The following is a 72,089-nucleotide window of genomic DNA, read 5'->3' as shown; positions in this document are numbered from 1 at the left end:
GCAGGTAAAAGCACAGAAAATCAAGGATTTCAAAGCATTTGCCTGGTTGATAACTCTGAATCTGCTGACCTCACATCCAAGAAGGTGGCACCAAACAGCTGTTTAAGGCCTATTGGATTCCAACAACAAAAGTGATGCTTTCACAAGTAAATACCATGCATACAATAAGTTTTGAATCTTTCAAAGTTAACATGTAAGGCTGCATACACACATTAAACTATTCTCACCTGAAACAAATGGTGTGCTCTTTTTGGGTGAAAATCTGACATGTGTACAGCGGTCCCCCAACATCCTTCATTGATCTTTCCTGGCAGATTAATAAACAACCGATCAGGAATGATCAATATGTATGTCAGGCGAACACAATGGGGTCCCACTGGCTCGTCCTGCCCCCTCCCCCTTCATAGAACAGGACTGGGCTGTATGTACAGCTCATATTCATTCATCCAGCAACAGAAATTGTTGATGAGTTGATAAAGGTAAATGGGGTGAGGTTGACAAAGGTTAGTTCCAAGGTTGTAGATAACAATGGCATTAGATCCCTGTTCTTTCATTCATCATAAATCCTGTATAAGAATTTATTACAAAATAAATTAATTTACTTTTCTTTTGTTTGAAAAAACACATGATATAAGTTTGAATTATGTGTTAATAAAAAAGTATCAGGACAATCCTAGGAGAAATGCAAGATACATAAAATGCTTTACTTCAAAATGTTTCCATTTTTCTGTCAACACATTTGCAAATGTTTCATACTTGCCAATATAGTAAATTGCAGGCAGAATATAAAGTATTCACTCTCATACCGATAATTAACAGGATATGTGTGCTTGCATCTGATCAGAGAAGTAAGGTTGAGTGACTCTACGGAAATCTGTGCATTTCAATTTATTGTTTGAATGTTCCATTATTCATCTACGAGATTTAGAAGAGGGTCATGTCAATTAGCCTCCTGCACTCCAAAATGAGCACACTGGTGAATGGTGACTCTTACTGAACATTCTGTACCAGCAGACATTTTCCTTTGGGTTCTCTATCTCTGTGATTGACACAAACACACTAATAAGTGCAGAGTCATGTCTGCAGTGTCCACAAAGGAAACAGAGTTGGTCAAACAGAACCTCAGCAGATCATGCAATATGTATTTTTATCTGTTGCATTACCTGGATATTCATTTGAAAGCATTTGTTCATTCCATTGTCCTGCAGAGCTAGACAAAAAATATTCATCAAGCTAAAAAAATAAAGCTTCTAGCCAAAGCTTTAGATTTTGTGTTGGATGATAAGGGGAAGGGTAGGAGCCTCTGTAAGGTTTTCTGTGTTGGCATTGTAACTATTTTCTATTAAATCCAATACTTTGTCTCCATCTGAAGACACTGACAAAACAAAAACATATTCAAAGTAATGTGGTTAAAATGGTTAAAAAGACTTAATTTTTTTTTGCTTTGTGTGCCTTTTGGATAAACTAGGGTATTACAGAGGCAGGAAGTGAGGAAACACTTCCTTCCTCTGTATGAATGCAGCCTTTAAACAATTGTAAATTACTTTTGAAATTCTGTTAACATGGCAAAGCCTAAACTGGACTTTAGTGATTGGCACTTGAGTTGCAGCAAGTAGTAGAGAACTGAAGTCCTTGGAGGTTCATTCTGGCCAGCAGTATATTTTTTCCTAATTATTCATTTTAATGGAAGCTTTACTAGCTTTGTGTTTGCCCAAATAAATCCAAGTGAATTGTTTTTATTTAATGGCTTGCTTGATTGCAAATTATGATATGAGAGACATACGGTGAACAAGTAACTCTACACAATAATTCTTGTCCAAAGTAAGCACACTGCACATTTGTAAACCATATAACAGTCTTTATATATGTGAGTAGGATCAATTTTAATGTAACATTTCTTTCAAATAAGCATAAAAGGTGACTAATACATATACTTTAGGTCTGGGGTAGTTGAAGTGAAGTCTGGTACCTGTCATGTAATAGCTTTCACACATTTACACAGCTTTATCTGATTTGAAGCTATGCTATTCATGTAAAGCATAGTCATTATACTGCAAAGTGCACTTCTGTTCATTCATAGCTGCTTGTTAGTGGCTCCTCTCCCTAGGGTGTTGCATTGGACACAGACCAATCATGAAATATCAATGTATTAAGACATCTTGTTGATCAGGGAAGCAGCTGTGCAAATTGTACTGAAATGACCAACCTTAATCAGCATAAATGCGGCCTCTGCTTGAAGCCATTCTAACTATAATTAAAGAAAATCTTGGCCCTAGGAATGCAAGGTATTTTCCTCCAGACATCCCTATCCTCAGTCATGTGGGAGCTGTTGGCTCTGTCCGGATCTAATGTTTTTAAAATGGAAAAGTTAATATTTTCCTCCTTATGAGACTTAATCTGCATCAACGTAATACATTTAGTCTATAATAAAAATAAGTTGGTTCCCATGGCATAAAACCAACATTACCCAAACTGCAGTAAAGATAACCGAATATTTTAGGGCTATAAAATCTATAAAGTAATTCTTAAATTTTGTGCAGAACATTAAACATACCAGTACTAATGCTAAATAATTTTTTATGCTCATTTTGAATACTTTCAGGATTAGGTTGAACCAGAAGAGCTATTTTTTTGAACTATAATATAGATAAAATATCAGTATCAAGAAAGGTAAAGGACTTTTCTCTTGTAATTACTGTTCATAAAATGTAAATCCTCCTCCAGAAATTACTAGGGGTTCCTTGAGCAATGAGCTATTTGTGCCTCTTTGAATATCTGTAAGGGTGACATTCTTCCCAATGGCCAGCAATGTAAGAGGAATTCTTCACAAAAATGTACTGTGAGCTATGGATATAATAAACATATGGGTTCTCTAAGACTTGAAATTTATTTCAAGGGCTCCCCTATTTCCCCCAAAAAGTTGAGAAAGCCTGCTCTATAAAGTAGACTTATAATGCAGGGAACCTGACATTTACCAAACTTTCATGGCAGTAAATTAGGTCATTCTTCCTGTTTTTTTATATGACAGTGAGTGATTCACTACCAGTAATTGTTTTGGAAAGTTGTGTTGATTGCTTTATAAATGCTTTATATTTATATAAATTGATGCATTCAGCTTGAGTGGTCACGCAAAAGAGGGCAGTGAGCATGCAACTTCCCCCACTCCCTTTATCAGATCAGAACATGTCTTTTAAAACTGGGAAAGGTAAATTTATGGGAGGCGAGGTTAGCAGCAGAGCCCTTCTCTGTTGCAAAAAAAGCCTCCTGTACTGGAGATGACCTGATATCTTTCCCCTGCTAGAAGAAGAAGAGTACACAGGTACAATATTACCCCTTTCCCAGAAGGAAGTCAGCATTAAAACACAATTAAACATCTTCTTAATAAAGAACATAAGCACATACCAACATTTACCACATTTAGAAATACATTTATTGAAGCCGAATTTTCAGCAAAAAAAAAAAGACACCTACCTTTACAGGTGTAAAAGCTGTTCATCCTTTCAAAAACCCATCCAGTAGGTCGTGCGCCATCACCTCTCCCTCCCTCTTTTCAGTGCAGACTGGACATCTGGCGCCATCTTCTTCTGGTTTCCTACAATACATGACCTCTCACTGGACAGGCTAGGAAGCTCTTTCTGTGAGAGATCGTAACGTAGGTAGTCCAGAAGGCTTCAGGATTCTCATTCACTGCTGTGATGGTAAAATAGGAACGGAAGCTCATCACCTAAAAAAACAAAAAAACAAACATTTTTTTAATTTTATACAAGGGTTACCCTTTATTGTCCCCATTATTATATCACAATGTTGGAGACCACTGCCTGTTGGGGAAGTGAGGAATAAAGTAAGTTTATTATTATCCAGTATTTATATAGCACCAACATATTATGCAGCGTTTTACAAAGTCCATTGTCATATCACTAACTGTCCCTCAAAGGGGCTCACATTTTATTGTCACAGTCATATGTAATTACCATAGTCTGAGGACATTTTTTTTTTTTGAATGAAAGACAATTCACCTAACTGCATGTTTTTGGGATGTGGGATGAAACTGGAGTACCCGGAGAAACCCAAGCAAACATTGGAAGAACCTACAAACTCTTTGCAGATGGTGTCCTGGCCAGGATTTGAGCCTTTGATTTAGAACAAGCAGTTTAACCTTGCAGTCAAGAAGTGGAAGTTGAGCTTTAAAAGTGCATTTTGATACATGTGTTCCATTTGATAATGTGCATTTATTTTACTGTGTGCAATCAGCTTTGATATAAGTTAACAGAGGGATGAGGACCGTGGAAGGTGTTTTATATTAATGTGGAATTAATAATATATTCTGTTTGAAGTACTATTTTGTATGCTGTTGATGCTCACAAATCATTAGTTTTAGTGACAATGTTGACAAGAGAGTGATAAAAAAAGTAGGATGACAGTGTGATTCTGGTTACTATATTTGGTAGTCAGGGTCTGCTGGATTGTACAGGACTTGGTAGGAATCGCAAAATTTTAAGTAATATTAATATCATGTACTTTAAGTTTGTTTTCTGGTTAATTATAACTATTTTTTTTACCATTTTACTTGTCAGAACAAATCAACTAGTTCATTTTTAATCAATGATGAAACGTTTTACTTGTCATTTGGATTTATTTTATTCAGTAGAACATCTGCCTTGTACATACTTGATTTATTCATTTAAGTCTTTGCACTATGCTTCCCACATGACAATGCATTGTTTGCCTATTTGAAGTACTGTATGTGAAGCAAGCTTAAATCATTTCTCAATTTAACTTTAAGAAAAAAATCAAGATGTCATGAAAGTATGTGTCCATCCATACTTACACTTATCTGTAATCATCAACATCCCTATGCCTGTGACCTATTAAGAGTGAACATTCATCTCTGTGTACTCTGTTGTACATTTTTATCATTTTTTTATTTGAATCTATTTAGAGCTGTACAGTTTTGGCAGGTCACACTATACCCAGATGGATGTTTAATGGTACAGAATACATCTGCAGAGCAAAATGTTTGAACATTAAAAGCTATTTTAAATAAGACACAGCCTAGCCAGAAAATGTACTGAATAATAATCACTGCAATAAAATGTGTTGAGCAACATCCAACTCAGTGCTGCCATCATGTGTCTGTATCACAAAGTAAGTTCCTTTTAGTTTTATGAGCCATTTAGATAATTACTTGGATGATTCCCAGCTTTAACTGCTCTAAGGCTTTTATGGGTGATTCTTGAGTTTTATGCAAAAAGATAGAAAATTAAACACTGGGGTTAATTCACTAATGATGTACATTTTTCACAAAGCTCAGTGAAACAATCAATTTAAATCATGCTGAGTTTGAGACTAAACAAAAACCAAGTAGCCAGAAGTTATATTCATAGTTTCGGACAGGGTGGTAAGGAATAAATATCAATATTTTTTTTTTTTGAAGGGGAGATTGTTTTCTTTAGCCCTAGAGATGCAGCAGCAAATAAATAGAAATCTCAAAATGTAGGAAATTTACCTTTATAGACAGTTGAAAACTGTCAAAAATATTGAAAATTTCAATATTTTATCCTCAGTGATTTAGCTAATAATCTATTCAAATATAAGGGGAGAACACAAACAGTGAAGGTGCTTATAGACACAGTGTAAGAAAGTTGGAGCCTCTTCCCCCAGTGGTCTATGAACAACTACTTCTTCTGCCAGTGGTTAATGATAGCTTTTATTCTGTTATCCTTTCTTTTAGTCTATAATAAAAAGAATGGGGGACCTAGGTAAATTAGGTCTGAGACAGAGCATGGCGTTAGAAATAAATTTATGAAAAGTTGAAAGGACCCTTCTCATGGATTACTGAATGATGGCTATCTACCATAAAAAATTGGACGTATTTACCATTGATTTGCAAATAAAATAAATGTGTACACACAGCCATATCTGCTCTTTACAATCACTGGCAATGGCAAAAAGAAATGTTCAAAAAATGTAAGAAATGTTCAAAAAAGAAATTATGTGCAACACATTTTTAGTTAAACATATGTTCTAACTTTTACCTCTACTTTTTCTTTATAAAAGCTTTTTAAAGCTTTTAACAAATTTAGAAATTCAAAAGATAAATGAACCATTTAGTGCAGGTACATACTTTTGATAAGAGTTCTGTACATTAGATAAAAAAGGCACACCCCATGCTCAGAGTCAGAGCTAAAGTTCTCTGCAGCAGAGACTTTAAGCATTGTTAGTTTCAGAGCTACAAATCTGAATAGGAGTGTAAGGGTCCAGCTCTTTAGCTTAGAGGCTATGGCTACAATACAGTATTAATCAAAGGTTAAAAGGGTAGAAGTACCCCCCTTTATGAAGGTATTAGTCTAATAAATCTTTTTAGAGCATTTCCATAGTCCTCTTTGTTTACAGAGCTCAGTAATGTGCATAATAAAGGTGCACCTCGCTGCTCCAACTATGGAACATTTGAAAATTAACAAATGTTGAGAAAAGCCTGGTGGGGAGCCTGGTACTGTGATATTTATTTAAAAGGGGAAATAATTTACTTGAGTTGGTTATAATGGGTCATTTTCTCTTAAATGATCTCCTGTGTGTTATTGTCAGCCACCAGTAGATGGCACTGTGTGTGTCTTTGCATAAAGTGTGTAATGAAGATTAATTATGTCTCAAATGGCAAGTTTGTTATATTCTTTACATGAGGACACAGTGCCATCTAGTGGTGTCACCTAAGTATAAACTGAGATATTTTTTTTTTCTAATGATATTTTCAGGTCAAAAATCTTGGTTTAAAATCAAGTGTATACAATGTACATAACATGCAAGTGCCAAGCAGCCATTTACCTAGTAGATGGTATAAAAAAGTGTCCCTTCTACCTGGAGGACCACCACTATATAAGTGTAGCAACGCTGAGCAGTGCAGCATTGTTGCCACATCACCACAGGAAGCCACATGGCTGACTCAATAGTTATTTATGAGACTTAGCGGGAAGACAAAAATAAAATTGTGCAGGTGCACTTATATTTCAGTACTATTGCACATATTTCGTAAGAAGCCATCGTTCTAAATGCAGTTACAGTATATTTGCCTTTACATATAGCAAAGTTTACCTAGCGGTTAGCACAGCCCTTCAAATTGGCTATCTTTTATTATTTGGCAAAGCTGAATGTTGGCAAGCTTGTATTGTCTTATATAGACACAAAATAACAATCAAGTGTGTCGTTCAGTAATAAATCAATTGAACTGAAGCCACAGAACATTCTCTAGCTGCCTCCCCCCAGACCTGTAAATTTCAGTTTTTGGAATGAGAATACAACAGATTTTTCCCTCTATGTAAGTGATGGCAAAATATTTTCAATGCATCTGTCTTTAGACTAAAGCTGCTATTCTAAATATGAATAGTCTTTTGGAACATTTAAAATCAGGCGAACAGCCCATTTTTAAATCCAGATTGTCTTGGAGCCTGTACAAATATAAAGCCTGATAGATTTATTGTTATTGCATAGTATACTGAACTGTTGTCATGGCAACCATTAAAAACAAAACACCAAACTGCTAGCGCCTGTTATTTATTAGTGTTTTATAGCAAATGTGTTTTGTCTTTTGGGTTACAAAGCATTGTATTTTAGAAAATGTAACTTCTTTTCTGTGATCCCATGCGTGTGTGGCATATGTTAAAGTGTATGTCAAGTTTAAAACTTTTGTTCTAGATTCATAAAAAGTAAGAAAGTTTTGAACCCTTGTAGGGTTTTTAAAGTAATTTGAAGATTCATTACCGATTTCCACTCACTTTTTGTCCTGGTTTCACCATACAGGAAGAAAGGAGAAATCTGCAAAAGAGGCACAGACAGGGGTATCGGCCTCCGTACTCTACTAAAAAATATTTTTATAAAAGATTTATTTCTGTCTGGGTTGCTGTTCCCATCATTTCCTATTTGGTAAATCATTGTCAACAGAACAGGAAGTTGGAGTAATTCTCAGATAAAACCCTGACAAGGTCCTTCCACACAGAAAAAAACGGCCTGGCCCTGGATCTCCTATGATTACATGTGAACGGCTCCAGTCAGCTAAGTGTTTGCAGGACAATTATATTGTCTGTGTTAGGAGGCGCTCTTTGGGCCTACGATACCAGGTGATGCCCCACCGCAGGAGGGCACGCGCAGCCTATTCCCTCTGGCGGCTGCGCTCGTGGTAGCAGAGGGGTTTTAGGCTTAGTGCTCTGAGGGTTGCAGCATCCCTGTTTCCCTGTAGGTGAGTTCTTTCTCTCGGCATCCTATGCACTGAGGCTGCACAGCTGAATAGATTTGGAGCTGTGTGCAGCTGATTAGCAGAGTGGTTCCTGTTCCCTGGAGTGCAGATGGCAGGCAGCCAGAGCTCAGGCAGGAGAAGCAGGAGAAGCAGCCTCAGCAGCCGGCGGGCCGGATGGACAACCTCAGCGGGCCGTATTCGTCCCGCGGGCCGTAGTTTGAGGACCCCTGCTGTGATGCATAGGTAGCAGAATGTCATGGAGGAATACGAGGAGGACTGTAGTTGTGCTGGTGTCAAAAAGAAGAAGGGGAGGTCCAGGGGGACATTTCACCCGTCTCAAATTCAAATGTTATAGATAGGTGGGGTGAGAAAATAATGAGGATTAAGTTCTTCTCAGTAGGTATTTTGTAGGGAATGGGCTTTTATGCTTCAATGTCTGCACATAAACTCCTGGTTTCAGGTCAAGAATCTCTGCCTCATTTCCTGATGGCAACAGAATACGCTCCAAAGACCCACTTGCCTCCAGTGCTTGGATCAATAAATTAAACACAGCAGCAGTGTCAGGACCACAAGCCAAAACTTTATACTGCAGGTTTATGGCCTATTCTGATATTTGGAAAATTGTTATATTGGATCACTTAAAATGGAAGTGCTTTTAGAGAATTACAGTACAGGAATTGTACTGCCCCATTCTGGTATGCATAACATGTCATTATATAAGGAGTTTTATGATTTGGTCCAAGGTTCAAAGGGCAGAGCCATTTGTTTAATAATGTAAAAAGAGCAGTTTTACTTAAAAATATAAGTTGTGGCCCTTTAAAAGCCAATATAAAATATATTATAAAAACAATCAAATTGCAGCCCTGGAGGTGGTGGTTTCTTCATTACACACACTATTTACCTACACACTATACCTTCTTTTTTTCTTTGTTAGGAAAGACAGGTATTCTATAATGATGTGGTGTATGTGGTGTAAAGGTTAGACATAATTTTCTGAAAGACCTCCAAAGAAATGACAATAATCTGAAGTATACTATGACATATTATAGGAGAGTTATTTGTTTATAATACTTTGGCATCTACTTTACAACCTACAGCTGGAAAAACAATTTTACATGCTGCCAGTGCACATATTAAATCAAAAATTGCTCCAATGAGTAGGACTATAGGCCTAGGACTAAATGATACAGTAAAATGTACCAATAAACAGTTGTGGAGGGAAGAAACCATGTTTGGTGATGTCTTACTGTACAATTATGTCACAATTATGTATGCCACACCCAGACGCTATAAAAGGAGGGCACTTTCCTCCATATCAGTGTTATCATATTTACTGGTCTGTTAGAATGGACATTGCTGATTTCATTACAAAAAAATCTCTTTGGAATATAATTTAGGGTACCCACTTTTACCTGAAAACAACAGGAATCTACATTGACTCACATGTAAACCTAGGGTACAAAATGTGTCCGTCACTGCTAACCTGCAAAACAGTAATCAACAGAATTTCCAATAAAAAAAATGCAAATTATTTTACATAAATATATGTTATTTAAGGTTTTTATTTAAAAAAAAAATAAAATGACATGATATTTTGTGCTTTTGAGTTGGTTATGATTCTTGATTGCTTGCTTTTGATTGCTTTTAAACAATCGTATGTGCATTTTTGTTGGCCACCAAAAAGTGGTGCTGAGTTCTCATGTAAAGTGGGTAAACTTTAAAGACATCTCAAATAGCAATATTTTGTGGTATACTTTACATGAGGACACATCACTCTCCAGTAGCCTGACTGCAAAATGAGGTCTTCTTTTACAATGCATTTTCAGATTTTAAAATGCTTATCCTCGAGTATATACGGTATGAATTTGTGACACATGATCTCTCAGAGAAGCTGGAAATGTCCTGTCCATGGTTTATGTATCACCCCGGTTTGTTATTATATACCTTCCACAGCCTCTGATCCACAAGGCTTTATATTATTGTTAATTAAGTGCTAAGACACAGCTAGGTTTTTTTTTGGAGTATTTTTCTCATCTGTGCATTTTGAAGCTCTGTGCAGAACTGTATATATTTTGTGAACAGCAACAAACATTCCACTGCTTGGGAAGAAATCACTGGACTGGTTTACTTTCCTGGAATAGCAGCACTTACCTCTGTATCAAGTAATCTGTGTGGGTCCACGTGGCTGGCACCGTGCCTCTTGGTCACTGCTTCTGGCACCACATAACTGGTTCTTAAAGAACCAGCGTCTGCATATTTGACAGCAGGTGGCAGTGAGCGGTACTGTATGGTACTGTACTGCCAGCCCCCTTTCATTCTCTATGGGCCTGCCGCGGCTAAACACTACTTGTACCATCTCTCCAAGGCAGTCAAGAAAGTGATAGTTGCACTGCCAGTGTAATCATAGCCTTACCCTGTTACCTTTGGCTTACAATAGGTACAGTTAATTCCTATAACAGTCTGTACATGTACTCAAAAACTTATGAAAGTGTGTAATTACTTCTAGTGTTATCATTTGCAACAGGGCTTTGACTCCAAATTTGGATAGTACAAAGTCATTTTGGTCATAAAAGGTAATTCCACCAATAAAAAAATTAAAGTACAGTAAGATTGGCTCACACATGCCAGCAATTATTCATGGATGAAGGAGCAACCAAAGGACATCATTTTGCTGCCTGACCAACATAAATCTTGGTCTACAGTGGTAATCATTCCAGGCCCTGTGATTGTCTTCATGTCACTTTGCTTACAACACGATGCTTCTATATGTTGAATCAGAAAACAATGATTATTTATAATTTGTCTCCTTCTTGGATCCATGCTATCAAAATGCCAGAGGCACATCATTTATCACTGGCACTAAGAATCCATCTGCAAACGGTTGTAGTTTTGCCACCATTGGAAGACAAGCAGAAAGCAGCAGTAGCATCATCACAACAAGGAGCATGGTCTAACAGAGAGGTTGTACTTTTTTTTTTTAGAAAGGTGTAGCCAGTCCTTTTCACAAGCAGTGCTTGGCCACCATGGCCAATGAGTATGTCAAGCGCTATACAGTAATATTTGCCTGTTTACAGCCATTATTTACCAAATAAGAGTTCTCGAGTCCTGATAAAGACAGAGGACAATTTAAAAACCCAATCAAAGGGAAGTTCCCGCAGACTGAATCCGCCGAAGACTTTACTTTGCCCCAATAGACCAGGAAATTAGATAAAGTGGGATCATTAATCAAGGGCCACTTAGAAGCTGGGGTCCATATCAAATTAGCTCCATTCAGCCGCCTACACCTGTGCCCACATAGGAAGTTCAGCGCCACAATGTAAAGCCGCCACTGATGCTATATGCGCCACTATAAAATATTTACATAGGTTGGGTACTGAAAGAACACCAGAACTTTAGGCACTTTTGGGCAACAGGGGTGCCAGATGAAATTTAGCATTGTCTGCTGTTCTAATCGGAGGCATTGGTTTGGGGATTGGTTTAGGGAGGGTGTGGAAGAGGTACAATAGGTAAGGGAGAAAGGTCATATTAAGGGCATGTATACTGCCTATCCAGGAGATTGGGAATATGTGCTATTTGTGAAGCAGTTCTGATAATTCCTTGGGGAATTGGGGTCCGTATCAAATTAGCCGCATTCAGCCGCATACTCCTATGTCAATTGGGGAGGTTCAGCTCCATAATGTAAAGCCGACACTGGTGCTTTTTGCGCCGCTATAAAAGATTTGCATAGAACGGCATGGATGGGGATTGGCATAGGCATAGGGAGGGTGCGGAAGGGGAGAGGTGCAATACGTTAGGGAGATAGGTCAGTTGAAGGGCACGTATCCTGCCTATCCAGGCAAATTGGAAGGTGTGCCATTTGCGAAGCAGTTCTCATAATTCTTTAAATCGGTAGTTCGCCTGGTACAGGGTTTCCTACTTATTTTAATTCACCCAATGTTCCTGGTACATTCAATGGTCTTCCTGTGGCATTTGGGTGCATTTGACCTAAGAAAATAAACCACCAAAATGTCTTCCCTGTTGACTCCAATAGTGTTTTGAATGTATCCCAAAACAGTTCAGCATGACATACAGATTGAAGTAATGTAAGAGAATGGTCAGATTTAGAAGTATATAATGTATAGAGCATTGTAAAAAGTGCAGTGATCTACTGTATGTAAATGACAACAAGGAATACAGAGTAATCCAGAATATGTAACATATGGTATTTTGTGCAGGATGCACTGATATAGATGTGCCCCTATATAGTGGTGGTCAGTATAGTCCCTTTTATTTTTATGGTCAGAGGAGGGGTACCTCTTTACAGTGATAGTCATGGAAGAAGTGCCCCCTTTATGTGGCAACTGATCCGAAATATGCAGTTTTACATTTATGTTCAGGTAGGAAGAATACCCCTTACAAACAGCTAGGTATTTACCTGGTGTTAGGGGTTACTTACCTGAAGAGGATAACTATAAGAAACTTTACATCCTGCATTAATGGCTCTGTTAACTGATAGTTGACAAGAAATTATCAAAATCTCTCAAGTATGATTATTAGTATGATTAGTATGATTAGTAAATCATACAATTAGTATGATTATCTAAATCATAGTAATTATTATTAAGTGACAGAGTTTTGCCATTTTACATGTGTCATCATCTGTGTTTACTATTGTAAATAATTCAAACAAAATATTAAGTTTAACATTTCACATGTTGCATTTGTAAAAATAAATTGATTTCTTTGGTTGGTTTATTTGGTTACTGTTCATCATCTAAGGTTTTTGATCTGGAGATTCTATCGACTTTTTACAAGTACTTCCAACAGTATCAGCAGCCTTTCATCCTCTTCATAACCAAATGATCATGCGGGAAGTACAGGTTTCAAGGAATAGCAAGACATATTCAGTCACATGTCTATGCAATTTTAATTGATTTTATTAGCAGATTTTCTGGCCTTGTCATGAAATGTCAGTTTCTTTCAATGCTATGTGGTAACTTAGCTTGAATTTTTTTTCAGTTTTCTATATTTACACGTTCTAATTTTCTTGCCTTCTAATTTAATATATTGTGTCCTTCAGCAGGGGTGATCAAAGTCATGATTAACAAGCAGATATTCAGATAAAATGTATACAGTTTTTTCAATGTTAACTAAACTAAAGTTACAGAAAAAATAATTGTTCTAACCTTGGTCAGAAGTATATAATGTATAGCACACTGTACATAGTGCAGTGGCCCAGTGTATGTAAATTACAACAAGGAATACAGAATGTAACAATCCAGAAAATACAACATTTGGTATATTGTGCAGGACTGGTATAGATGTGCCCCTATATACAGTATATATATATAGATACATTCTCAATTTTCACAATCTAATCTCTTCAGTTCTGTTTTTCCAAATATTCAGGGCTTTTATATATGATTGTCAGTTAGATGAAGTTATTTCTAAATATGCTTGACTTAAGGATAACTTAAAGATCCCTCCTCACTAAACCAAAATGACTGCCACACCTCCTCCCACCCTTCTTACCACACCCCTTTACATTTTTCCCACAAAATAATCACCGACTACTTACTTAGTTTAAATGGCTGTAGCAGCCGTTTATTTTCTTTACAATAAATAACCATAAACAACACATAACATGAATATTTAACATTATTACCATTTTAACATCCATCAACAACCAATAACATCCCTCATGTCCTTAATATCCTTAACAGCATAATGCCTCTAACCCCTAATGCCCAACAACATGCCTCAGAGGCATCCTCGTCACCACACATCAAAACTCTGGGGCCACCACCAACACCTCCGAAAACGCTGCCATACCCCCAGCAGCCCCCACCAACCTCGCCACCTGTAGCTCCGCCTCCTTCTACTACACGACTGGAGACACCACACCTAAGGCGGTACTCTGCAACACCAAGAATGCCACTTCCTTCAAGACTGCCCAGAGGACCTTTTCAACTGCTGTCCTTCCCAACCTCATTCCCTAACCTCTTCCAACAAATCCTCCCACCTCCAAACATTTGTGGCGGGTTGGTAGGTTGTCCGCGCATCACTCACCTCCTAACGGTCCCTTGCTTTTTCCATCCCCCACCAAGCCTTCAACCTCATCTCCAATTAACTCGCTTTATGTCGGTCCTCTGTTCCCCCCATCATGTTCGCCTTTCACCTACTTTCATTCGCGCTCCAGGCTCTCCTTTCTTGTTTGGGATAAGCTCAGTTTCAACCAATTTTAAATATACTTTTTTATTTGTTCATTTACATAAACTACATTTATTTTTGTGGACAGTCTGGCCTTTGTTACGGATGTCAGAGGAGTTCATAAATCTGTAGCATGTAAACATGTAAGTTTCAAGGATCTTAGTTTTGTATTATTTGTTCCTTTTTCTTTTATTATTGGAAAGATTGTTGGAGTGAACACAGACAAAGCTGGAAGGTGGCCCTGTGTCTACAAGCCACCTGTTGATAATTGGAACTTGGCAGTCTTTGAAGTTATTTTGATGACAAGCATATGATTAAACAGCTTTCCCTGAATGGTACTGCAAACAGAAGAGGACGTGTTAGTTTTTTTTTTTAAAAATCTGACTCAGGGAATACAACGCATGCAATTAACTAGTGTCCTTCATCAAAATATCTTCAAGCCTCAACTAACATCAACTACCTTGAATGGGCTTCAATGACCTTCAATACACCACCATCAATGGGCTTTTTTATATCAATAAAAATAAGTTACATAGAACCCTTCTACAAAATTGGAGGTCTTACTAACCCATACTAAATCCAAATTAATGGGGGTCTTGAGGAACCTCTTGTTATAACCAATTATTTAGGCGTAGTTGTGGAAAAAGTCTATTGATGGCCAATGTGAAAAATGCTAACCTAACAGTGTACAGATAAATAAGAAGAACAATAGAAACATACAACTGGCTCCAACAAGTGGTGTTTGGCTCCAGAACTAGGCAGACATTATCATATGTGAGAGCACTGAAAACCCCTGGAGGCTGCTCCAGGGGTTTTAGGTAACTAAATAAAAAATTTTGAGGTTTTAGGGAACTCCTGTCAATTTTATATATACCCACAGCTCACAGTAAAATAGCTTAGTGGTCGGTGGGAAGAACACCTTTGGCAGTGGACAGTGGGAAGAATGTCACCATAGGAATTGCCAAAAAGAGAATTGGTGTCAGTGGTAACTGACCTGAGAGGCAAATGTTGCTCGTTACCGAAAAAACCCCAGCAACCTCTAGAGGAACCCTAGGTACTCTGGTGAGAAACCCTACTCTGGTTGAACCATGAGGTTATCGACACATTTGCAAACTAGGTATATTATTTTGATAAAGTTGTAGATACAAAGGGCTTGATTTAATAAAGCTCTCAAAAACTGGGGAAGATAGACTACATAGGAGAACCTGGGTAATCCAACAAACATGAAATACATCTGCTAACTAAAAACAAATGATTTTTATGAAACCCAGTCTTTGCTGGATCACCCAGGTTCACCAATGATAATCCATCTTCTCCAGTCTTGTAGACCTTTAATGAAGCCCCAAGTTTTGTTTCACTGGAGCTGTATCTGTGTATCCTGCCATGTGGTCAGGTCCTAAAGAATTATCTACACAAAAGTTTATGTTTCCATCTTGGTTGTTTCTTTTTGACCAGTAACCCTGACCTTTCACAATTCTTCTATTTTACTGTATTGTGTTTAATTCTGTTCGTTGTGCAGTTTTGTAAACTTGCCCCATTTTTTTTAGAGGTGCATTATAGGACATGGTTGTTAGTGGGGCAAGTGATCATTTATTGTATCTTTCTGATTCCTTTTGACTTCACCTGATTATTGCAGTATAGATTGTTTGATAGAAGAGAAAGTTTCTCCTGAAAAAGTACAGAAGAGGAATATAAAAAGGGTCTAAATTCAGTACAAATGTCATTCATATCCAAATGAAATGCTAAATTATGACAAGTCCGTAAAAATATTTAAGCTGAATACAGTAAATTTGTAGACCTTCACATTTTTGAAGGAAATGTTCATTTGTAATAGTTCTTCCATAAAATAAACTTGAAATAAGGGAATATAGAGATGCTCTTAGTCACTTTGCCTTTTGAAAATGCTGGGAAGCCTTTATAATCCTTAGAGGAGAAGGATACTAATCCTTGTTTAATACTTTATATAACTGGCCTGGAACAAGTATACAGTTTAGGAATGCTGCCATCACTTTAACTCTCTAACTAAGTCTTTTTTAACCTTTCCGCTCTAGAGAAACTCAAAAAACATAAATTTCAGATCTCAGGGAACATCTGGTAAAATAAATTAATTCAACATTAATGAGAAGATTGCCAGCAATATCGTCGTAATTAGAAAATAATGCCCTTTACAGTATTAGTCAAATGCCACTCTTCTAGACAGCTAAAAATTCACTAGTGTCATTTTACCGGCTCTGCCAAATAGGCTTGGACCCAGAACTATGCAGGCACCACCAACTAGCCAGGAAACTAAATTTCCTATAAGGAAGCATTCACTGGCATCCAGCCTATTACTTAATCTGCAGGCTTACATTAACTGTTCTGTCTGTATGCCATTGGAGAAATATTCCTTTACTTCCCGTTCCAGAGATGCAACAGGAAATCGGAAACCTCCCAAGGTAAGCCAAATCGCCCTGTTAGACATTTGTCCCCATTAGAATATTTCCCTAAGAATATTCTGTTCTGTGGATAACTCTTGTCATTTTAAATTTGCCCTTACTTTACAAATATGGGGTTGAATTCAATGTAGACACAGATTGCAAATAAAACCCCTAAAAAAACCAAAAACCTAAAAAAATAATGTCCCTAGAGGTACATTAAAATGTTAAAAGGGTTTCTATATGTTCTTTCTGTCTACCTAACAACACAGTTATGTGTCAGATGAATTTTGATGGTATACTTCAATATGCTGCATCATCATAAAAATAATAAAGAAAATATTATGCTAAAAGATAATTCCTTACACTTTAATATAACTGAATGTCTCCAACATTCTATTAGGTTTAAAATGCAATAATAATTTACTACCTAATGAATAAAAAATACATAACTGCTCTGTAAGATGCATATTGAATTTATCCCACTAGATGGCAGAAGAGAACCTTGTAAAACTTAGTTAAAATAACCTGCACACTAAATCCACAGAACTGAAACAAAAAACTGCAAAACGTATTACTATATTATTAATATTTAATTATTATTTGACTATATAAAAATGTATATGATTTGTCAGTGTCTTTGTTTCCAGTGTATATAAACATGAGCTTTGCTCCTTTGATTAACAAAGTAAGTGGTTGACTCCAAAACAAATGACCAAGCTCGAAAATGTTCACAGTGATAGGAACTGGGACCAATGATTAATAGGTGGTTTATATTTTGGGCTTATTAAGTCAAGCAGAAAACAGTAGCTCATTGAAACCAACTTACATTTCACTTTTACTTGAAATTGCTAAACCAAGGGAAGTCTGTTTAATAAGGTTACTGAACTATACTTATTGCTTCTTGCCATACTGAATTATGCTGCCCAAAGATGTTAAAGGCTGTGCTGACATGCAGTGCATCTTAAGCTCAAACATTTCTTAGAAGCCCTGTCAACTTTTTTCTTTTTTGCTTTGTGCTATCTTTAGATTAATTCTCGCTATTTGTCCCGGTCACCATAGTCAATAAGAGTTAAAAATCAGGAAGAGAGGGAAATCTTACAATAAGGACACTGGTTCCGGTGACAACTGTCTGAAAGGAAAATCTCTTACATTGGGGAGATTTTTTCTGATTTTCTGTTGTTTCTATGGTTAAAGAAGTGAAAAAATAATACACCAATGGTCAAAAATCATAGGATTATAGAGGAAGTTTATACAGATGATGAGGATATGGGTAAAATATGAGCACCCCAAGCAGACATTATTGTATTCAGCATATGTGTGAATGAAAGACCAAACTGATGGTAATAATGCTTCAATCTGCGGTTTCCCAGAAATAGGTATATTCTGTCAGTTACAATCCCTTCATGGGATGTGGTGAGGAGATCTCTTAGAACATGACTGCTATTTTGCCAGACTGGCATCCATAGGAGGTGTAAATATCAGATGAATGAATGGAGCTGGAGCCCCTTCTGAGAAGGAATCTGAATAGGTATTTGTAAAGTACAACAGCTTTAATGGGAAGCCCCACTTATATTTAACTCCACAAGATTGGAGAAGAGGTGCTGGGTCTGCAAAAAATTAGTACTGAATAGTATAGAGCAAGAGGCTCTTTTTAAACTTTGCATTTATATCACAGAGGGATTTCTCCTGCCTCTTGGGGTGCAAGGCACTGTAAATTCTTCCTATTGTTAGGAACATTGGTAAACAGTTCTTACACAGGAATCACAACGGTGGTGAGAAAACCTCCACTTGTTCAGGGATGCCCTGGACTTCTATGGTATGATTCTCTAAATCTCCCAGCTTGTCCAATGCCAAGACAAGGCCTGATTTAATAGATTCCATATCCTGCCACTGGAATTCTGGTCCGTATCCGTGTGTATAGAAAACTTAAATATGGGATTTGGTGTATATTGAATATTTAGTTCATATGACATAAGTTTATTTGACACATCAACTACCTGTCTATGCAACTTGGTACAGGTGTTTAAATCACAAGGGTCATGTTGTTTTCATATGTATATATATGACAAACCAAATTTTAAACTCAAAATAGATTAAACATGTTTGTCAAATCAAAATATAATAGGTTGCATCAACTAGTGTTCATTAACAACTGTAATAAAGAAAAACATATGATTAGTCCAGAAGTATAATACATTTCCCAAAAAAAACATAAAGCCATTTATTTCTTTGTATACTCAAGATATGTTGCAGGATTTAGGCAGAGATAGGCAATGCATCAGCTCACCAGGACTTAACCTGTACTGATATGCAGTAATATTAATTGGCATTTTCATCTATTTATATTTTTTCTGCATTGGCACATATAAGATCAGTTCAATTATATTGTATATTTTCCATCTAGTAAGTGTTTGTATACTACATTTATTATGCACAATATACTTATATTGTTTCCAGCATATCACATTTACCTTTACCATGTTGTTAAACATATTCCTAAAATATCAATAATATTGCTGTTGGCCCAGGACTGGGATGATAAATATAGTGCTCAATTCCCTGTAAAGTGCTGAATATGTCAATATGTGTCACATAAAAATAAATACTCATCATGCCTGTAAGCTAAGGCTTCCAGCACAAAATAGATTCCTCAGGAATTTATGACTTCCAGGACATGCCATTTCTACAGGTTGTCATGATAATTTTACAACAGTGCCTTTACAAATGAAGGTTCCAGGTGTTTAATGTCCACGTATACTTTTTTAGGAACTATCACTTTATCTTCTAACTTATAGTAAGTAAGATATTGGTCCCAGAAGTTCACAGATCTTTACAAACTGTGCACACAATATTAAATCATTAAAAACCCCCATTGCTGAACGCATTATAAATCTTTAAAAAAAGAGTGTTACACTTAAAAAAAACACAAACAAAATTTTTACTTTAAATAAAAAGATTCTCTACCCTTTTATGGAAAATAAAAATTCTGAGTTTAGGTACGCTTTAAACTTTGCTGCTATCAATATTTCATGTGTTTCTTTTTCAGTGTGTTGATTTTGTGAAATATAAAAGTATCACAGTCTACAAATATTATCTTCTGGGGCTCCTTTGAACCTTTCACTTTTACTGGATAATGGACATAGGTGTCAAACACAAGGCCCGCGGGCTGAATCTGGCCTGCCTGGCCATTTTATGTGCCCGACGAGAGCTTCCCTGTGACTGTGTCACAAAAGCACCTACTGTTGTTGCAGGAGCGGAGCAGAGAAAACAGCTCGTTGCCACTTATCGAGCCGCCTGCACTCCCAGCGCCACCTTGCCAGCTGCAGGTGCAGAGGACCCGCCCAGCTGTCCTGGAGCAGCGCATCGGGCGGTGGCAGTGGAGTGCAACAGAATGCCTGACGTTCATGCCCTGGACTTGTTTGGCTTCTTGGTAACCTCCCATGAGATCACTTACTTGGCGCATAGTGAGATATATCCAGGCTCTGGGCCATTTTGTTGCCTCGGAGACTCGCTGTGAGTGGCACATCGGATGGAGGCAATGGTGCACAGTGTACGGTGCCTTGGACCAGTGTTGGGAGACCTGCTTCACCCTGGACGCCATTACAAGTGCCACACATTGGGCTGCCTATCCGTGCTGCCTTTTCAGGGCAAGAGTCGCAAGCAGAATTTACAGAAATATCTTCAATGAATCCCAAAATGTCCAAGAAGAAAAAAGTTGATGGCGAAGGATGAAAATTTAATATATATTAAATATATTTTATTAAGTTTAAAGGAAGTTTAGTATTTAGTTAGGTATTAAGGGAAAAGATTGTTGCACTCTGTTCATATTCATATTTTTGGGTAAAACATTGTCAGTTTGAGACTGTTCAATAAATGTTAAAATCTTAATAAACAATTCGGCCTGTGACTATGACTATGTTTTTGATTTGGCCTCTTTTAAGTTTGAGTTTCACACCCCTTATATCGGATATGTCCATGCATGCCTAAGGCAAGGATATTTTTGTCTATCTATACTGCCAGTATGTTGCTTGACCATCAAACTAATTATCTATTATACTTCCAGCACAACACTAAATTCCACTATTTACTTATCTGTTAGATTTCCCAAAGGTAAGGAGACATTTCAGATGGATGTATTGTTATGTTAAAAATGTATTTCAATTTGCTCCTTAGCTCTATAGTGAGATAAACAGAATGGGAAGCAGGGTGGCTTAGAGGTTAGCACTGCAGCGTTAGGTCCCAGGTTTGAATCTCAGCCAAGGCACTATCTGTATGGAGTTTGCAAGTTCTCCCTGTGTTTTGTGTGGGTTTTCCTCTGGGTATTCCGGTTTCCTCCCACATTCCCCAAAATTGCCCTTAGACTGCTTTAAAGACATATGACTATGGTAAGGGCATTAGATTGTGAGCCCCTATGAAGGACAGCTAGTGACATGACTGTGTAATTTGTAAAGGGCAGCGTAATATCTTGGCGGTATGTAAATACTGTGTAATAATAACAGAAGCCTAAACTAATCCAGAATCTGGATCACAGCAATGGGATGGATGAGAGTGCTTGTTCTCTGGTAGGATTTATGTATTACAAATATGTTTTAGTGAGTACTATATATCATTGTACAGATCAGATGATGGTTGAAAGTTTTGTGTGAATATTTCACATTTTTCATGGAAAGTGCTGCAAAATGTCCCTGCAAGAAATAAATATTCACTATTGTCAGGATAAGTCTTCTAGGAAGCAACATGTATTCCTCGAACATACCTAAAACATATGGAATCAGTTTTTCCTAACATTTAGACAGTTTAAGGACATCTAATATTTTTATATTTAACCAAAAAAACATGTTATTATTCAGTAAACTGATCATTACAAGGATATCATATTTATAAATCAGTTTGTGAATAGTAATATTAATAGTTACAGTACATGTTGGGTCATTTCTTTTAAAGTAAAACCTCCAGACAAAAAGTTTACAATATGTGGTGGGGCGCACATACTGTATGCCCTTCCATGTTTAAAATGCACAGCTGATCTAAGTGGCTATGATAAAAATGTTGTCTGAAGTTCTGCTTCTATATCCTCTCTTCTACCTCTGCTTGGTAATTGGATAAAAAAAAGTCTATAATTCAATTAAGCCAGCATTGTCATCTTACCTCCTCTCAACTATATTTAGATGGACGGGACATTACAAAGCAGTAAAGCTGTGCTGTGCAGATTATTACAGGAAGAAAACATAAAGTATGCATCCCCTGGTGCTGCCAGGAAGAAATGCAATACAGAGCAGATACGTCATCCCTACCTGACTAATAACTCCTCCAAGAAGAGGAGCAGCGGAAACAGATGCAATTGAACAGGTATATTTATTTTATTGCAGAAGGGACATCGTCTGAACCTTCTGCAATAAAGAACCTGCCAATTTGCAATTTTTTATATTTTTCATTATTTCTGCTTGATTTTAAAAATGTCCTTGAAGAAAGACTATTTTGTTTATTGGATAACACATACAAAAACATTTCTGCTATGTTCCAATAAATTTAACAAAAATACATTTTCATAGCAGCATTGTAGACAGCAAATCATCAATTCCATGATGCCCAGTATTATTAATCTTCACTATCAGTGCTTATTCTTCCATAAGGCTTTGTTAGGTAGTAGTATAGCACTACACTACACTACAGCATAAGTGTGCTGACACATACAGCAATGTGAAAAAGTAATACAAACCAACAAAGATCAGATCCTTATTCAAACATAGCCCACAAATTAAACTGGCTGTGACTTAGGTATCTATGATATAGTGTTCTCTTTGATATTGATGTACGTGGTGTCATCTTGTCAAGTTCATAAGAAAAAAGGCTGTACATGACTATAAGTCTAGCGATTGAGATACATTGGCATATTATTTAAACTGAATCATTCCATCATTGGTAAAGAAAATAATTGTGACATGAAAATTCATTCTAATTTGTCCAGGATTGATCAGCCCAGCATATTTATACAAAGAGCTGATTGTTTGATACTAAAAATAGTCTAACTGAATCTCAAAGTTATATCTGCAGTTAACTTGCAACAACCAATGTGTCAAAGTGTAGAAACCAAGAAAGACCATAGTTTAGATTTTTAGGACCAAAATGTACCAAAATATAAATCTCATATGTATTTATTATTTACATGAACTAAAATATATACCATCAAAAAGGCACATCCAAACAGATGCAATGCAACTACTTGCAAACATGCAGTGAGGTTAACTGGCTGCCCCCAAAATAGACCTTAGCCTGCAATATTGACATATAACCATGGTAGGGACATTAAATTGTGGGACAGCTAGTGACATGACTATGTACAACACTGTGTAATATGATGGTGCTGTATAAATACTGTGCGATAATAATATATAGAATTCTATTTATAAATTATTCTCCTGTCAATTGTCTGAAATTTCACTCCTCCTTTCAGTTCCTTTTAGAACAATAACTCATTCTGCCACCTAATGGCTAATTATCAAAGTGCACAGCTGTTACAAATGGAATTGCTACATGTATAAACCAAAATTATGGGCAAATTTAGAGCGAATAGACAAAGGAATAATTTATAATAACACCCAATAGTTTTCCTTCTATTGATATCTGAGCCCTAACTGTCACACTGTAATGTCAAATTCAAGCAGTGGAATAAGATTTGGATTTATTAAGTACAGGTATATAAGGTAGCAGATATAAATTTAAGCTTACAGCATAATAAATACTATTTCAACTATAGCTTTAAAGCTTCAACCAGGATTGGTTCATTCAATATATCTAATTCATTTCTAGGTCATTATATATATATAATCTGAATGTTATGTAATCTACTGCAACATTTCAAGATTACCTTTCGGTTTTAACTAAATGGTACCTTATAAAAAAATATAAACAGACCAGACCATTTACTAGGAAACATTATTTTCAGAACTTTGTTACACAGCAATCAACTGTCTCAGGCACATGCAGTTTACTGTAATGAGTGTACTGTAGGGATTTTTTACACATGGATGATTATTTGGACTGTGAAGCTAGTTGGTGGATGCTGGAGGGTTTAACCACTTGAAAATTTCTTTTACCTCCCAGAAATATTGGTGGGTTCTGTGTTTTTGAGCTTAAGGATCTCCACACATGGTATGGCTATGATAATGGGACCTTCCCTGCTGATTTTTGTAAAATGTTTGTCACACACAGAAAAACAGGACCACTAGGGGGCGCCACAGCTTGCACTGAGGTGGTGTGAGCATTGAGAAGGGCCCAGGGGTAGAGTCTAGGCAATAACCAGGTCTTCTCTAGCAGCCTCTGATGATGAGGATGTTGCACTGCTGGTTACTGCCAGGTTGCGGTCCTTGGGTACACCAGGGTGGGCAAAACACGGTACCAAATCACAAAGCAGAAGCATAGTCGAGGAAGGCCAGGGTCGAGGCAGGCAGCAAGCAAGAGAGGTCAGGTCACACGCCAGGGGTCATATACCAGGGACCCAGGAGACAGACACTAGTGATACAGGGGCTACGGTAGACACAGGGAACACAGGAGACACTGGAAGCAACAGTAGGCACAGGAGACTCAGGGATATCCACAGGCAGACAGGAACACAGGAACAGCACAGGGAAGTTGCCTGGGAACCAAAAGACTGGACAATGAGGGGTTAACACAGGAGCTGGACAGAGGAAACACTAAATTAAGCACCGGGTGAGCAAGAACTAGCTAACAGAATTAGGGGCTCGACATAATGGAGACACGTTGCACGAACACTTAGTGCAGTGTGTGAGCTAGCCAAATAGCCAGGGCTAGTCAAGAGGCTATTTTATTTTTGGCCAGCAGATTGGACAGATTTGATAAAACTTAGAAACAGAGGAACCCCAGTGTCAGAACTGCCTGCATGTGCAGGAGAGAGGCGTCCAGGCTTTAGTGAGGAAGAGGTAAGTGTGACAATGTTTTTATATTATGGGGAATGTAGGAGAAAGAGCTGAACACATAAAGGTAAACATGAATACCCCAAACTCCTAAGAAGACAGGAATGGAGGGGGACAATATGGAAAGCAGTTTTGGTATAGGAATACAAGAGAAACTGACTCCACGTACAATCTAAATCTAATTCTTGATTGTAGTTTTAACATGTTGCACAGGAATTTTCTTGTTCAGAACACATATAGTTCTCTACATTGCACAATTTACATCTTTATTACCATTCTGTGAAGTGAGAGAGTATAATAGAGAAGAAGAGTAGTTTTGTTTGCTAATAATAGTTGGCAGTGGATTTTTTTCATGTTTCAATTAGTAACTTCACTGAGCTGGAAAAGCACAAAAGTACATGTCTTGTGTTCTTCATCATTTTCCATAGATACACTGCAGCAGCTTTAAACATCTAGTTCTTGTAGACATGACATTCAAATATTAAGACTGTTTTGAAACTTTGCAGTTCAACAAACATTTTTTTATTATCTGTTTAATGTGTTTAACTGCGTTGGTGGTATAAGCCTCTACTTTGTGTAACTTTACATTTTACTGTTTGGAGGCTCACATAATATTTTTATAGACACACTATATGTTTAAGAATATTCCTGAGTTATAGTGACACTGGTATGGAGTCCAGCTGTTTAACACATAACTGTAAAAGCAGTCAGAACATAAATAACTGACAGGATCTTTCCAAAATGCAAATCACAAACATCCTCACATGGAACAAAATCTCCAGTAAGTGATATGGGAAGGTAAAAAAAATAAGATTTAAGAAACAGATTCATGTCTTTCTCTGCACAGTTCTCTAGTTTTTTTTTCCAAAAGTATAAAAACACACATATTCCTCAATCCATCTGGGAGCTGAAATACATATGTGCTTTCTTGGTTTGAAAAGCATAAAATACTAAACCATATGCAGTGCAGAATATGTTGATTAATTAATTTCAATATCACAAGTGACTTTATATATCACAATGGCATTTAAACACAGCAACTAATCTAACCTGGACATTATGGAAAGCCACCTGACAATACCTTGACTTGAGTGAATGCAATCTTATGTACTATAGAAAATGACAAAATGAGGATTATAATTTATTAAGTAATGAACATTTGAACTACTTAAGGCTTTATAGAAATACTTAGAGATGAGGGTAATTTCTTGTACAGCTGCTCAAAAAGGTATTTGCATTCCTCTTCTTTTGACCTTATTCCCCTTTCCTTTACTGTTCCCTTAGGACTATTATTTACGCCTTTGCATCTGAAATCTACAACCAGCTCTCTGTGCTTCTTCCCAGATTTGGAAACATCTTCATACTCTACATTCTGTAGAATTGTACATAAGAATCTATTGTTAAAACTACTGTTGTATAATATGAATAAAAGTCATTTAAATTGACACGTTTTGAGACATCTGTTAAAAGTTTCTTTGTTTAGTGATGGATGTTAAAGATGCTTTGGTTTATTCTTCTGTCATTTTGCTTGTTTTGGCAATAATTAAGCCTTTTTGATATTAGTAATCTATTGTTTTTTGGTCCTTTCCTTAATATCTACCTGGTGGCTCCTGGAACTGGTGGTACCTTTGTTAACAATAAGCATCTGGTGGTTGATACCAAACTTCTGATCATAGCAATTTCTTATGTTGCTTGAGGCTTTGGCTTGACTGTACATATGCAGGGCATAGGTGGTAGGAACAATTAGCAAGGAAAAGTAATTTATTAGGACTAAGCTGCATGGAAATGTAGAAGACATCATTGTAGGCAACTGGGAGATGAGATAACATTTTATTTTATATTATCCTTTGGCACATTTAATGTTTTCAGTGTAGAGCAGGGGAACTAGGGGTTCCATGACCAATTTGGGACACTAGTCAGTTACTGCTGACAATAGTTATCCACCCGGTTATCTGTAAGGCTGGCATTCTTACCGCAGGCCAACAATATAAAAGTCATTCAAACCAGGTACCATGAACTGGGCACGTCAGATAAATTGGCAGGGGTTACTCGAGACCTGAAAGTTATTTCAAGGTTTCCCCCATGTTAAACTGTATGCGTGTAAATAAATTTATTTTGGAATTCCACAACCTCCAGGCAACTGATTTTCTGTTTACTGATTGACTTATTATTACTAAGTTAAAGGTTTCAACTCCCTACTGCCTATTATTATTATTATTATTAATAATAAAAAGGATTTATAAAGCGCCAACATATTAGGCAGCGCTGTACATTAAATACAAATACAGACAGTGACACTGGATGAGAGGACACTGCCCTGAAGAGCTTACAATGTAGTAGGTGGGGGAATTAACACACAATAGGAGGGGAGGACCTACTGGTTAATGAAAAGTAAAACACATGGATAAGCCATCAGCCCCGCTCACTCTCTCTCTCTACCTGTTACCATGTCTTGTGTATGTATTTATACATTTATTCATTCAAATAGCATATGCCTAAAGGCTGTTACCAGGCTTCAGGGTGCAAATTCAGTGTGCTTTGAGTTCAGTTTGAGTTACTTCTGAAATCATTCAAAATTCATTGGAAGTACAGTTGACTTGCAATTGACCTGCTTCAGCTATGTTTGGATTTCTAATGTCTGATATGGGAGGAGAATCAGTTCTGACAATACATTGACACTGACACTGGCTCTTATTAGTTTCTATGTTTTAATATGAATTTTATTTAATTCAACTAGAGTGGTGTGCCTAACCAGGTATTGTATGGCCTTAGGATACCTGCAAGTTGTGCGATAGTTGGGAGTAATCAGATACTATTAAGTAAAAAAGAGATAGAAATCCTTTATACGATTCTAAAGACTGTTGCTTCTCCTAGCTGGCAAATATGTAATGGACAATAAATCAAGGTGCCTGATAAGCACATTATCTTATACCATCTGCAAAGTAGAAAAATTAATCTGCTGAATTTTTTTCATTTTTCTTACCTGAATTGGTTGCTGTAGGATAACATAGGCATATTTGTAAAACTAAACCTGAAAATTAAAGTATCTCTTTATTGCAACAGGGACAGGCATTGTCTCTTCTGCAATAAAACACACTCTGAACTGCAGTCTCATTAGTTACGTCATTTCAGCCCGGCCAATCAAGATGCCCAAACATCCCAATCCTGGAAAAGGACCTGGTAAAATGATGGCACTGATGAATGAGCGTAATAAATTTGATAAATGAGAGCAACGGTGATAATTATGCAATAACGTGCACAGCTCTTGTTGTCAGTGTGTTACACAATTATGCTGGAATTATCTTACACAAATTAGGCTTCATGTATAGACCCGAACCATACTTTTTTATTTCACTGAATGTAATTGCTATGATTATGCACTAACAAACATTTGATTTATATCTTGAATAAAGTACCCCTATTTATATCATTAGCTTAACAAGCAGAATTAACAAATCCATTTTTTTTTCTTACTAGTCCTAGTCATTGTCCTAATCATCCACAAAAGCTTGGTGCTTGGAGCTGTGATGTCATTTAGTATTTGTACTATTCAGGAGTTAGTGTATATTATATATGACACTGAAATGTAATCAGCACATGACACGCAGGTATGCTAGGTACACTACACTCTTTCATAAACCAGAACAACTTCAAGCTCCAAATTCCCTCTGGCCTTGAAAGAAATCCAGTGAAATCCTTTGTGTACACCCTGTAATTTAAGCACTGAAAGAAAAGTTGACAGAATGAAATGTGTTTCCTGGTACCTGCCAGTTGTGCATGTCAGTTCATTTCTATTTAGCACAAGGTGTTACCTTTTTTTTCGATGGTATTATTAGGTTCAGAGGGAGTTAAAGAAAATTTCAGGCTGATGTCATGATGTCATATCAATATAGGATTCTCCATGTTAGAATTTATATCTGGAGGTTACCTTTAGAGTGTTTGGAATCTCCCAATTTCCTCTCATCTACTTAGTCGCTGCATGATCGTACATGTCATTTACATAAAAGGAAATGATGTTAGACGACTCAAATATATAGTTATGTTAACACTTAGCAGCAGCTGTCATACACACAAAATGCTATTTCTAGACAACATATTGTATAATAACAAATGTTTATTATTTTACTAAAAGTCCTATTATTTGGGGAATAAGATATTAATTAATTAAAATAATGTTACATCTCTGTTTTAAGTTAAATCTCGACCTTTTGAAAATTGTGGTTGTGGATATATTCAAAAATATCGAATTCCCAACATATAACAATGCCACATCCCACAATGTATATATTACAAACATGAAGAAGGAGGCTTAGGGACTTTTAAGGCATATGATACCTCACGATTCACAAACATTAAAATGCCAGCAAAACTTTATTTCAATACAAAAGTTAAAATCACATGTCTCCAAACATAAATATCTCAGCATGTACATTTAGCAATCTCAATGTAGTAATTTCTCTACACACTTCACGGATTCTGAGTCTGCTTCATCAGGAATCACTATTCAGAATGGAACCAACAAGGGACCAGGATGCAACCAAAATGGTGTGGGTGAGGTACTAACATTGGTCACCAATTTCTCCATTTGAATAAGGACACCAGTTTGGTTTAACCCTGGTCTTTAGTTTGTCTCTCTGTATGTACTTTGCTGACACTCTTTATCTGCTTGTGGTCACCATTCTGAATTATGTATTCTTATTGTCACTCCTCAATAAGTCTGATTGGGAATCTGTAAAACGCGTAGAGAAATCACTACATTGAGATTGCAAATGTACAGCTACATGTTCTTCTTCTTTTTTTTGGCTGGGGGGACATATGCTGAAATATATATGTGACTTATTTAACCAAAACTTTATGTATTCCAAACCAATTATGTTTGTATGAATCTATGTTCATTGTATAGGATTGTATGTGCATTTAATGTGTCATATTTTTTAACTGATGACGTTTACCTAGTGTAGAAATCCAAAAGCTCCAAGACTTCTGTAGGATTCTACTATCTTGGATGTGATGTCAACAGAATCAACAGAGGCATAAAAGGTTAGGTAGGGAGGTAAAGAGTAGAGGTGAAATGCTGGTTCAGCACAGAGTGTAACTGAGCACACCCAAAGGAAGAAAGGGCTATGACAAAATGTGCTCAGAACAGTAAAATTCAAACTAAGATTGGATTTGCGCAGATAAATTGTGAAAATTCCAAGTTGGAATTTGTATTTTTCTTCAGGGGACTTACCATACTTGTCAATGACAGGTATAGTAGGGCTTAGCTAATCTGGCAACTGGACATGACAGCTGTCATCAATCAGTGGCCTGATATACCTGTCAATATCAGGTATAGTAATGCTGTCTATGGCTGTACCAGTATAGTACTAATTATGTTTGTGGATTTCTGGTTTCTGTTGGTGTCAGTGCAATACTAATGTGTTTCTTAACTTGGTATTAGCTGTGTCAGTAGTTTGGGTTTTGGGACAGGGCCTATTTAGGAAGGCTGATTAGGGACTGATACATTCAAAGTTATTGGTTAAATGGGTCAGGGCGACCAATCAGTCTTATGACTGAAAGCAATGCAGACATCATGATGGCCCTAACTGATCCTCTTGTTGCTGGTTGGGATTATATGGAACTCATTGCATATCTGAGAACACGTTTGTGCTTTCATTCCTATGATACCTAATGTATCTATAAAGGTATCTGATTGTGCCAGTAAAGTACTTATTGTATTCCTGGTTTATGAATGAAGGCTAGAAAATGCATGACGAGGACAATGTGAGAGATGAGCAAAAGACAATTGTTTTGAAAGGGTTGGATCAGAAAGGAAGCCTGTACTACTTGTCAGCTCAGCATCTGGGGACAGGAGAGCAATTATAGGAGACAGAGAGCTGACATATTTTAGTCAGAGTAAGAGAGAAAAAAGTCAAGCATGGAGGCAAAATGTTTCATAAGCTTTATAAGGTTCCATAAATACACTTTTTTTTACCATTAAATATACAATTAAAAAACAGATTTTAGAGCTGTTTTATAGTTTTCTACAGTCATTCTAGTGAACTGGGAGCCTGGTTTTGGATGTCTTTAGCAATTATGGCACTACAGTAGAACGCATGTACTCTTTTATGTTGCTGATTGCAGAATCAATGTACAACATTCCTATGCTTATTCTGTTCTATTGTCCTTTTAAAATGTTCAATGCCAGCACATATGCACAACAGCAGAGGTTGATTGGGTTAATGTTAATTCTAGAAAGGTGCTATATTGGGACTTACAAAAGACTGATATTACGGTGTTATAAGGTGCATAGTTGACTGTAGAGGGGCCCGCAGCAGGGAATACTGCGTAGGGGCACATGACAGCGGTGCTCGTGCTGCCCGGAGAAGAAAGGGGGGGCCAGGTGTAGGATTGAATTTCAGTTAGAAGGAGGGAGGGAAAGGGGCTAGGGTCAAGAGTTTAAGGGGGTGGAGAGTGAGTAGATAAAAGGACAGGACAACGGAAATGCAGCACATTTTTAGGAAAGAAGAAATTTTCCCACCCACCCGCCCTGGTATGAGGTGCGTGGAGGCGGTTGTGGTTTGGTGGAAGGTGAGAGGTAATTGAGGTTGGGGGGGCACCCAAGGTGGTGGTGAACCCCCCCCCCTCTTTTAATTGGCGAAAGGTGGAGGCCCCTGAGGTGGTGCTGTGATGTTAAGGGGCCAGAATGGCTTGGTGGTTTGGTTATTATGTAAAGTGGTGGTGTGGCGGACTTTAACTTCCGGACCGGCAACCTAGCTGTTTTGGGTGAAAATGGTTGGTTATACTTAAACTTGGTTTTAGTAAATAAGGGGTTAAGCGAGAGTTGATAAGGTTAGTGAAGGGTTAATTTATATGGTTATTTAAATGTTATGTAAATGTTATTTGTTTGTTGATTGTTTGTTGTTTGTTTATGTTGTAATATTTATTTACATGCTAAGTAAATTTATGGTTATTTAAATTGTTAATTTATGTTAAATAAACGGCTGCTTGCCAGCCATTTTAAACGCACGCAGGTGTGGAGTTTTTATTTGGGGAGAGGGGCTGGCAAGGAGAAGGGGATTAAAAGGTTAAAGGGGAGGGGGGAAGGTTTGAAGGGCATGGTGCGAGCTACCCTAGTCATGCATTAAGTAACCTTATCATAAGAAAATTACAGAGGCTCACTGGTAGCCTCCTTTTAAAAAAGAAAAGCCTGTTGGCTGAGTTGCTGATCTGATATAAGTATGCTGTAAATAACTGCCAGAAAGTATCAGAATGTCTATACTTGTTTTAGGTCATTGACTTCGGAAGGATTTAATCCATTGCATCTCTCATATTGAATTGAACAACTGGGTGGAATATTATAACATATTGAATTCAGCAATAAGAGTTGTATATTTCTCTAATGACATACTTCCATTTGATTTTTCCTCAAAAGGTGAGCTTTAAAGTGGAATCCTTAGTGATTTTTGGTCTGCATGAATAAAGTCCTGATTGTTACACTATCTGGTGTTTCACAGTATATTAATATTATATAAACTGTATAGTCGTCAGTCCATTTTAGACAGAAGGGACCGTTCCTTCATTATTCTTTCCGCCAGTCTTCACATAACACGTCTTAACATGTCTTAAAATCAAAGAGTTAGGGCCCTTTCAGACATACCATGTAAAACCACATTGCTGATGAGTTGCTGTATGCTCAGAAAAAGAAAACTGCAATATGGGCAACCACATTTGCACATTGCTGCAGCCGGCAATGTCTAGCCTTTGTCTAGAATTTTCATTAACTTAGCATCTCACACTTAATAATACTCTTCCCAAACATCCACTATCTCATTTCTGTGTTCAATAGTCCATTTTAACCATTTACATAAAAATTTGAGATATGTTTTTTCTTTGCCACTATCCTTAGTTATCTTTCCGCTGTTACCGATGACACTGGTAATTAGTGTGTTCTATTTAAATTAGAACAAATAATAGGAAATTATGGAATCTAAACTTATTGTAAAGAATGTATAAGTAAGCCCTGAAGCATAAAAAGAAGGGATGAGCGAAAGGGTGCCATGATAGGTAAAAAAGGGGGGTTGTGGAGAGCGATGGGGTTAAGAAAGGGGGGGGAAGAAGTTAGTTTAGGTGATTGGTTATGGTCAATAAGGTGGAATGGGCTAGGAAAAATTCAAGTGTGGGATGGAGTAAAGTAGTCAGTTGGGATTAGGAGCTGGAGAAGAACGGTCAAACACCCACCCTCCCTAAGTTATGGTTATGGGAAAGGTAAGGTCCATAAAGGGATTGCAGTTGTGATGAGGCATAGAGGGAGTAGGAACCTATCACAAGTATGGTGTTCCATAAAAAATTTGTTAGGTGATGTTAACCTACAGAAGAAGTAAAGAAATTGAGGGGTGGAACCAGTTTTAGCTGTCCTCTAGGCTGGGAGGCTGGTTCCAAAATGAGTGCTTACTAAGGGATATAGGTGTTCTATGGCAGCGGTCGCCAACCAGTTGTCAATGAGAAAACTTTGGTCTGCGGCTCTGGCCGGTGCACCCCCGAGTGGGTTCAGAAGAAGGACCCTGCCGGAGGGAGGGCCAGAGCCGCCGACCATGTCCCCTGTACAAATCCCTGGCTCAGGGAAGTGGGCGGACTGTGTCCCTGGACAGAACCCGCTCACTCTCCCATCGCACGCCCAGATCTGCGATAGGAAGTGGGCAGGGTTATGCCATCATGACCTCACTATGGGGGAGGTTTCTCCCCCTTTGAGTGACCCCTGGCTCCCCATGCATGCGCGGTCAGGAGCCATAATTTTAGTGGTCTGCGAAACCAAAAAGGTTGGCGACCACTGATCTATGGGACTTCATGGACCTTGACCCTAGTAGTGTAAGTGGGTAAGGCTGTAATTTGTAAATGATGCTGGTTATGTTTAATGTAGTTGTTATTGCTTTTGGTATTAAAGTAAAGAAGTTGTTTTGGCCAAATATAATCCACAAGAGTTGTACTTGGGAGATCAGGGGAAGCTGAAAGGAACCAAACATCTTTTCTGCCCTGATCATGCCTTGATGTAAGTCTGATCTTTTGGTGTCCAGTAGTTCCAGTCACTCACCCAAAACAAGCATGCAGAAAAAATGTTATGTAGGAAAAACTGATCTCCCATGAATTCCCAGAATCTAGTGAGCTACTTACTAACCTTTGGCCTTTGGGAAATACTGTAATAATGGTTATTCTCACCACTCTTTACGTGCTAAAATAGACTTCTTCCTCAGAAAAACATTGCTGTTGTCTTCACTCCCAAAATCTCACCTGCAAAACAACCTGAAATGCAGTTCTTGGGATGTGCCTATGTCTTTATAAAAATAGGCTCTCTTATAAGCTTGAGCTGTAAAGTTTACCATTTGAACAATGAAGATCACTTCTAAAAATAGGTTTTTATCTGTATATAACAGGAAATTCAATAATATTTCACTTTTTTCATGTATGGGTGTTTAGTAGGGTGTTCAGCTTGCAAATGCAGTCTGTCTGGGAATGCCTATGAGCTGATGCAGTGTGTGAGTGGCAGTGCTGTAAGCTGAGAAATCCCTTTCTTTGTTGATGTTTACTGTTCTGCTGTCAGTGTGTTTTTTTCACACAGGCTTCTGCTAAACTTTCTTTCTGTGGAGTCACATAGCAGTGACTGCAGGAACACAGACACAATACAAAAGAAAAAAAAAGATGGGTGAAAAACTAATGGGGTGAGCTTACATAGTAGCTGGAGTACATTTTAAGGTTTTCTATAGTTTAGTTTTAACAAAGTTTCTGATTAAAGGTTGTGTGGACATTTTAATGAACAGGGTGCCCACAGAATATAAGGACCATGTATGGCAGTAGAGATAAGTAGGTCGCTATTCTGAGCTGTGAAAGTAATAACGAGATCTTCCCACTGGGAGATCCATTTCCTCTGACTGGTCACTGTTTGGAAAGATCACTCCTGGCTCCTGAGGATAGATATTTTGGAGCCTTACAGGGGCTTCTAAGGGAGATTACACAGTATGGGGTAAAAAAAAAAAGTACTGAGGACACTGCAGAGGGGCCTAGAGGGATGCCTAAGGGTACTTTTAAAGTGTTGATTACAGCTCACCCTCAAAGTTCTTCCTCTTGCCTGTACTTCCACTGGGGCTATTTCCCCTCACTTTTTTTCTGGGGTTACCCCAAAGGGTGTGACAGGTGTCACAGGGACATAAACCAAGAGGTAATCTTCTCAACAAAGATCCAGACACTCAGACAGTAATAAAAATCTGACAGAGGTTCCAAACCTTCTCACTCTTTCCAAACCTAAAATAAACTTGGATAGGGCTGGGCTTTATTCCACCAAATTTACAAGTAAGATAGCAAAAATGAATTGTAAAATATTGTTACATTTTAAAAATCACCCTTTAATCCTAAAATGATGTGACATTTATAGGCACAACTAATGCATTTTACTGCCAGCATAACTGTGGAATAAAGGTATTTTTTAAGGAAAGAATAGTAAATTACAAGTGATTCGGATTTTTCAGTGATAAATCTGATACCTATTTTTGAATGTCGGTTTTCCAGCCAAGTTCCTGAAATATATCCTTCGCTATTTAATTTTGCAGTACATTTCCTCTTTTTAGTATTTCCACATAAGCATATTTGAATATCCAGTAACATGCTGCGGTTCATAAGTATTCACTCTTAGATAGAGCCAAATAATTACAGTGTCTTTTCTCCAAATGAACAATCATATTTCTTTTAAGTCCATTTATTTTACCCCGTTACTTTAGCATGTCTAATCTGTTCATACTCATTAGGAATTAGTAGTGATCCAGAGTAAAGAAAATAATCATGTGTAAGGTTTGGCAAATCACATTTTATGGTTAAAACATCCTTCCTGACTCCAAAATTGACAGAAGAAATAAATTCTAACATCCACACCTATTTAAAAAATCATCAAGTAAAATATGACACTCACCAATACCTTAGAAAATGTATAAGTTACAGTAAGTATAAAATGGTTATGGTCACTGTAATTAAAAAAACTGTTCTATTATATACTATGTTTAATATATATACATATGCAGCAAACAGGAGGTGGGAGGTAAGAAAAATTATGTTCATCAGAAAGGTACAAACAAACGCTGTAAAAATAAAATCACTATCACAAAATCAAACAAAATCACACAACACATTTACAATAATGAATAAGCATTTAATACAAACTTTAAAAGTATTCTTTACATTCTGTGGATTAAAATGCTATTGTTCTTTTAAAAGAAGAAATTACAAACATACTTATCCCCTAAATTTTTTGTTGAATTTTTTTTAGGTCTGTCCAAATTAACACTTATGAGCTGTGTTGGTGGGCCACTTTGTCTTGGAAGAGTGTAGTCCATTATAGTTGATGGGATCAGTGTAAAGGAAACAGCTCAGGCATTTAATAATAACAGCATGTCTAGCCTGAGGGATCATATATCTTAATGCAAGTTGGCCTTGGGACTGTAATACTACCTGTAGGTGCCTATGACACTCCCCACAAAGCCATCCTGTGGCTCTTCCATGCCTGTCTGCCCCTCTGAGCTGCCAGTCTTAGCACTTGCTCCCCGTCTCTGCCTGGCAGAGCATGCAGCTGCACTTCCTGGCATTGCATGTCTGTGGGCAGCCATGCAAACAATGGCTCAGCCCAGGGAGGAGGAGCTCCTCAAAGCGGATAAGGCTATTTTACTCTCAGCAGTAATGGTGGCTGGTGTTGTGACCTTCACCAGCTACCATGCCTTCACCATTCATACTCTATTGCTATTCCACCCTGACAGTTGCCTGGATTAGGCTTTGCCTGCTGCCTGACCTGGCCAGTTGGCTGGACCTGGATAGCGCATTGCCTGCCACATGCTGACCACTCACCTGGTCCATAGACTATACCTGCCTGCTGAAATCACTAACCCCTTTTCACCGCAATCTCCCTTTCTCGCCTCCTGTCTCCACACTGAAGCCTCTCTGTCCCTCCTCTTCTGGTAGGGTGACCCAGAGAGCCGCAACCAGGTGACACCTAGCAGCCCGGCAGTCTCTAAGCTACCCGTTCAATATCCCTTGTGATATTGGGTATTATTAATATTATACAGTATTTATAAAGCACCAACATAATAAAAACCATTGTACATAGTCATGTCACTAACTGTCCCAGTATCACACTATTTTGATAAGAGGTTTAATGCATCTATTATTTAAATTTGACTTGTCAACAACATCTTGCAACCTATACAGTGGCAGAGTGAAAAGGAACTAAGGAACTAAGAACTCATCAGGAGTGCTGTATGTAAATGTGTTGGGAAGAAATGTGCCCATCAGTCTGTTGCCACTTTCACTGTCTACTCAGCAGACCAAGAGTGGTCACAGTTAATACACCACTGTATTACTAATCCGTAATAGGTGCCATCTCAGGACAAATCCTTTTGTGTATTTGGCTGTTTGCCTGGGGTTCAGCTTTGACAGAATCCTGTCAAAAATAGAGTTTGTGTTTGTTGACCTGTCCCCCTGAAAATGCTTGTTGATTGACTGTAATGTTGACCTTTTTGGCATCACAGCAATATTGACAGAACATCTGGATTTTTTTCAGTTTTCCTGTATTACCTTTTATGAAATAGTGTTTTAAAGTGTTTCACTTAAAACATTTGCATTCAGGCATGGCTTTATTGCAGAAAGGGACAGGTGATAAAACATACTTACTTCTCTGAAAGCTCGTTTCATTTGTCAAAATCCCCTTTCCCCTGTGACTGCTGTGGCTAATTGAGTTCCTGTGAACCTACACGGGAGTTCCATCATCCCAGCCTGGCCGATCAAGATCGCTTATGAACAAAACCAGATAGAGAAGAAGAAGGCAATATAACAATGGAAGAGGGACAGGTGGGTGTATTTGAAAGAAATTCAGACAGGTGAGGTTATTTTAATGCAGACAGAACTTTGCCTGTCCTATCTGATCACAATTTTTTTTAAAAAAGGGTTATGTTCTGCTGTAAGTATCAGATCTAGTACATCACTATACAGCCTAGAACCTAACATTTTCCCAAGGAGGCCCAGAATACCCTCTTGTGACAGGTATATGTTAGATAAAACAAAACAATGTCTAATGTCCATAACACAATCTAAGGCAGGGATGTCAAACTCTGGGCCGGGGGCCAAATCTGGCCCCCAACGTTCTTTTTTTTGGCCCCCATAGGAATCCTAAATATGAAATGCAGCTGGCCCGCCGCTGCATTGAAATAGCACGGCTACTACAATTCCTGGCATCACTCGTGTCTATAGACTAGCGGCCTCTCTGCCTCAATGAAGAAGGAGTTTCAGCGGCGGCCACTCATAGGATTTAGCTCTGCATTGGCTGCGTCTGGCATTCCCAGCACTCCCCCTCAGCTGTACTTTTCCTTGCTACTCCAAGGCATGGACTTAAAAGGTTGGATTTTCATAGAAGAATATTGTTATTATTATTGTTAGCCTGTGCAAAAAGGTTACCATTGAAATTTAACTCAGAAGGCTACAAACAGAGAAAGAGGCATAGGATTTTTTCTTAAATAAAATAAAAAAAAATGTATGCCTTTTTCTTTATTATACGCTTGTTCCAGATTGAATGTGAAGCAAAACTTTGTTTTCTGATCGCAATCTTTGTTTCCATATGAAAAGAGTTTATATCTAATGAGAAGAAAAAATTTCCTCAATTTTTTCAATACATTTCAAGGTTGGCCCTCGACTTTGGTTGTCTAAGTTTTTATTTTGACCCTCTGTGTATTTGAGTTGACACCCCTGCTCTAAAGCTATTATGAGTGAAAAGTCAATTAATCTGGCAATTTTTGGATGTGGAAGAAAACCACCAGAGAGTGCCCAGAGGATACCCATTCAAACATGAGTGAAAACAAACACATTCACAGGTAAAACTTCCAGCCAGTACATATGCTGATTATGTCCCAAAGAAAACACAGGAACCAGAAATGAAATCTGGAAGGTATTTCAGTACAATACTTCCTGTGACACCAAAAAGACTTCAGAAACTAAACTGTTGGTGCCAAGTTATTATATCTTAATTGGCAATAAATGTAACAAATCTGCTTAGCCAAAAATGGATTTCTAAGCAAAAAGAACAAAGTTATTTATTATATTTTTAAAAGGAGACAGAGATCATATTTGGATTCTTTACAAGAACATAATGTTTTTATCTATGACTCAGTGCACTCATAAAATACACAATTGGCAGCAGGAAGTATGATAAGAGAATTATTTATAAAAGTTTTAACATTCCTTTCTATAAAGTCTTCATTTTCTAATTTGATTTGTCAGAAAGAAATAAAGGGCTTAATGTGTCAAATACCAGAAACAAAAACTATGCAGCATTTCTAATTTTTTCAAATCTTCACATGCTAATTAACTTGTGCAGAAAATACCTTTTAGATATGTAAATGGAATAATCAATTTGAAATCCATTCTAGGAAAATAAATTCTTCAGACAGAAAAAATACAACTACAAGAGCTTATTAGAGGTTTGTAGAGGCTAGATGAGATAAAAACACTGGTTAGGGCCAAAATATTAATAATACAAATATTGTAGCTCCTACAGGCCAGTGGACCACTTGCATTTATAATTGCACATCAGAAGGACCTGTGGGAAAAGTTCCCAAATTGGTTCATTAGCATTTCAGTATTTGGACCAATAATATGTTTTTTTCATTGTAATATCATTAAAAAAACCTATTGTCAAGTACGGGAACACTTACTGGCTGCAGCATTTTATGTTTCACCAACCAGGGGTGATTAGACTTGAGTTGTAGAGGAAATCCTCAAGTTTTATGTATGGAAGTACAACAAATGAATGGATCAGGTAATGTGAAATGCTTAACAGTATTTTGATTCTCTGTATAGTTTGCTATATACCAAAATTTCTAAAGACTGTTTGAATGTCGTCGAGTTTTTACAATAATAAACATGGAGGTGTTTCTAAGATCTAAAAGCATTTGTATATGGATAATCTAGGAATCTTCAATATTTTTACACAAACATGTTTTTTTCTCACTCCAGTAGCAGTAGAAATACTTGTGTGAATGTTGTTGGCTCCTCATAGGTTATGTTACTACTCATATTATCCTTTTGGTAAAATCTTTTCTGTAGAACTTTCAGTACTACTTGATCACTGTGTTATGTCTAGGGCCAACTAGTTTTCCAGATAAAAGCTTTTCATGTTTTCATTAATCTTGACAGCAAAATGATACATTTGGTGATTAATATAATTCATTATCATACACCACATGTTATAATATTCTGTTTATTGCGCCTTACTTGAACATTTGTTACTTATTTTGTCTTACCTCTATACTGTCTTAGCATAAAAAAGGATAAACATATCTAATAGGTATTAGACAGAATTATTCTGTGTATGTATAAAACTAATGGCAAGTGTAGAGAGGGGATTAACTGTACTGTATGGTAATCCCTGCTCCCAGAGACTTGACCACACCACACTTGTTATCATTGTTCAGGCTGTTTACTGCCAAGTGTGTTTGAACATGATTCTCTAAGAAAGCAAACGCAGCGCAGTCATTTCTAATCTGCCAGTGTTACCACTTCATAAAATGTAATAATAATAAAAATACAGCACAATGACCCTAATATAATGTCAATTTACTGGAAAGAATAGAATGTAAAACCATATAAACGTGTTATCTAGTACAGCAATATTTCCCATACAAACCAATAACCATGGAGTTCATTTGCTGTCCCCATGTTTGAGTGGTTTTGCTCGCACATCTCAAAAATATACTGATAAGTTTCTTGGCTTCCCTCCAAATTGTCTTTAGATGCAGTTAGGAAAATGTGATAGGGGCATAAGATTTCGAGCTCTTCTAAGGGGCAGTTGGTCTTGTACTGTGTCAAAAAGACTGTGTAAGTGCCTAATGTGTTGGTGCTAAATACAGTATTAATACCAAACCTGGTTCAGGTAGAAGACAGTAGAGCACATCATGCAGGGATATGCTCATTTTGTTGGAACCAAGACACAATTTAACACATTCTGTGCTATGGTGAACCGCAGATGAACTTTTTCTTTTTCAAAAACTTAATTAAAACCAGAATATTTTTATGTTACATAGACCATGCAATAAAACTGTATACATTACATTTTATACATACATAGACCACTTAACTGTAAATGTAAACCGTAATGAAAAGATTGTACAATAACAAAGATTTTCTTCTACTAGCCTATTTAACAAAATTGTGTCATTGTGATTGTAATTGTGATTGTAATAGTTGTTGATTGTAATGTAATAAATGTTGTGGTTTGAGGGATGACCGTGGAAAGTGAATATATATTTTAAGATTAGGCAAGCATTTTGAATTTATAATTTTAAAAAGTAACAAAAATGTTTCCACTGCCTACCAATATGCTTTTATGAAAAAGAAAGAAAAAGACGCATAGGAGCAGTTTGTGAAACTTTGTATTGCTGTTTCATATTTCCCCCCACTTCCTGTCTAGTAGAACCATTATCTCCAGGATAGTAAGCAAAGGAAAATCTTTCGAATGGAGTTTCAAAGTGATAAACTGACATTTCAATCCTTTTCCACTCTTCTACAATATTCCTCTACAATGAAACAAATGTACCTGCCTGTGTTTATTTAATTTTACTCTTTTACTATCACAGATACCTTCAACCTATCCTCTTCCAGATTTAGGATTTTCAGCCATTGTGTTTGGCAAGGCTGGAATTATGTATTTCACGGACATGCCAATGGGAGTTCATTCATTCCCGGGACTGGGCTGCACATTCACATTTTAGGGAAGATTGCGATCAGGCAGGTAAGCTTATTTTGCTGTAGAAGAGACATAACCTGCCCTTTCTGCAAAAAAGAACCTGTCTGCTAGCATTTTTACATTTAGTCTTAATTTAATTATAAATAGGAGGTTGACTGGTCTACAATAGCAAGTTTTCTGAATACAATCAAATTAAATATTTCCCTTAATCAGATAAATCTACGTGGAAAAAATGATGTCCAATAAGTTCCTGTAGTTTGTACTATATTATGTAATAGGCTCTTAATTGTAAACTAGCAATGTTTTATTTGTTCTTAGATAAAAAAAAACACCTTAGACAGTGCATTTTGTGTGCCTCTTAAGAGAAGTATTAACTTCACATAAAAATGTCAACATTACTTTGTGTCCTTAAAACCAATATGCTTTCCATATACCAAACATACTTATGTAAGAGAATATAGTATAAGCAACTGAGTATTTCTACTACAGTCTGTTTATTTAATTTTACACTTCATGGAATGTTTTAGACTGGTCAGCTTATGTCATCATTTGTACCCTGTCTAAAGTTATGACAGGTTCCACATTATTGGAAGGAGAAACAATATGACTGAGGGAGTACTGTGAATGCTGAAATGTAATCAAGCCTAATTTTCCACAACTTCCTGACAGGAAATATTTGCGGCAGATTGCTTCCTGTGAGTGTTTAGGGATGAAAAGTATTCTGCAAACTTCAATTAGAGCTTGCGGTGGATGGTTTGAGAGGAGCTCTAGACATCTGACCCACTTCTGTTGATTACCATCTGAATACGTCTGTTTTGAAGGAATACAGATGACCCGGGTTGCGTTGCAGCAGTAAAACCACACTGATTTCAGACATCTGTAAAAAGAATTTGAATCGGCCCTGCAGACACTGACGTCTAGGTAGTGCCTTCTCATTGGAGACGTTTGATGGTGACAGTAGCCCGTCTCCCTTGGATAAACATCAGGAATCACACTAAGTTAGGAGCAATATTTTTAAATACGAACGTCTAGGTTTCATGTCTACGATGGGCCAGTGTACTAGGTAGATGCATTGGCAAGCTATTAACGGAATTAATTTGATTGCCTTGGCAAGAGTGAGAGGATGCTTGACTGAAACCTCCCGACGCCACTGCCAACATTTAATACCAAATGATTATTGTGCATACTGTTGAGTAGGTGTTATAGTGGTGCTGAACACAGAAGCATGTGTGGGGGCTCCAAAAACCCTACCAAGACTATTAGGTGCCAATTGAACATGGCATTTAAACTTATTTCTGGAAAAACATTTTCCGGCTAACATCACTCAAGCTTAAACTGAAAACAGGCTCTAACTTTTCCGCCTAATTCCCTGTGCATTTAGATTTTTTTAAGCTCGTCATATTTTAAAGAACGTACTGCAAAATTAAATTAAATTCCTAAAGCAAACCTTAAAAAAGGGCCATTAATATAATGGCTAAATAAAAGTATTTAAAACCATTTTTATTTATTTGTTAGAGTCCGTTTTGGGTTTTTTTATTGCTACCTGTGGAAATTCACCCTCCCTTCATTTGTCCTTTTGATCAGTGACCATTATCTTCAGAAATAATTGTCAAGGAACATCCAAAATGTTGACTTACTTCACTTGAGAAGAATGATCTTTCATTTGTGTTTACAGGACAAGAAGTAAAGAAATAATTCCCAATCACAAGAAAAGAAAAAAAAATATTATTAACTATTCCATACTGTACCCAAATGTATTAAAGCTTTCCATGACTGCAGAGGATAAACTGCCATGGAAGAAGCTAGGTGATCCAGCAAACTTTGAATAGATCTGGTCCTGGATTAAAAACATTTGCTAACTAATACCAAATGACTTTTAGGAAATCAATTTCAGGTTTGCTGCAAGCTCACTATTGTTTAAATCAAATTGAAAAAAAGGGATTTGCATGTAATTGAATGGGTAAAGTGAACACAGCTTCACCGTATTTACTAAGCTAAGTGACCCGATCATATTCCTATAGTACATACACCCCAATCCATGAGTAGGCAGTGTTGCAGGTTTTTGCACATATCCCTTAGAATTTATATGTGCAGAAGTATTTATACTAACACATTTGGAAATATGAGAAAATCACTGTGGTGTTATAACACATAGGGTCTCATTTAAAAAGCTTTACAAATGTGCTTTGTACTTCACCAGCTTCAGTGGATAGTAATATCTGGTCTCCAATATTTATTAGGCTTATACTGTAATGTACATACAATATGACTCTAAAAACTTCCAAAAACATGCAGTTATGTTAATTGGCTTCCCCCAAAAAATTGACCGTGGACTGTGTTAAAGACATATGTCTATGGTAGGGACATTAGATTATGCGCCTCTTTTGGGGGACAGCTGGTGAAATGACTAAAGACTTTGTAAAGCACTGCATAATATGTTGGTGCTATATAAATACTGTGTAAAATGAATAATAATAATAAAAAATGCCATATTAAATGAGAGTCATGCTATTATATTTAAAGAAACCATTACCTTGCCAGCAATTACAGATATTATTGACATATGTGAACTATAGAGGTTATTGTTATTGCATATTCAGTGAACAAAAGCTCTGTACACGTCGGTCCCCAGTTACCCAGTTATGACACCATTTGCATATTGACAAGATAGACATTTAGTGTTCTAGGGCTGAATGTTTTGGGGAAAGAATAAGTGTATTTGAAACAGTTGATAGAGCAGAATATGTTGTAACTGCTTGGTTTACATATGCTCCACTAATGCAAGCCTTCTACTTTTAAATTATAATGCTATTAGGTCAGTTTTATTTTATATTTTCTTTTGAATAACCAGTTATTTATTTTTTTTTACTTAAATTTACTGAAAAAAATCATCACTCTATTTATAAACATTAAGGATAGATTCAGACTTGCCTTTAACTTGTGCAATCCAGCAAAGCTTCCTGTGGCTGGCACCTTGCCAGTCGTTTGAACATGCACGTGGCAGTTCTGGTTCTTAAAGAAACAGGGTATGCACATGTGACAGCTGACAGTCCTTTTTTTTCTCTATGGGACTGCTGCAGTGAGTCTACCATGTAGCTTCTTCTGAGAGGCAGCAGTTTCTGACGAGAGGAAGCTGTAAACACACTGCAACCTTACCACGGGTGTGAATCTAACATTAGATGGATAGGATAAATAAAATCTACCAATCAGATAATAAGTGCAAGATGACTGCAATCCTGCAAGATATACGGATATCACTGAACTACTGTTAAAAGCCAGCAGCAGAACAGCTAGTGTTTCAGACATGTTTATCCTTTCTCAAGCTACAGAAATGAGTCTGTCCAAAAGATGTAGCTGTTTTGCTGTTTGCTTTTAAGGTAGCTCAGTAACACCCTTTTATTTTGCAAGAGTGCCAGTATATATGCTATGAGTGAAGGACCAGTGGGAGCATTGTTTGGCTGCAAGTAGTTTGAGCAGTTTTTCTTTGCTAGACTTAGACTTCATCAATTTAGTCTGGTAAAACAGTATTAGCATTGCATTTGTTTTAGCTTGTAGTATATATTCATATTATATTAGCAATTGATAATTAACCAGAATTACTGTGCTCAAAATTATGATACAATATTTGATGGTCACCAGTCATGTTTTAGTCACATTAAATTCTACTAAAATGGAACAAGTGGTCTTTCCTCACCATCAATAAGTTTATGACCTTAGCACACCAGACCCACTTTGCCCTTTACTGCTAATCTTTCGCTCCTATTGTGAGGTTGATAAACAATTACAGGAATTAAATTAATTAAACTAAATTTGCACTGTACCAGCAGACTTGTGTTTACTTCAAATATCTAAACAGATTCGGGGGAAATTAGCTCCAGGGACACCTTTTAAAAATTCTCCTTTATAAAATAAACTGCTTCATATCCAAAAGTGCCATTGCTACACGTAGCTGTGCCTGTATGGTACCTGTATGGTACTGCGTTTTAAATTCATGAAATGAGAATGGACGTGATGCAATAATGAGTTTCTGAGCTGGAACAAGACAGTATGCATGCAAAATATTGGCCCCATCAATCCTTTGTTTCCTGGGTCAGGGTTCGCTTATCTTTTTGAACTTGTAGTATTTATTTGTATTGTTCCTCGGCAGCAGTGAGCACTCCTTTTACATCCTTTCTCACCCCTGAAATCTCCACCTCTTTTCCAGCTGCTTGCACTGTTATTCTTTATTTTAATTCTCTGGCTGTGCATTCAGCAGCACAACTGTTTGATCAGGTCATGGTTCTATTCTTTCACAAAGTTCTGTCAGCACAACCTGTGGTAAGGAGCACAATGCAGAGATTACGTTTTCCATTTAGTGAATGACACCCCTGCCAAGGCCTTTTCATTTGCTTCCACGTGAATGAATTTCTGTTTTGATCATATGATTTCCAGAAACACTTGGCTTACAGGATGTGTATAATTTTGAATGGGTGTATTGTTGTTCTTGTATGTGCTTTAGTAGTGTATGTATGAAACCTTTTGTGTGTAGATAGAGATTTACATATATACTGTATATTACTCAATATAGGACACTGTTATACATGTGTATGTATATATATATATATATATATATATATATATATATATATATAAAGGCTGATTTGAATATATATATATATATATATATATATATATATTAGATATATGTGTATGTATTTGTATATGAGTTGTGTATGTGTTGATAGAAATCTAATTTCTTTTGCTTAATGCTAAATGTATATATATGCATACATATATGCATGTCTTCCTCTGTCTTCCTACTACTACAACAGTTCATATTATTCTTCCAGGGTATCACAATCATTTATTAAGGTGATAAAAGAGCAATCAAAAATATAAACTGCTGCAACTCATAGGGGCCATGGAAATATTGATGCTGAAGGGCAGATTCAGGATAACAGGTTACAGCAAATGCTTACATTATATTATTATCTTACAAAAGTTTTAGACTGGTTTCTAAATAGATTCTTTGATATCTAGGTTGCTGCACCTACGTAGTGGGTAGGCATGTTTGTAAAGTTGAACTTGATGTATATCTAAAATTTCACATTGGATTGGCTGTTGTGCATCTCACCTTGTGTGTCTGCACTAGAGAGCACAGCTAACATGGCTGACTTCCAATTTGTTTTTCAACCCAAATTTTTGAAACCCTAGACCTGTCAATAATTTTGGTATTAACCCCTCTGATGGTGTCATGGGGTGCATTCAACAGCTCCCTCAACTCAACAACGGGTCCCCACGGCCAAAGAAGTTCCGAACCCAGAAGCGGCCAAAAAAGTAATGGCAAACGTTTTTTGGGACAAAGACGCTATTCTGCTGGTGGTCTACCTACCTCAGTATCACCGGACAGTATTATGCTAACCTCCTGGACCAGCTGAAGGAGGCAAATAAGACGAAATGCCGTGAAAAATTGACCTGCTGCAAAATTGAACACCCTGGGTTTCCAATTTGTCCACCATCTTCCCTACTCACCTGACCTGGCCCCTTCGAGGCTGTCCCTTTTTTAGAGATCCCTCTTTCCTCCGGTCTGTTCTCAAATAATATTATTATTTCAAGGGTTAAGTTGGGGTAAAAAAGGTTATCAATGGCCGGTCTAGGTAATTACTATACATGTCACTTGTTTATGGTACTGTGATACAAAATTTAAGTAAAGACTACATTTTTTTCATCTCACTATAATTAATATTATTTTATTATTTACTTGTTTTTGTTTAGCACCAGCATATTATGCAGTGCTTTACAAAGTCCATAGTCCAATTTGCTTGTAAATATCTGAAGATAGCCCTTTCCGTCATGAGAAATGCTACTTTTTGTCTTCACATTCCATTGTTTTTAGCTTGCAGCGCTAAGTAACAGTCTTGCATCCCAGTAGAAGTTACCTTACACAGTCTTATATTTAGGAGGAAAATGGAAGAGATATTTCTAATCAAGTCTTGATTACTGAATGGTCTAGGTGTAAATCTAGTGTCTATTGGACTGAACCATCTTCTGTCTATTGGACCCGCCATCATACACTGCATAGCCGCTGCTTTAGGAAACCGAAGCTACAAGTAGGATAATGAACATCAGACTGCACAATTTCGGTGATGTTTCCTATGCAAACAATCTCCCATGTTTTCCCCTCTTAATATAGTGACAATAAACACTGAGGCACACAGTGAATTAACATAGTGACTGGTTATAAAGATGGCTTGCTTTTGTATGTGTTCGGCTTTTAAATGTCTTTATAGGGTATTGTAAAAGCTGCAGTCATGTGATTTGCATTATGAGTGTATTAGCACAATCCATGCATGCCTGAAGATGTTATGTGTGATTGTTACATCCGAACATGTCTGACACTTCGAGTACACCAAAGATCCGTGACAGAGCTGAATGAAACTTTTTATTGGCAGGAGCAGTACAAACATATAAAACCTGCCAGCTGTCAAGGATGTACTATAAATGGTGATTTTGTTTCACCAGTTTAATGAATTAAAGCAAGGTTGAAACAAGTCCAAGGATAGCATGTTTGGCCTTGCAAAGACAAAAATGAAAGAGTTGGGATGTTTTTCTGCTGGCAGCTGTTTTTAGTATAAAGTGTTGACTTTTAATAGTTTAGAATTGGATAGTCTGGTCGGGAGATTTATGTTTGCTTCCTATTCACACCATAGAGAAATGATCGCTAATTGAGTATGTTTTGTTTTTTTGAAACTGGAGAAGATTCCAAGAACACCCTGTACTACCCATTTCTTTTGGAGGACAGGAGATAAAATATTTGTCCACACTAAATATTTCTTCAGCTCACATCACTTTAAATTCAGCACATGCATTCAGTCTCCTGCAGACTCCGCTCTTTCCTGGCAATTTCCCTGAGTATCCCTCTACACTTAACTAGACTTCAATGGTGTGTGGGAATGTCCCAGAATATTAAACTTCCACTCTGGATTTCCTGGATGTAGAACTATTCTGTAAAGATGAAAATATGCAATATCAGTTTTATTTAGCTGCTTTTGGGGAAGGAAACAATGTATGCATCATTCATTTGGTTGCACATTTATTGATCGATTTCCAAATCCAAAGGCAGGGCACATACATGTAATACAATGAGCAACAGTGAACAATAGGGGAAAGAATTAGCACAGTATTCAATGACAAAGTATTAAACCATGCATTGGGAAGCTAATGGAGAAGTAAAATGGTACAGATATGGCAAAGAGGCTGCAGATCTTGAAAACAGGTTGCAATTTTGCCTTTATCAAATTGATTCACAAATCAATATGGTATACCTTCTGAATCCTCCTGAAGAAATTTAATTTCAAGTTGTTTAACCTTTTTTTTGTCCTCTAACATCTGTAATGTCCTAATTGTGACCGAGATGGGTAAAACAAAGGTACTTTTAATAAAAATTAACATTCTCTAATAAAACATTTTAATTAAATAAGGGTTTAAGAAATAACAAACATACTTGAAGTATAACATACAACAAATAGAGTAGAGTATATTAACGAATACCACAAAATTATCTCAGTTCAGACCACATGAAGTACTTGCTATATACACGTTGATACCAAAACTTTAAAAAAAAACTCCACCTGCATGACTGTCCGTTATACTGATCCCATTTATTATACTGAATAAGGAAGTGCACAACAACAAACATAAATGTGTGCACCAGTACATTGACAAAACTCACCGAAGTACATACGGTAAGTGGAAACTTCAGACTTTGCTCTTTATGCAATAAGTGGGCTCCCAAACTTTCATTCAAACAATGGGGATATACTTGAACAAAAAACACATAAAATCAACACTGTTTATTCATTCTCCTATTCTAAATGAACCTCAATATCGGATTGTCATGTGGAAAAAATAAATACACTCCCATGTTTACAACCACATCAAATCTATGTATTAGAATTAGGTGTTTCAGATTAAGTGCCAACAATAAGAACCTTCTTAGGGAGTATTCTGGTGGAAGCTGTCCTATTTAAACCTTGGATATCAAGGGCTTGTGTTGTGTTATTACACTATACTATTATTCTTTTCTACTATTGATGTGTGGGGTGTTACCATACCAAGATCAAAAAGATTCTCAAAAAAAAGTTGTGGAAGCCTAGCCCAGCAAGTGATTTTAAAACATTCACACATTATTTGAAATCAATCACTACCCCAGTGTTTCTCGACCGTTTTAACATATGAGAACCCCTTGAAATAACTTTTAGGTTTCCTTCATTGTTGGTCATTGGGAAGAATGTCAGCCTTACCAATAGGCAAAAAAATCATTGGTGGCAGTTAAACTGACCTGAGAGGTTGTGTTAAGATAGATGATACATTTTTTTCCCTTTTCTTAATGCAAAAATTAAAAAATATATCTTGAAAAGCAAGAATATAGTTTCACAAGCTATAAGTAACTATTTTATTTTGTACATGACCAAAAGAATCTGTCTCTGGTTAGTTTACAGACCTTTCAGGTGTCCCAGATTTTCATGCATTTCTCTTTAAGTAAAGAAAAACCATCATGAGAATTTGAGGGTTTTGCTAGAGTGTGTTTTTTTTTTATTTGTAAACTGCCGGTGTCATGTTCATAGTACAAGGTATGTTCTTGCAAAGTAAAATTACCTAGAGCAGGTCTTGTGCTCTAAAATTACCTTGAGCTAGGTGTTGTACTGATGTAAATCTGGTACATGAGATCATCATCGTTGGCTGCCCAGTGGACAAAAAGGAAAATGCTGGCTCTGGAAGAAAAACATTCGAAGATGGCAATGCTGTTAGGGAATGTGAACTTTGCAAAACTGAAGGAAACAAACTCAGACTATGCAAGATCGCCAGTAAAAAGCTGTCGGATAAGCGCGGCTCCGTGCGCGAGCTTTTTCAGTTGTTGAATAGCGCGATCGCGCACGATTCCGGATCGCTAATACGAATGCGCGACCGATAATCCGATTTTGCTTGATGAATCAGGGGCTATGTCTGCCATAATGGGCTTAATGGGACTTAAGCTACACTTTTTTTCTAAATGATGATACTTAGTAGGCAAAATTGGAATATTGATATATTGAATATTGATACTATTCTTAAAAACATCTAGTGTCTGGGTAATGTTTGGGCTATTCCTCATAAATATAGAAAGGTTTATTATTAATAATAATAATTATTAATTATTATTAATAATAATTATTATTACTATTATTATTAATAATAATAATAATAATAATAGTAATAATACAAAAAATAAAACTGTATTTTTAAAGTGCCAACATATTACGCTAACTGCCTCTTTGACTATTTGGCTGGATATCACAATTAAAATATTATGTAGTGGAAGGTATAGGCTGTGGAAGTGCATGCCAAGCATGCAAACCGTTCTTTCCCAATTTACTTGCATAAATTAAGTGCTACTTCTGATGGGCCTGTGATCTGCTTTGTGTATTGTTTGGGGTTCAGTGGCATGCACAAAAAGCAGTGACTATTTCTTATAGGGATGACATTTTTCTACAATTCTACAAAAATCACTCAAATTTAGGGTTATCCATTGATTTGGGAAAAATCAGTTGATTCTGCATAAATCAATTATTTCTGTAGCTTTTTTATGTTTGCTTTTTCAAATGAATAATTGAGTATTCATATGTACAGCATATACACAGGTACAAACATAACCTTGATCTGCCACAGATTGCATGTTGCGAAACTTCAGATACCCCAATGGCATTTTGTCAGCAGGTATTTAAGTCCTAGAGCCATAGGGAGTAACCTTTGATTTTCAACACTTACTCCTTTTCTTTTGTAAGTGGCACAATGGAGAATAAATTATGTAGTGTAGTTCTTTAGTTTTATGATTTTATATAGTGTGGTTGTTAGCTTAAATCCTGTTTTTTGGAAATACTAGATTATTAATTTTCCAATTTATTAAAATCTAGATGAGGCCAGTAAAACTCTTGTGCAGGAGTGAATCGGTGAGATTCCCAGCATCAGTACTTTTGATGTCACTGGTGATCATTGACTTTCACTGGGGCCCAGGCTAACTTTGGAAGCATGAGTGATCCCCTGGAGGGTTCCAAGGCCTACGGACAAAAGGCCACCCAATTAGAAATGGAGTACACTAATGTTAGCAGATACTTGTGGGGTCAGCAATTCTGTGCTGTGCGCCACCACAGTATCTCTTCTCATTTATTCTGTCCAGTAGTGACACTTGCAGCAGCAAGGAAATAGCATCATCTTCTGCTTCCTATTAGCCGTGTAGCCTGACTGCTGGGTTGTAGTGTTTAGGTGGGCTAATCTGGGCTGGAGTGAATTTCGTGTCATTTACTGTTGCCGACCTTGCCTGTTCCTGACCTATTGTTTGTACGCAGCCTGGACGGACCTTTTGCCTGTGACCCCGACTCTGCTTGTGTTTTGCCCTTATGTACTTTGTTTGGTGGATGGATATTCTGTGTATGACCTCTGCTGTGTTGTCTGGACTTGTCTCTGTTGGAATCTTGGTACTGCTTTATCTGTGGGCTACTGGTCCTTTGCCAGTGTTCCCTAAACACCATCTTTTGCGCATTAAGTCCTGGGGGCAAACTTGTGCTGGGAAACGCAATCAGTCTTCCAAGGCTTAGTGGGGGCTTGCTGTAGGTGAAGAGTGCAGCGTTAGATTGGGGGCCTGGCGTCTGGCGAGTACTGTTGCTGGACCAGGGCCTTACAACCAGTAACAATTTTAGAGGGTACACACAATAGCAATATCTTCCAAAGCTGCATGCTCTCTGGTGGTGGAGGGTCACTCACATGGCTCCAGATCCTTTGTCCAACTTCCTCTTCAGATGTGACCTCTCGGAGCCCCGAAGGAAGAGAAAGCCTGGAATTTATACACAGTGGGCATGAACAGGGAGCCAAGGGATAATAATGGGAAAACCAGTTAAAGGGGCCTGCAACCACACTGTAGGTAGACACTCTTTTAGACATATACCTAAAATGGTGTTTAACTCTCACAACCCTCAAAGTTTGATAAAGGCCATTATTGGTTGACTTACTTTTTAAAAGCCTTAGTGATAAGCCTTACCTTGAGCCATCACAGAGGTCCTCCATAAAATACCAAAAATGGTCAGGAACCCCACAGCCTTCTGTTTCTCCCACAGACATTGGAAACAAAAATGTTGATATTGATTTTAAAATTTATTTAAGTTTTCCAAGGACCTGCGGGTTCATGTAACTAGTTTTTGGAATGTATTTGAGACATTCATAAGTACAAGAAGTTCATCTGGCATTTGGCAAGGCAAATAAAGTTGTGATCTTGGGGCAAAGATTTACAGCCTTGGTCACCACAGACATAGATTTTGTGCAGTTAGACTGTTCTAGTTTAGCATCAACTTTGGTTTCATGTGATAACACTGGGAATGATGTTCCCACAGGTTCTTTCAAGGTAGTTATAGATGTACTAACAGTATCCCACTAAACCTTGATGAAAAAATGTATGTCTAAAAGAAACATCCCTGCTCTCATAAAGGACATATTTTGTTAACCATCATATTAATTCTTTCAAAACTTGCATAACCATTAGGGATGAGTGAAAATGCCTCTGACATTCCGGTAAAAATTTTTCCCAAACTTCTGATGGGCTAGCAAAATTTCGGCAAATCGATTTTGCGAATTCCATTGATATGCTCCCTGGGCTGTACTGTATTGATAAGCTGTGACTGCAGGTGAACTCCTGATGAACTCTCCATGGAGATTCTCCATTGAGACATCATCTTAGTTCAGCGAGAATGTGACCTCGTGGCAAATTCACAAGGCCTTACAGAACATGTAAGCGAGAAAGGCCCGATTCGCTGTGAGATTGAAATTAAAAATTTAGCTCGCTCATCTCTAATACCCATACACCCTACACTAAAATTAGACAGATCTGTCCCTAAAACCCAGAAAATCCTAATAATGTTATGTTACTGTATCCAATATACATTCAAAATTATCTATCAACAAGACATAGGTTCAGTTCATTTGTAAAAACATCTTTGGATTTATTTAGTTTATAGTGATTATTTTTTTTTTCCTTTATTATTTGATAATGAAAACTTTGGAATTTCATAGAACTCTCATGACAACTCACATAATTTTCGCCATTGTATATACAGCTCAGGTGTCTTATCCAACACTATATATATATGTATATATGTATATATGTATATATATATATATATACCACTTTGGTACTTTCTCTGAAACACAAATACAGGAAAGGTGATTTTCTGTGAATGGCTGTGGGTAGATGTTTTGTTATTTCAAAAGAACCCGCCCTACTAAAAAGTAATAAAAATGAGCAAGCAGATACTTAAGGTAGAAGGGAGACAATGAAGACACGTATTACTGTCAGCTGGGACAGCGGTCCCCAAAGAAAATTGTGGTGTCTACAACTCTGGCTGGTGCACCCCCCAGCGCGGTCAAGAGAATGACCCCGCTCGGGGGTGCACCGGCCAGAGCCACTGACCATGTCCCCCGTATGGACACAATCCACCCACTCTCCCATCGCAGGCTCAGGGCGGTGGGTGGGTCTGAGCCTGCGATGGGAGAGTGGGCAGGTCCTGGCATCATGAGGTTACTATGGGGAAAGTTTCTTCCCCTTTAAAGTGACACACAGATTACGTGCATTAAGTGGTCCTTAGGTCTGAAAAGGTTGGCAATCACTGAGCTGTGAGGCTCTTAATTAGTAAAGATTTTTCTAAGTGGACCACTTCATGATGTTCTAATTTGCAAGCATTTTTTTTTTACAGCTATACTATATAAAAATATAGTTATCTATAGTTAAAAAAAATACCCCAACCTGATATTTTGGTTGGATCCCAGTCTAGATATAAAACAACCACATAATATAAGACGATTATAGAGTTTTGGAGACAGCAGATATCATTCTGGTATCATATCACTTCTTTTTAGTGAAAGTCTTTACTGGGACAAATAAAAAATATGGGGGTGCTACAGTAAACACGGACTTGGAGATCCAAAGCTAATATCTTGCCATGAACAGATTTATCAAAATACAACCCAGAACTTTTCTGTTTTCTCCAATAAAAGCAATACCGAAAACAGCCTGATATGTTCCTTTTCACTGGAAACCATCCAGTTCAAATAATTCCACAGATATTTCTGCATTTTTCCTTCATCAAACCACTGTTTGCAAATTTTTTTGCCATGGTTTACCTTTTGCACCACAAGGCATTGCATAGAAGATCCAGTTCTTATACAAATAACAGTAGGTCAAAAAAATTAGGTACATGATGGAAAGTAGTCATTTAGGCTATGTATTTTTTGGCATGGAGGTGTTACAAAGTGTATAATCTGTACAAATGTTAGCTTTCAGAGCAAATACAACCCTTGGCTCAGCAAAAACAAGGAAAGAGCCTGAAACGCTATCTTCCATCCAATAGCATTTAAAAAACATCTTTTGTTTTTACCACAAAAGTGGAATCATAGTAAGTCTACAAAAATCTACAATTAAAAGCCTGGTTTGTATCAAAATTGTCCACAGATGCAGTGCATACTTGCCAGTGTTCAGGAGCCAATTTAAATGTCTATACAAATGCCTTTCCTGGTTGCGTTTTCAAATGTTTTTAGCTTTGCATTCCAATTTCAAGCCTTTTGAGACATTATATAATGTGTCTGGGATTCTTGCTTCAAAAGTGTTTTCTTTCGTCAAGTGATAAGGGACATTTGTTGAAGTTCGCCTAGAAGTAGAAATTAGTAAATATTATTTCATTAGGAAAAATGTAGGCTTTAAGCCATAAAACAGGATGGGATTAATGATTATGTGTTAAATAAGAACTCCATAAAGCTTAACTTTGTAGATTTTAAAGTAGGTAAGCAAAAGGTGTATATCACACTTCAGCTAATTGAAGTACTTCACAATCTCCTTAATGTGGCCACAGAAGTAAAAGTTAGGCCAAATAGGGAATTTTAGTCTTTTTCCTATGAGAACTAACCACTGCATTCTTTATAGCTCAGTTGTTACTAAAGTTACTAACATGTAGTAGCGATCAATCTTGAATAAGCCCACAATGCACCAATGAAATATGATTGATTGCTACAAGATGACACTACAGTGTTCTAATGTAGCCTATGTCAAAGACTGTCATTAGTTCTATCTATTTAGATGCAATGTTTTATTGTAGAAAAGGACAGGCGTAGTTTAGCGTTAGTCATTGGGATACCTGGTCCATCCTGGTTTTAATAATTCAGGCCATATGCGTGTAACATTGACCCAGTGCTTTTACAGTCATAGCACTGATTCTGGGCCTTAAAAATGAAACAAAACTGGACTTTCATGAAGATAACACTAAATTATATTGTACAGAAGTCATTTTCCTTCTGTGCTAGGACCTCTTAAACATATCATATTTTTGTAGCAGTCAGCACAAGCAAATAGTTCCTGCCACAAGTGTGGCATTGTGCAGCACATTTAAAGTGAAAAAACAAAAAGCCACAGGAAGATAGGTTTTTGGCAAAATGGACATGCAAAATCTCTTTTCCTATAAAAATAAGCCCAAGTTCCTGGTGGCTTTTTGTTTAATTCCTACACTGAAGGTGCATGCGTTGTGGTGTGTGTAGCTTGGCTTTATACATGGCACTGCTGTGTATAGAAGCAGTTGCCAGGAACAATGTAACTCCAGAAGTTGTGTCCATCCAATGGCCAGAGAGCATCACCATGAACCCAAAAGTCTGCAGTGGAAATGTAGGCGGAGATGGTGGTTTTGTGGAATGCAGTGGAGAAGGTTTCTGCACCTATGAACACTGCAGGGCACCTGAAAACAGGTAAGTCTGTGCAATAATTGCCAAGTATGCTTGTGTATCGGTCCTAGGCACATGCAATAACTTTAGGAAGCTGTGCACATGAAGGGTATTTCAGAGCTGATTGCACACAGTATGAAGGAAAATGACAAAAGGATCCACTCAGAAAGATATCAAGGCTGGAGTTGGACTACAGCAAATCGATCATTAATGGACTATATTTTTATGATTGGAGTTCTGCTTAAAATATTACCCAGTACACATTGTACAGAGTCTGTTTATGACAGCAAATAGTATAAAGGTGGACTTCATAAAGTTTTGGAAAACTCCCTGCATTTTCTATATATATAAGGTGTTTAAACGCATATTCAAAAATATTTATGATTTATCCTATCACCCCCACCAGTTAAGTAAATTACATATAAAATTTGGTTTTATAACACAGATACACTGCAGTCTGTTGTATTCAGTGTATTAAAGCTTGGAAGTTTACGTATAAATACTGGAACAACTAATAGCCTCGATCATGGGTCATGGAATGGGCCATAAGTGGTAACCCTGCATACAAAGACATATTCACTGACAACGGTTCATCTAGGCGGATGTTTCTTTGGAAAATCAATAAGCAGAACCCTTTTATAAAGCCCAGGCAGTTTTGGCAGTGAAACTTTTCCTTGCTTTCAAAGGTTTGATTATTTAAATAGGAAGTCCTAACTAAAACTGGACTATGGTTATCAACAACGGAGCATTCACTATTAAAAAGGATCACAGAAGTTCAAGCTATAACATTTGACTGTTGCCAACAACTAAAGGCTGCAAAGGAAATATGAATATAAATAACATATGATGAATGTCATAATTATAATGATCCTCAAAGTCAATTATCTGAGGTGTCAGGTACACTATATTTTCTACAAAGGGTTCAGACGTCATATAAGAGCAGATTTATTGTACATTTCACCTATGGGCCTTATGATTCAGCAGTGATTTTATTGTTACTTATTACACTACAGGATACATGCATTATTGTAAAGGGACAAACAAGGCTTTCTTTTAGAAGTAATGTCTTTACTCTACTCTATACTGTATATATGTTCTGCAGATAAATGTATACAATTTTGACAAATGACATCTTGAAAAAAATGTCTTGCTATAAGTAAATTGTACAATTCTAGGATTTATTAACATTAATTCATGTTTGCTTTAAAGCCTGCCAATGACCGATACGATACAGATTAATTTATTATTATTATAAAAGCAGAACACACTTTTAATCCCACAGTTCTGTCTATCCGTCAGGAGTTTCTTTGTTTGTGTCGAACGTGTGGAACGTCGTCCAGGTATCTTTTTTCGGCCTAGAGGACAGGGCGCTGACATCTTCTTCTCTTTTCTTGTGGGTTCCCTTCCTGCGTCATCTGATATCGCACTGCACAGATGCAAGATTGGGTGATGGGGAGACTGCGCATGCGTGAGATCTTAAATTTTAGATTTAGATTTTAAATGCCGATCTCACGCATGCACAGTGGTAAATTCTTCTTTCACACAGAAGCCTCTACCAGCACTTCTGCATCATGAAAAGGGAATAGGCTGTCAAACCAAATGCTAGATCTTAGTGATTAAAAGAATGCCCTTTACAATGCTGGTCAAAATCCCATCCTTCTAGACAACTAAAAACTGGTGTTATCCCGCTGGCTCTGCAAAAGGCATTGAATCCAGAACTATGCACCATAATATGGGCAGTCAATTAGCCAAAGCTCCCCAAACAACCACTTAAGTAACCATAAGGTTCCATGAAACTGTGGCTGAGAATAACTGCATTAGAGGAGACAAAGCACAGCAGAAATCTTTTTACAGAGTTTTTCTGCGTTTATTTTGTTCACCCAAAGTCCGCAAACCAGTTAAACATTTTTCATTTCGTCTGTTTGCACTTGTCAGAAAGTTATGATGTGCAGAAATGCAAAGTCATTTTCCTTCTGTGCTAGGACCTCTTAAACATATCATATTTTTGTAGCAGTCAGCACAAGCAAATAGTTCCTGAGAAGTGCTGGTAAAATAATTCAATTTACTGGCATGAAAATGGCAACCACCTTTCCAAACTCCTCCTTGGGAATTCATCTTCTTAAGTTTAGGTTTTCTAAAGGTCATTATGTCCATAGAGAGTAGCTCTCAATAGTGGATTGTTTATACAAAATACAGAATTTCTTTTTCGTTTTGCATTTAAGATTTAGGATTCCTAATATAGAAATTTAGCTGAATATACCTAATTTATATCCCATTAGGAGGTTGTATGTATGTGATCACTAAAGTGAAGGCTATGACTTGGCTCTACCTTCAGGGATTAGTTATGAGCTTGTTTTAGACTTGCAAACTTATCTAACATGCAGAATTTTAGAATGTTGTTTCAGAAAAAAAATTATGTGAAATGTGTAAATAGAAAAACTGGTTTTAGCAAAGATAGGGTTTATAGTTGCTAGCTGACATGAGCCTAAACTCAGGTATAAGACATAGATTGAATAATAACTCACCAGATTTATTTGTTTTTTTACTTGCTAAGGGGTCCAAACTATATGTACTGTGTACCCTGTTTTGTGCCTTTGTGCATTGGACAACCACTATCTGATAGGCAGCCCTTCCATAAAATAAAAAGGGGGACATTTTCAACTCTGTGATCAATTTTATGCTGTTATTTAGAGGTATTTGATAATTATTAAAGTGAAACTATCACTAAAAAAACACTTACCATTACAGGTGGAAAGTTATGCTTCATCCTGGTCCTAATCCAGTAGGTCCCACGCCCTCCTTGAATGTACTAGATATTGAAACACTGGACACCGCCATCTTCTTCCTCCTCTTCCTGCGTCACGTGATGTGCAGGAAGAGGAGGAATTTTGTGGGCAAAATTATTTTAAAAATGCAGATTTCACTGGGCATGTGTGAGATCAGCACTTTTGTTTTACAGTACAAGAAAGCCTGCACCCTCCTGGGATGTGTGAGATATGTACCTGGGAGGCTGTGGGCTTCCCATTCAGTCTTTACCACCACAGAGGTAAAGACAGAAGGGTAGGGGTCCCCCTATATATATATGAATGTTTTTTAAAAAAACTTTAAAAAATTACCTTATATAAAAAGGGTTATTCAACCTTTTTGTATAAAGTAAAATATGTGATGATAGGTATGCTTTAAATGCCTGTCTACTCCCTTTGATGTTCTTTGACTTTTTTTATTGTTAATGATTTTTGCCTATGTTTGTCCTTTGTTGCCATTATGTTTGAAACTGATATAATGAATAGATCATTTTGTATTTTATTCACAATCAGAGTATCATTGCTTGTTTTAAAGCTGTGTTTTTTTACACTTATTTTACACACGCATATATGCATACATACAGCTATCAAGGTCTTCTGGCTGGACTGCCTTGCTGAGCCTTCACTTTATACCAATGATAGGTATATGGCTCAGCCAATCCAGAAAGAAGCCATTGATATATTTTAATGTATGCCAGCCTAATTTGCTAAGCCATACACCAAACCTGCCAATAAAAAGTAGATACAGGTGATACTGTACTGTGCAGATACACTGGGTTATGTTGTCCTAATGGATTGGCATGCTATTGACAATAACTGCCACCAAGGTATGCATGTTACTGCAATGCACTGCAAAACCAACATTTTTCTTAAGTCAGTGCTTAGTGTGAGTTGATTGTCATTTTTATAACAAAGTCATTAAACATTTATATAACTTTGAAACACTCATATCTATAATATGCTTGTGAGTTTCTACTAGGTGTGCTTGTTTATGATATGCTTCACTATGTATTTCTATTTCCCTACTATTTTCTTACATTCCAAAAATAAAAAATGTGTTAATGTATACACTGTATACAATGCCATAAATTCCACAACGCTGAGTCCCATTTGACTCCTTTATAATGGGTAAAGTAAAGCTGTACTGCAGTGTGATTGCTATAAATATTTTCCTCCTATTAACCAGGTGTTATAGTCCTCTTCAGTGACTGATATGTACATTTGAACCCTATGATGATGAAATTGTGCAGCACTCAATAAATCAAGGTTACAGCACATCTGAACATACTTGGGGAGTATAGTTACTTGCTGAATGGCAATGTACTTTACATACTGTAAAATAATTTAAGATCTCCATGGAATTTACCGAAAGCAAAGAAATTAAACTGTATTTTTTTTAATCATAAAAGAAAGACACCTTGAGCAAAAATGTATTTTATGGTTAATTCTTTATCTGGTATGTTGTTTTTAGCTTTAGATTCTGGCATGATTGGTTTTGGTGCAGGAAGAGCTAAACAAAATGTTTCTGATATAAAGTCTTGCCACTAATAAACTGCATGTAACTTTTTTCTTCTTCGTTACATATGGGAATAATGTCGATACATCACAGAACATTTTGGCATTGCCTACCCTAACATTACCTACAAATTGAGATAGGTAAAATTACAATTTCTTTAGGCCCCTATAAGTCATATGATGGGCTTACTGGCTTGTGGGTATGCAGTAATGCACTTTCTGTGTGGGTGTGTTGTTCCCTTTGAAAGATTAATAACTGTATAGCCTGCAGCATAATACAAACTATAAACTATGTGACAATCTAGTAACAGGAGAACAAAGGGGTTCCAAGTTTAATAGATATTTCAATGGCTATTGTAAACAATTTTATATCAAGACAAAAGTGTACACATCCTAGGGAATTGTACTATATATATTTAATTGCTATATAATTTCAAATATTAGATGGGGTTTCCAACCTTTATTTGCACATTTGAAATACAGGAGGTTTTGTTCCTGAATTCACATCAGACAACAAGATGTACTCAAGATTGTTCACAGAGATTTTCCAGTTTATAGGCGCATATAGCACCAAGTAATGCAAGTTAAGATGGTAATAATTAAGACTTGTAGGAATTCAGCCTAAATTAATAAGGTCATGGTCATTGTACATGTGGTACAATATATAATACAATATACAATATATATAGATATGTGGGAAGTAGTGACAGTTTCAAAAGACAGAAGAAGATGGGTAGGCAAGTTTGAAAAATATGAGTTTTGAGTGCTCTTATAAATGAGCAGAAAGTAGGAGCAAGCCGAATAGGAGAATTGGGGCAGCTCAAGAAAAGTCTTGGAGTCGTGCGTGTAATGAGGTTATGAGTGAGGAAATCAGTTGTAGGTCATCAGAGGAGCGGAGAGAGTGGCTGCGGCAAAGGTGAAGTGGGACAAGAATTGTGGAGGGATTTGAAGGCAAAGCACAGGAGCTTGAATTTGATTCCAAGGTGAAATGGAAGCCAGTGAGGAGAACTTCAATGAGATGCAGCAGAAGAGGAGCGGTGGGAAGGATGGATGAGTCTGGCTGCAGCATTCATAATAGATTGTAAAGGAGAGAGTCGGATTACTGGAATACCAGAGAGCATACAGATGGTACTGTAAGCCAAAGGAGGATATGGGACTACCGAGAGAGGAGGTATACAGAGAAAAGAGAATTGGTCTTAAAAGGAGCTATCAGACAGAAAGGAAGCAAACCAAGAGAGAGCACGGTAGACAACGGCAACAATGAGGGGTAAGGGGCTGAAAAGACGGACAGAGTGGACTTTAAAAGAGGTAGAAATGAGAGAGGGTGGGGTAGGAAGGACTCAGTATTTACACTTAGGTGAGAGAATGAGACCCACACCACCACCCCCTACTCTGTTGCCAGGTCTAGGGTATATGTGAAGTGCAGGCCTCCATAGGAGAGAGCAGCAGCAGAGGCAGAGTCAGAAGAGGAAAGCCAGGTTTCAGTGAGAGCCATGAAGTTTAGAGATTTAGGGAGGTTATGTATATGTATAGGTTATGTATAGAGGATAATTTATTGCCAACAGATCTGGCATTCCATAAACTGCCAAAAAAAGGGGGTAAGAACTTTTGGGTAGCATGAATAGTGATAAGGTGAGGAAAAGGGAGTATCTTGCTGAAAGTGTAGGGAAGAGAGGTTGGGTGAAATGTCATCAGAAATTAGCATTAGAAAAAAAGGTGCAAGAGAACAGACAGAGAAAGGAGGAGAGAGACAAAGAGTTATCAGACCGGGGGGGAGGGAATAGAGCCAGCAACTAGAGTGCAGGGTGAATAATACATTTTAACAGATAATTAGGAGCCATATGAGTGCAATAAACAATGTGGCAAACAGTCCATGAGAGTCGGTCCCGTAATGTGGGTTGTAGTGAGGTTTATAAGCTTGAAGAGTTCCAGGAGTGGGATACGATGAGTCAGTCACAGAGATGTTAGAAAAGCTGATGATAATGATATTCATAGACATGACTACAAGGTAATGGAAACTAAGACTGGTTTCACCCCTATGCATTTACCACAAATTAACAAAAATCACAATACACGTGTTACTCTGGTGTTTTACCTTGCTATTCACTCTAAATGGCACCCACCTGCTGGTGTGCCTGTTTTTTTCCCTAACTGTGAAGGTGACAGTGCCTTTAAGAAATGATTGAGATGTTTCTGAATTCCTAAAAGCAGTACACACTTCTTTATTTTACCTAATTAGTAAGCTGTGGCAAGAACTGTTTTCTTAATAACAGGTTCCTTTTAATACATAGACTGTTATATTTAGCACCCCTTACATGTTCTCAGAATGGGCCTGATTTATTAAAGCTCTTCAAGGCTGGAGAAGATATACTTTCATCAGTGGATTTGCTGGATCACCCAGGCTTACTGATGAAAGTGTATTTTTCTGATTTGGAGAGCTTTCATAAATCGGGCCTAATGTTTCCTATTTACTTAAACCATAAGTCTATTAAAATCTTTGCTTTTAGGCTTGATGGGAACTTACATAAACCTTACTTCATAATCTTTCTTGTCCTTTGTCCTCTGCAGCTCCACAACCTGTTGGAGAAGAAAGCTGAGGATAGTGCACAAATTGATGTTCCTTTATGATGACCATGTGCTTTACAGTGTGGTTTTATGTGGTTCTTAGATTTACCAACAATCGTCAATGCAAGTGCCTAGAAAAACAAATACCTCCTGGCTACCCTTGTTGTCTTTACTGTGGAGTTGTGAACCAAGAAATAAGCAAAGAGTGCCAGGATCAGCCAGTATTGATGAAATTGGTAAATTCTAGCCCACCATTATTCTTTCATTCTCCACTTTCACATGGCTGCAGGGTTTACAATGAAAGTAGCGTTAGTGGAAACTATTTCGCTGCTTGCAGAAATTACTGGCTAGCTCTCCACTCAACAAAATCCATCTTGATGAAGCTAGATGACATTTTTGTAGCTGAAATTGCAACAATGAATGTTTATCATACCTTGACTGACCTAAAAGGAAAGTATAGTTTATTTTTAGAGAACACATATTTTGAAAATTGTTTTGTTTACCTTAAGTTTATTTTTAGCGTGACTTTTGCGTTTTCTTTTGTTGTTTTCAGTATTATTGGTATTTTATTAAGATTGAAGATTTGTAGATTAGCCACTGAAGGCATAACAGGTTACGCCCAATTTTCCTAAATAATTGCAATTTCTAGAAAATATCAGCCACAGTACCTTGTTTTTATTAACTTGTCTGACTTAGTGGCAAATGTCATACATTTGTTTTTTTTTGTTGTTATCTAAGAAGAAAATTACATGACCAAAGTTTGCCAACATACAACAAGGTGTAGTGTAAGTATACAAAGTTTTTATTTTTTTTATTGAAAGAATATAATTACTGTTGTCCACCCAATTACACACACTTTCAGGCTCAGCCCTGCCCATGTCATGCCCCATGTTCCATCCTGCGCACTGTGTTATGTGTTCCTCACTCCGTACACTGTGGTGTGTCTTTAATACTGAACATGACCCTACTTCAAGTACTTTGCCGTGTGTTCATACTTCATATTCATTTCTTTATGATCTGTATTAACCAACGTTTAACAATATTATTATCCTCACCTTGCTTTAGCATTCATGCTTTAGGCTTTTTACTGATTTTTTTTTTTCACATTACTTGTAATAACTGTAAACCATTTGTCTTCCATCTCATGTTACAAATTTCTTGAAGTCTCCTCTCCATAAAATACCAATTACTTGTTTTTAATGAATAGATACATATTTGCTCAAATTTAATTAAGTGGTTTTCACACTGACATGGGATGTTGAAAATCTTGTCATAGGCACCCAGTCACCCAAGGAGCCACTTGCAGCTGAATGGTGAAGACTTAACATGCAGACTTTGGCCAGTCTCTATCATTGCTTCTTCAAGGTGAAACATTGTGTATAGTTACCAATTCTAAGTTCTCTGAAACCAGAAACTTTACAACATTATTACAGCAAATATTTGGAAAGTACTATATGTAGACTTCCCATCTCCAAAACTGCCTTTTTATAGAAGAAACTGTTAAAAGAGACCTAAACTTACATAAGCTTTTCTGTATCATAGCCCTCAGCTCTAACACACTGCTGGTGTCATTATTTATGTAAGTAATTTTTTTGTACCTAAACTAGTAAAAAAAAAAAAAACACCGTCCAACCCCATCCCCTAAATCAGTGGTTGCCAACCTTTTCAGGACCTACGGATCACAAAACTCACCAGCTCCAGGCCGCGCATTCGCGGGGAGCCGGCTGTCACTCAGAGGAAGACACTTCCCCCATAGTGACGTCATGATGCCAGAACCTGCCCACTCTTCCATCACAGGCTCGGACCACAACTCAGAGACATAACCCGTCCACTTCCCTGAGCCTGCGAACCGTACAGGAGACATGGTCCACGGCTTTGGCTTGTGCGCCCCCCCCCAGCGGGGTCCTTCTCCTGACCAGAGCCGCAGACCACCAAAATTTTCTTGCGGACCGGACCACCGGTTGGCGACCGCTGCCCCAGGTCATTCCCCGCCACTGTCTGTCATAGAAGATACATCATCTGTGTAACTTACAATTCTGGAGCCTTAAGGCACCTCCTTCTTCCTACCCCCGGGGTCATGTGGTTGTTGCATCCTCAATTGGGACAACAGCATTTCCATAGAGAGGGGCTGTGGAGAAGGTAAACTACAATATATATTATTCTATTATTAGTATTGGGTTTCAATACACTTCTAGTTTACAGATTGGTTTAATTGTGACAGGTTCTCAATTTTTTTCACCACCTAGTTTTAAATGTTTATACTCTCCTTTAAAAAGCATTTGCTTTTTATCCCTTTAGAATATTTTTTTTTAAGAAAAAGTCTCATCACGTAACATAAAACATCTGGAAACATTACTCTGCTGACAGAGCAAGCACATTAAAAAGAGTGATTCAACAGATGTGTGCAGAATTAATTTCCCTGTAGAATTTTCAATTAGTTGGCTCTTTCTAACATGTTCCCCACAGCGGAAGCATAAAGAGGCAATGGGCTAGCACCTGCTTCCAACACCGCATTAAAATTATATAAATATATATAAATAAATAAAAGAATGATTTCTCCAAGCCCATGTGTATTGAGATTCCCTTTTGTCTATCTATGTGGATCTTTCAATGTTTTATGATCATTCAATTTAGGGAAGTTATCCCTAGGTATATTTTTAAATATAATAAAATAGGAACTGTTTCTAAATATCATATCAACTTTTTTTTTGTCACAAAGGTAAAGAACATAAATTAGATGACACTATACCTGCGCTTGGGGTGAAGCTACATTTAGTTTATTTCTGTTATTAGTTTTTTATGACGAGAGGTCATTGATGCCTAGATACCAATCCTAAATTTAGAAGTGTCAGCATGCATGGGTTAGCTTGACAATACCTTGATCAACCTGCATACGTAAATATCTTTTTTTTAAGGAAATATCCTATTTTTAAGAAAATATAACATTTTTATTTGGTGCTTTTGTTAAATTAAAACAAATTAGGACAACAAATATGCATTTTTTCTATTTTTTAAATCAATAATTTCTGTTGGGATGACATGGAGCATTCAGCCTGCATATCATCCCAATTTCATTGCTAACAAAGTGATCTCATTATCAACCTGTTTAGTTTCTGATCATCAGTTTGGATCTAAACTGGCAATGACAGCTAAAACTGAGAGTGTCAGCTGCCTGCTCTCAAAGAGGGAATGGGGCATCATACTTAGGAACACAAAATTTGATTCATGGGAAGTGGCTAAATATTTTTAAAAGTATTCAGGACTGTACAAATCTGGAACTGAGTAGTTTTTGTACTATTTTAAACTTTTGTGTAAGCCTTATATGGCTATATTACTAAAGTGAAACTGATCACTGAACAAAGAGTGGAAATCGATGTAAGATCAGAAATGAAAGGGACAGCAGAAATGACAAAAAGACAATGGAACTGTTTTGGTTCCATAGTTCATCCACAGAAATTAGTCCACAATATAAGAAAACCCAATGGTCCAAAGTGTCATTTTTCTCAATCAAACAAAATCCTTACCTAGTTTTTTCATTTATTAATATCCAGGAGAAAATTAAATTTTATTAAAATTTATGAATAATTAGACATTCTAGTTTTAACATAAATATCAGTGTTGGTTCCCTAATTACACATATGTATTTCTTAAAAAATATTTTATAATGCTATACATGTGAATGGTACAATTATTATTATGTTGGAAAGCAAATAGATGAAGCAATAATTTCGGGGCTTACACAATGTAGAACTGTTAAGTAGGAGATGTCAACATAATCTCCACAAGTGAAGTATTTTATTTATTTTACCTTGAGAAGAGGCATATAAGAGAGGAAATGACCACCTTGTGTAAATGCTTACATAGTCTAAACAGTAAACTTGGCAGAAAGTTGTTGAAAAAGGTCATCGCAAATGACAAGGGAGCACTCTGCGTACGTGGCAGGAAGGGATTTAATCTCTGCTTATGGAAAGGCATCTTTACAGAAAGAGCTGTGAAATGTGAAATAGACTGCCCCAGGAAGTTACATCTGAAGATCATTTAAAAAGGCTGGATGTGTTACTAAAGGACAGTATATAACTTGCCATTAATAACCTCCCTAGCGGTTCATTTCTTTCCGGTTTTATATGTCTAAAAGCGGTACATTGTTTTTCATGAAAATTTATTTTACAGTATAATATAATAGTATGAGTATAATAAAGTTTGAAACACAAAATCATGTAAAAACAATAAATTGAATAAATTAAAAAAATCTATATATTTAAAAAAAAACATTTTTTTAATGTTTAATGTTTTTAAATAAAAAAAAAAATACATATTATACTCAATATAGTATTATACATACTTTAAAATAAATGTTCTTGAAAACAATGTACTGCTTTTACACATAAAAATCCAATGTATTGCATTCAATACGGTTTTTTTTTGAGTTTGGCGCACTGACGTCACCGGGAACTCCACGGTGATTCATCGGATGAAGAAGCAGGAAGAAGAAACAAGACAGAGATCAGGGCACTGGACAGCGCCGAACGCCGGCGTATTAGGTAAGCGCTCTATTTACTAACCTTCCCATAGGTTTACATACCCCGAGTCACTCGGGGTTACCTCTAGGGAGGTTAGTAAAAGTTTTTAAACTGTATATTTGTGATCCCGGGAATATGCTACAGCCTTAGGGTAGTGTTTCTTAAACTTTAGGTCATGACCCGAATTGGATAATGGACCTGTTAGTTGTAGGTCACCACTACTTGCCCCCTTTCCCTTATATGCTATCAGAGGCAAAAAATGCATTGTAAATGCCAGATTAAGCTGCCAAACTAATAGCTCCTTCCTGCAGAATATATAGGGAGAACATAGCTCTCCCTACCTAACCGGCACTAGCATAGATAATGTAAACGGCAGCTTAAAGTCAAATAACCAGGGTAAACACCAGGCAAGTTCCTATTGGTTGGTTCTTGTTACAACACTGTATGTGCTTGGTTGCCTTTTCAGGTTAAAAGTTACATTAGTAGGATGCTGTATAATAATGGTTTTCACTACATTTCAAATGAGAACTATACTTGATTAGACAAATATGAATAATTTTAGTTTTTGTTTTAATATTTGTTCATTGTTATTTGTCTTTTTATGGCTTTAGTGACATGTCGGTATTAATTCTCTTTTTGGGTCCTATTATGATAACAGTTTTCTTATTTGGGTCCTTGAATAAAAAAATAAAAAATCGAGAATCCATGTCTTAGGGGATGTGAAAGGAATTGTTTTCTCTGTTGGAGGAGATTAGACCATGTTCAGTAGGGGTTATCTGTCTTTCTCTGGATCAGCTGTGAATGTGGATGCAAGTCTCTCATTTCCTTATTTTTGTCTCATCTGGACTAGATGGATATATTTCTTTTTTTCAACGTATCCATGTAACTAAGAATGATTCACAGAATCTATCATTTATTTAGTAGATTAAATATTGCTATTATTTGAAATTCATATTTCCATATACCATGATCAACAAATGTGTTGAAATTGTTTGTAATAACCTGGATAGATTCTGCTGAACCTAGATTTACAGATGTAGACATAGTACAATAGAAAAGCAAGCATTTCACAGGATCTTTCATCATGTTATGATAAACTGAGATTTTTCAGCTGGTGAAAGATGATTATTAATAGTAATAGGGTAATTATACTCATAATAGTAATTAATAATAGAAGTAAGGGTGTGCATACCATATACAAATTATCTTGTTTGGTTTTAGTTCCTACATATCACTAAAACTCACATCGGGGTTAATTTATTAAAGGAATATAGGCTGTTCTTGTACCAAAGTTGATTATCACCTTGCTAGGGATATTTTACTTTTTAGTAAGCAAGATCTTTAAAGCTCTGCTGACTTCACTAATCCAACTACCAGTATGTTTTTTTTTAGACATTACATATGATTTAATACTTTTTGAATCATCCCTACATTTACTAGGTAAATGAAAGGTAATAATTTACTTTGGTCTTTTGTAAATCTCCTCCAAGTAATATGAAAATAATTTAAAGGCATGCTGCCATAGCCTGAATTGTTCTAAGATATCAACTAAGGTGCAAACACCTGGCTGCTTCTACGTGTACCTGTGCTGGCGTTCCCTGATCCTAGGCCCAGGCAAATCCAGATAAAGCCACAACCCCACGCAATGGGCTTGAAATATTAAAGCACTCCAAGGCTGGAGAGGATTGGAAAGAATACACTTTCATCAGTAAAGCTGGGTGATCCAGCAAACCTGGAATGGATCTGGTCCTGGATTGAAAACATTGCTAACAAATAGCAAATTACTTTTAATTACGTTTTACTTTAATTACTTTTACTTTACGTTTGCTGGATCACCCAGCTTCACTGATGAAAGTGTATCCTCTCCAGCCCTGGAAAACTGTAATAAATCAGACCCAATGTTCAACTCCATTCTCTTCATTTAGCTGTCCAACAGGTTTTGGCATTGTGTAAAGCCTGGACCCAGGATTTCATATTATTACAAATAAGTACTTTATGCAGATAAGTTTATCATGGGTTCTTGCAAGCTGTTTGCACTTAAGTTTGCACCCTTTTCTAGGCCAGCATAGTGTTCCTTTTAACTTAAATAAGTGCGATCTTGTACATCTTCTGTGGAATTGCATAGCTGAAACAGCGCCACTGGTCACTAAATGACTACATCTAGGATTTTAAAAAAAGTAATGGGACTATGATTTGTCAGTTTGGTAACTGGAAGGTGGAGTTGTTTGTTGTTTGGTTACAACAGTTCCTGGTTGAGTTCCAATACATCTATAAACACTACCAATATAAAGCTAAGTAAAATCATTTCACTTGTGTTGTATGCTTGTTTTATGTACAATATATCCACAGCCTTAAGAGCCCACTATGTGTAACTAACATTTTGTTCTATTGTCTACCGTATCATAACGTTAATGGATGTACTATCTTAGTAATCCTTAGGTCTCAATGGCCATTATTTTATATCTTTTACTCATAAGCATTTAAACATTTGAAATGGCTTGATTTGGATTTGTGTACATTTTGTGTACATTTGTTCTACATATTGTTCACCTTAAAAATAGTTATTTGTTATCTGTAAAGATGTCAATATATGTAACTTACTTTTTTATTTGGGAGTTACCTTATCACTAAAACTAGGACACAAAGGTAGCATATAGTTGTTTATCCATTTTAATTCCAGAAAGGTAGACTAGATCTGGCATAGAAAGGATTCACTGTTGATACACAGAAGGTTAATAATAATAATAATAATGTATGTGTTCTTTTGGGTAAAAGGTGTGTAAAGGTATCACACACAGAGTTAAGCAATCCTTCTTTTGAAGCTTGTAACTAGCTTCCAAGTGTAATAGAAAAATAGGAAACAATATATTGTAAATTAATGACTTCTTACCCTGTGGGGCTAGAAGATTGGATTTTATCCAAAACATTCATTTTGCAGAACCCATAGCCTAGTAGTGTTGATTTGAGGAGTTTCGGTGAGATGTTTCTACTTGCCTACTGTATATTTAGCAAAATCTAAGGAAGGATAACAGTGTAAAATGATCTTCCTTAACATGAACCTTCTGCTTCTACCTTGAATACCCTGAGGCTGCAGTAAGAATATCTTACTGGGACACCTAAATTCATAAGAAAAGAAAGGTTTCAAGCTTTTACAGCATTTAAAAGTATCAGGAACTTGACAATGGATGCATTTATGTACAGTTACCTTTTTGTTTGCCTTTATAAAAGTAGCTTAGTTGCTGAGCTGCCTTACAATACCTCAGTATGTATTTTATTTATTTATGTATTTGGTCCACCTTTACTTGGCTTTCCTACCCTATAAAGACTTGGTGTCCAGTCAGCTGTCATCACTATTTCTTACCCATCTATATTCTTATATCAGTAGTATTGGATTAAAGTAAATATGTACTTCTTATGATGACTACTAGAAGATTAACGTGCCATGTCCTATTTTTCATGAGTTCATTGCCATTTCAAAGGCCTCCACAGTCACCAGATCTCAATACAAAACAGCACCTTTGGGATGTAGTGGAAACAAATCTGCAGCAACTGTGTGATGCTATCACGTATATATATGTATGTGTGTTTATGCTAAATGATAAAATATTATCTTAAAGAGTACCTAAACTCAAAATTTTCAATATACATAAAACAACCCTTTTGTGTAAGGTAAAAATTTTGTTGTTTTTTTTTTTAGGTGCAACAGTTTTAAAAAAAAAAAAAAGTGCAGCACCGCCCCCTAATTTTTTACCTCCTTGGCGATTAAGAATGAATGGGAGTGCAAAGCCTCCCGGGATACCTACGTCAGGCATCCCGGGAGGCTCTTGGGTGCTCCTTCTGCGCATGCCCGGGATGCCTTTTTGTAAGGGGAAAAAAATCTCACGCATGCACAGTGAGATCATCAAATTTTCTTTTTTCATCCTACGTCACCCGATCTCGCACCGGAGTCAGGTGACATAGGATGAAGAACCAGAAAGAAGAGACGAAGATGGCGGCGTCTGGAGCGCCAGCTTTGGGACAGATGCCAGGACCAGATGCAGGACACCCCCGGGGGGATTGGACTGCCCTGCGGGATTGAAGGTAAGTGTATTTTTTTTTTTTTGGCAGTTTTTAGTTTAGTTACTCTTTAAGCTAAAATATATATATACTGTAATGGGGGGGGGGGTTATCATCAAGAGAGATGTCCTCGGAACATATGGTACTAAAGGGTGATTTCACATAACATCTGTGTGGTACAGATTTTGGATTTTCCCTCACTTTCTGTTTTAGTGAAAATAGTAACCGAGACAAATTGATTGGTGATTATCTTCAGACGCACAGGGCCTGATTTAATAAAGCTCTCCAAAGCTGTACAGTATACACTTTCATCATTGAAGCTAGGTGATCCAGCAATCCTGTAATG

This window comes from Pyxicephalus adspersus, chromosome 3 (assembly GCF_032062135.1).
Source record: "Pyxicephalus adspersus chromosome 3, UCB_Pads_2.0, whole genome shotgun sequence".
Lineage (NCBI taxonomy): Eukaryota > Metazoa > Chordata > Amphibia > Anura > Pyxicephalidae > Pyxicephalus > Pyxicephalus adspersus.
The sequence above is the reverse complement of the archived record's forward strand: the minus strand, read 5'-3'. Positions refer to the sequence as shown.